The 71,592-nt window shown below is 44.5% G+C and overlaps 1 protein-coding gene across 1 annotated transcript; it reads left to right on the top strand.

The window, feature by feature from the left end:
- The first annotated feature begins 28,587 nt into the window (after positions 1-28,587).
- FRMD1 (FERM domain containing 1) lies at positions 28,588-69,348 on the top strand. Its single transcript, XM_036379309.1, has 14 exons — positions 28,588-28,668; positions 38,755-38,919; positions 43,639-43,729; positions 52,446-52,525; positions 54,613-54,689; positions 56,299-56,485; positions 58,667-58,822; positions 61,106-61,171; positions 61,380-61,448; positions 61,638-61,812; positions 62,675-63,010; positions 63,151-63,279; positions 64,009-64,088; positions 66,087-69,348. Exons 2-14 carry the CDS (start codon positions 38,824-38,826, stop codon positions 66,372-66,374), a joined length of 1,830 nt encoding a protein of 609 aa, XP_036235202.1. The 5' UTR covers positions 28,588-28,668; positions 38,755-38,823; the 3' UTR covers positions 66,375-69,348.
- Positions 69,349-71,592: the final 2,244 nt, after the last annotated feature.

The following is a 71,592-nucleotide window of genomic DNA, read 5'->3' as shown; positions in this document are numbered from 1 at the left end:
TTAACAAATAAGTACACCTCCAGCATATTTGGCTGCCAACTCACGATAATAATGAAGTTTGCTTCTGAACTTACTCATCTTGCCTAAGGAAGGGCAAAAACCAGATCAAACATACTTGAATCAAGCTGCCCCTGCACATTTTCCAATGTGCCCTTATTTCAAACTTTGAGTTCCAGCCATCTTTGGGAGGAAATGCCTCACACCATTCTGTGTGTAAAGATGCAATCTTTGAACAAATATGCTGGTTTCAATTCCAGGTGAGATACTTTTAACACCAAGTAGCTGGAACCCAGGATTAGAGCCCTCTGGGCAGTAGCCACATAGCTCTGGAAGGCACACCACAGAGATTTTGCCATAGCAACAAAGTGAAGAGCTTTAGCTTTTGAATTCCGGAGGTCAATAACAACTCTCTTTGTCTCCCACAAAATTCCTCTTTCAATATACCTACTTTTAGTCACTCAGCTTCAGCCATGGAGGTGGGAGATAATGTTTTAATGTTCCTGGTCAACCTTACTCCATAATGAATCAAAGATGTTCTTCTTAAGACATAAAAAACCTTGGCAAAACATATAACTACACTCAGATATAGAAAAGAGATGCTTTATTTTTTTACCAAGCCAAGACATGTCATTTGCAGAATGTGCTCACACAGGAGTTGCACACATATGTTGACAGGTTGTACAAAAATTATCAGATGAGTGAATCAGGGACTTGAGTGCAAGTATTGCTTCAGCAGGTGTTCTGTGCCTCAAAACATGTGTTGCTGCAGTTCATTAAATTCTAGACACATTACATTTGATAGGGAGAATTTCCACACAGATCATCAAATCACAGAATTGCCTCGGTTGGAAGGGACCTTGAAGATCATCTAGTTCCCAACCTTGTCCAGTTGTCCTGGGCAAGAAAAACTTTAATTAGACCAGGTTGCTCAGAGCTCCATCCAACTTAGCCTTGAACACTTCCAGGGATGGGGAATCCACAACTTTTCTGGGCAACCTGTTCCAGTCCCTCACCAACCTCAGCAAATAGTTTTTTTTTATATGAATAATCTAAACCTGCTCTCCTTCAATACAAACCATTCCCCCTCGTCTGTCATGATATGCCCTTGTTGAAGATAGAACCATTCTTCAGATTACTGGGAATGCCTACACATTGAAATTGGGAATGCATACACTACTGGGAATGCCTGGTGTGAGGAGAGGAGATCTGGAAAAGTTGCCCACAAGTTGCCCACATTGTGGGAATGCCTCCTCCAGAGCCCCAAATATTTTTTTAGTATATTTTGAGAAGGAAAATATTTTGAAACATTCAGAAGTCACACCTCTTGAGTTTTACTCTTATTTCAGGTAACGCCTACAGTAGAAAACGCATTACCTGTAGTGGGAATTACAGCTCAGATTTGCAGTCATTGTCAGATAAAATTTCTATAGATCAAGAATGTAACCACTTGTAGTTGTCTCCCTGCCCCACTGCTGTGATCAAATGTAAAGCTTGACCTCTGCTTCAGGAAGCTGTGATTGGATATGATGATACAAACTCCTGGAGCTTGTCCCAGTCTCTTGGCAATCAGTGTTCCCACAGAAGGAGAGCTGGCAGAACAGGTAGCCTGCCCTTGCTGAAGTGCCCCATTCAGCACTCAAAGTTCAGTCAATCACTATTGACAGAGCCTGAGCAAGGCTGGCTGAGGAGCAAGCACAGCATCTGTCCTGCCACTGCCCTGGAGGGAGGGATGCTCTGCAGGGAAGGTGAGAGCAGGCAGCTGAAGCCAGGGCCAGCTTCAACAGGGGACATTGAGCTCTCCCTTGTGCTCACGGGAGTGATGAGTTTGGGCTCCCAAGGTCAGACCCAGTCCAGATATCACAGAGGGGACTGCTGGCTCTGTGATTGCAGCAGATTGTTTCTCCTGGCACAGCAGTGTGCTGGCTCTCCTGTCTAATCTTTTCCATTGTTTTTCTTAAAGTTTGCTACTGGAATAGGAAAGGTCACAATGTACTATCAGACACAGACAGGACATTATGAGTGTTTATATGTAAGCTGGAGAATGTATTCTGTGTTCATCTTGGGGAAATCTGAGACTGTATCTATTAAATGTCTCCTTTTTGTACTTTTTTTTTTTGTCTTGAAGTATGTACACGTGTTTTGCTCTCAAAGGCTGACAAACGTTGGTCTCAGTCTGCTTATAACTCTATTCTTTGCCAGCATGCCAACACCACCACAGAATCCTTCATCCTAACCTCCTGCTGCTTATAGTATTGTTGGAAATATATGGCTACAAACTCACCCTAGAGACATATATTATTGCCTAGCCAGTTTCAGTTTGTGTTTTAATACAGATAGGACTTTAGTTCTGCTTTTAAGAGCTGATTTCAAATTAAGACTTTAGTTCCCTAACTATTTCAGTTTAAGTCTCTCCAAGGGATCCATTATTGTGAGAAAGCTGCTTAAAGTATTTAAAGATAAGATTTACTGTACCCAAGGCAGCTATGCTTTCCTTGTTCTCTTTCTGTACTGTGCCTGTCTGGCATTTTATTACACTTCTTTATTCCTTTTTATCTTCTTCCTTTACTCCATCTCCAGTAACTGAAATGGATATCAGATACAGCACAAACACCACAGGCAACACAGAGTAGTTGGGATTTCTGGGATTTCTATCTCCTCTTGCCTGTCCACCAGCTATTTCAACATGGAGCAGTGTTCAGAGTGCCACTGAGAGGCATGTTTGCTCCAGTGCTCATCCTCATGGGCCCTAGCTGTGCAATGCTCATTGCCTAGGCTGGAGCACAGCTTCAGGTCACTCTCCCAGCTCCAGCACTGCAGCACAGCCCATCTGCCCAGGGCTCATTCAAAGCTGGGAAGTTTGTTGTGAACAGGACTGCTGGAGCCAGAGTTGGGCTGTCAGTCCCATAGATGAATGGGTTAAGTGGCTCCAAATCCTCCTTATTTTCAAGTTTGCCTCTTCTCTTTTTTCCTGAGATATTGCAGGTAGTACAGATACATTTGAGAGGTGATGTGATAAAAATACTAATAAGATAAACCCACTGAACCATATCGTCCTGAGTGGAAAACAACTGGCCATTGTTTCAGCCTCCTCCTCTGCTTTCTTATCTTGTGTGAAAAGTACCTGTGGTTCTCAGAGCACAAACATGAAGGATAGAGTGAGGCCAGGTCTACAGCACAGGCTTCTGTTCAGCAATGATACATCTGCCAAAGGTGTGAAGGGCAGTGTTCCCTGACAGACAACCTGTGCTGGTCAAGAGCTCCTCCACAGGTATGGCTACATCAACAAATCTGCACTTTCTTTGATTTTAACCACAGAGTTTCTGACCAAATTTGGTGTGTATTAGTGCTTTAAAGTACTGGTATTAGGACTGGATTTACCAGGGCTGCATGGGAGGCTGTCACCCCAGTGTAGTGCCACCAGAGCATGAGGCTGTTGACTCCCACACCAGGCCTGGGAACAGACTTGGGGGGAAGGTGGGGGTCTTCATCTCCCCTACTTCTCTCTTTGAGGCTTTGGAGAGAAAGCATTTATGTCTGTCCTGTGTAAACATCTGCAGGACTGAAGACAGATGTGTGAGAAACTGGGATGGCAGCAAAACCAGGGTGTGATTCTGAGTCTGTACATCCTCCTCCCTGACAGTGTGCACAGGCACATGTGTGGGGTCACATACTCACATTGGGGTGACTGTCTGGCTCACAGGTTTACAAAGCCTAGTCCTTGCTCTCACAGATCTCACCAGCTGCCAGCAATGCCCCTTCATTCCACAGAAGCTACTTTTTTTTCTCTCCTTCTCTTCCACTGCAGCCCAAGAGAGTGTTGTTCAGCATGAAATGCATCAGCCCTGTGCCAGGCACAAATCCCAGACATCTGTGGAGAGGAGCAGAACAGAAAAGCCTTCAGTGAAGACTGGAAAAATATTTGTATCTTTAGCTGTACTGTAAAAAAAAAGGAAAAAAAAAAAAAGGAAGATTACAGTTTTGACAAAATTCAGGTCTGAGCTTCTTGCTCAGACTTCTTGCACATCTTTCTGAACTCCCAGGACTATCGCTGAAGTCTGTGAGTGGACACATCTTACACATGTAAGACTCCCAGACAGATTTGGTAGCATAGTTACCTCAGCAGCCAAAAATTAAAGAGCCCTATCTCTTGCTTGTAAATTGTGTCATTTTCATAACATCTTTAAACATAATATTGTTAAATTACTTTTATGTCAGTTATGTCCTGAAGCCGCATTTGGGAAGAGGCTGTGTGTAACCAAGGAGGGAATGTATAGGGAATAGAAATATATGGAGAATTCAATTACACCTGTACACAGCATGTACCCTGTGCATTCACAATGTACACAGATGGGAGAACTGGGTATGCTGAGGGGCTGCTATAAGGTGTAACCTGGAGCCCCTGCCATGACCATTGCAGTGGCTTTTCAGTGTTTTCTTCACCATCTGTCAGGAGGGACTGAGGGGTGCTGCTTTCAGGGATGCAGAGCTGTAGCACTGCCAGTTGTACCTGTCCCAGTCAGATCCCATTTCAGCCTCCCCAGTGCTTCCCACTCTGCCCCTGGCACAGGACCCCATGTCAGTCAGTCCTGACAGTCCCTGCAGCAGGACTGGTCTCCAATTCCCTTCAGTCCTGCCTGCCTGGCCAGGGACCTCAGACATCCCTAGATATAACAGCACAGTTAAAACTCAAAGCCAAGTTTCACACCTCATTTCACTCCTGTTGACAAGCACACTCAGATTCTGCTCTCATCCTCCTCTTATTCCTGACTGAGCATCTGCACCACATCGAATGCTGGATTCACAGAATGTGGTGCACCAGCCCTGGAACTTAACTGGCTCAGAAACTTCTGACTGCAGCCTTATTATCTTTATACTCTTTGGTGTCTGAAAATTTATCACAATGTGGCTAACAGGAGCTTTCACACCTCTCAGATGACAAGGAGCTGAGATAACCCCAATCCAAATAATTGTCATTTTAACAAATATGTAAATTCAGTGAGGCTCAAATGATTTAGATTTAAATAGCCAGAGGATTGAAAATTGTGTGCTTCAATACACTGTGTAGGTCTTGGAAGGCTCCTCAGAAGTATCACAGATAGTAAGAGTTCGATTCTAGGCAAAGGGAACCAAAGTTTCAGTATCACAAATTAGTCATCTTGTCTATTATTTGATCATCTCCAAGGAAAATTGGAAAGTTCTTGGGATCTTTTCATTACACATCGTTTTGTCTGCCTTGTTATGAAATTTCAGCTTCAGTCGTGCTCTCTGGTGCAGAGCTTCAGCTCAGCTGCCTGCACGGTGAGCCTATGAGCACTCTCCCAGGCAAATTCTGAACCCAGCACGTATGGATTTGAGCAGCTGGGTATCTCCAGACTGCCAGTCAGTTCCAGGGCAGAAAACAGCCCTGAGCATCCCTCATTTGCAAGAAAAACTATAGCCCCCGACTCTTCATTGGCCTGTCTGCCATCAGCAAGATTTTCCACAGGTTGAGCAAGGCAGGATTTCACCCAGGGGCTATCCCACAGTTGTGCCAAAGGCTCTCACACTCGCTTGGGATGCATCTGTTCTCTGCTGGCAGGATATCAGTGCCGAGAGCGCTGCTCCCGACCACACGTATCCCTGACCTCACCAAACAGGTACAGGGCTGTGCACAGCAGGTAGCCCACACTGGAGGCTTTTGCCTTGGGCTTTGAAGAACAAACAAAAGAAGGGGAACAGAAAACTGTGAAACTTCTCCATTACATAGGATCCATAGCTTAAGACTTTTGTTGCGAGGCAAGGAGGGGTTGACTTCTGTGTTGAATGCAAAGAGGGTTTGGGACAGGAGTGTTGTTTACAGATATTTGCCATGTTCCCAGTGGTCAAACCACGGGTATTTCTTTAACTCTATAGAGCTTGCTTACAAGCTATAGTATATTCACATACTACTTAAGTATGTGAATATATAAATAGCACACTGTAGCCTGGGCTCAGCAAAACAGATATTCTCTCCAGCACAGCTAAAACCAGTTGTGACTCTCTTCAGCTCCACTGATAAAGTATGAATCACAATGAAGCAGCACAAAATACCTACCTTGCTGGTTTTGAGGTCTGTGACTATAAAAAGAAATGTTTTATTCCACCTCTGCAGAACCTAAACTTTATACAAAAATCTTTAAAAAGCAACTGAGTGACACTGGCTTTTAAAACGTCATAAAAATTTGGAAACATAACTTGATAAAGTTTTCAAAAATACTACACACAAGGGGTAAAAGAAATATTTCATACAAGGTGAAATCCTTGGTTTAAAGGATTTCATGTCCCCAGGCATCCTTCAGTTCCAGGCCAGTAACAGTTGCCCCACATATCTTATCCTCCACGCCTTTCCTTCCTGTACTACAGCAGAGCAGCATCCCTGGACTGATTGTGTGGAGCAGGGCCCGCTGCAAGCTGATTGTCATCCTCTTGCACCTCACTTTTCATATTCATTCAGCCCTCCAGTCTGGCATATGATGGAATACTCATTTTGTAGAACCATCTCTGTGTCATGAGAGACCCAGCCACTGACTGAGCTTGAAAATGCCCAACGCTGGACTGTGGTACTGGTCAGGCTCCTGGAAAGCCTTCCACCTTCTCTGTAACTTTCCTTCCATCCTCACAAAAGCCCAGGAAAGTATCATGTACAAAACATCTGAAGGACAGTCCTGTTCCTCAATCAGTAAAAAAGAAAGCAGCTTTATCCATCCTCTAGGCATCAACACTTCTTTAGCCATCTAAAAAGGTGTTAATCTAGTTACCTGAGTTTCACCTACAGTCAGTGGAGACAACATTAAAAGCACCTCAAAAGGACAATTCTTCCCATATTTACTAGACATCTGTTTTAACAGGATCAGTTGCCCTCTGGAGAAGGTTTTTGTCTTCATTGATTAAAAAGACAGACAAGTAGCACGGACCAAGTGCTTAACTTTTAGAGGACAAAAGTTAAGCAGATCTTATCCCTGATCACATATTTTCCTACCTGAAGGGAGGCACAGAGAAGACTCCCTATAAAGAGGGATAGATTAAAACTCTGAGGTATAAAAAAAGTAAAATCAAAGATAAATCTGTTTGATGCCAGTGGTGGACCAATCAAATCACTAGCAGGCATAACTAGGTTGTACCAGGTGGGGACTGAGCAAGTCCAGGCCCTGTGATTGTATCACAAACCCTGGAAGGGAAGTCTGAGAGGTAGGTGATTACATCAGGATGGCTGGGATGATTTACAGCCAAGGTAACAAGAGCTTTTTCTCATTATGTCATTTTCTTATGGCAATCATAGACAACTTCTTATCTTAATCATTAATAGAAATTGGAAAAGCAATTCTGTGATGTAAGAAAGGCTTTTAAGCTGGCACAGAAAATTCATCACAAACTGGTATGACAGCAGTGAAATGGGAGAAGCAGGACAGAGGTCACTGCAAGTCTTATTGCAAGAGCCACTACCACATCAGCTGGGATTGCTGCAGCCACTACATTGTCAATATTCTGGCTTTGGTGATGATGGCCTCTCATGCATGGATGAGGATGTGTAAGAACAAATTTTGCTTTCTAGAGCTATGTTGAGGACAGATCTGGTCAGATCTGGTCAGATGTTCCTCCTCCAGGAGGGCAATCATCCTGTGCCAACAAACCCTACAGGTCTTGCACTCCTAGAGAGAAATTCTAGACTGCAGAATAAGGACTTTGGCAATAGTCACAAAATCTACCATTCATGTAGGACATTTGCTAAGAGGACAGGTCAAGCTTGTTCACTCAGGTGAGGAACTAATAGTCTGAAACAAGCCTGTCATGGATCCCCACTCTCCTTCTCCTCAGGGCCATGAGAACCCCTGGCAATCTCTTCACAAAAGCTGGTTACTGAAGAAGGGATGCCTGGAATTCCTGCAGCAGGGCCAAGGTGTTCTTTGCCTTTTCATTCCTTGCAGGAGATAAACATAAATGGGATATGATAGTAGAATAATTATGACAGTAGAATCATTTGCAGTCCTTGGTGTTTGAACCAGTATAGCAAAGTCACTGAAAATAAAAATTGGCAAGAGAAAGAGGGTCCATCACTGGCAGGAAGAGATCTCTTTCTGCTCTTTACTGTTTCCAAATACCACATAAACTCTTTACTCTACAGTAGAAATTCTGTAGTAACCTTTTCAAAGTGTTCTTGGCCATTTTCCTGAGTATTCTTGTATCATACAAGGAGGAGTAAATGCTTGTCTGTACAAGGAGAGATGAATTTCAGCTATACCTTGCTCTTCCCATGCCTTCCTTGCATGCTGCATTCCTTTTCCACTATCTGGCCATTCCCTGGAAAAAATTAGTTTCTTTATCTCTCAGTCTCACTTAAGATGTGTTTCCCCATGCATAGCTGGATTTCAGCAGGGGGGACCTGTGTGGTGGGGACCCGTGTGCCAGTCACAGCTGGGCCAGCCATTTCTGACACCAGTCTGTGCGACCACCACTCACCAGAGCTGATCCAGGCCGGCAGGGGGATCCCACAGCATCCCACCTCAGACATATCTTGGGAAGATTAGCAGCCATTGCAAGCAGGAGATACACAGATAACACTTTTAGGGAGACAAATGAAGACAGAGATAATTGTGGGGACATGGAGCTGGGGACACACTCCTGGAAGGAAGAGCTCGACGTTAAAGGGAAGCAGCCTGTGGCTTATAGGCAACCCAGAGTGGGCAGGGACAAGCCTGTGGGACTGTGGCAATGGGTGATGAACACTAGGAAAGGACAGTTCTGGGGGACTGTGGCCAACATGCAAAACTGTAAGAGGCAAGAAGGACAGAGAAAAAACAATAAGAATGACAGATGGCCAAAGGAATACCACTAAGGAGTGTGGAAAGGCAGCAGACTAAACCTACTGTGTATATGGCCCCAGCCTCTGGGATTATTCAGTGTAACCCACATCAAAAATGGGGGGGGTGAGACTAGGGAGGAGAAAAGGTGTTTTGCTGAATAGTGCCTGGGGAAGAAGAGTCAAGAAAGATGCTTACCCAAGTGTTTGCTTAATTGTTCATGGTTTCTTTTTCTCAATACCCAAATCAGTGATTAGAAGCTTCTGTTCATTGGCAATAAACTGAAGCAAGTAAAAATTCTCTGAGTTGAGCCTGTTTTGCCAGTAACATCACACACGGCATTTTCTTTCTTTGCCTCTTTCACCTTTAGCAAATAATCTTGCACACACTGCCCTGGTGACACCAGAGGACCAGTTTTTCCACAGATCCACCTTTTTTCTACCCTCTCTTGCATCTGACACTTCATCCATATTTAGTCTTTGTTCCACCTGGTCTGATCAGCTCAGCCTTGTGAGAGCCTGTGCTTCCAGCTAACAAAAGACAAAGTCACAGCAGGAGTCTGGTGAGCAAAGAGCACCTGGACACCTCAACAAAAGAGGGTAGCTTCATCTCTGTACCCTTGTTGTGAGCCCAGCCAGCTCCAACAAAGGACAGTTTGGACTGAGGGCAGCTTGTGGCTTCCTGTGTGATGAGTGACAAGCTGTTGGAGCCCATGATGCTTTCTTCTGAACTGAAGCATTACATTCAAGTAATACAAACAGTATTAAATACAAATAGGAAGGAAATGGTTTGCAATACTCTCTTTGCCTGCGGCATCTCTTCTTAGATTTTTCACAAACAATTTCAGTATCTTAGACTCCTCCTGACCTTTAGAGACTCCTGAACAATTTTGGTCCTTCTGCTCCAGAAATATTTGATAGCTTTACCTGAAGGTGCTTGAACATTCAAACATGCTCTTTATTTCCCATTTGAATTTATCTGCCTGCTTTTTCCATTGCTGCTCACCTACCACTCTGTTCAGAAACTGGGGAAGAAATTTCAGGTGGTGTAAAATGCAGCATTGTCTCCTTACTGTTTAGCCAGAGTAAAGCACTACACTGCACTGCTGTTATTCAGACAAGAAACAGAACAAGCAAGAAGTAGTGGATTGGAATAAAGGGCAAACAATGGATTTCACTAATATGCAGAAGGCCAGCACAAGTCTTATATATTCATTACATGCTGGTTGAGAAAGAGTCTGAAATCTGTTTGGGATCCAGGCAGCATTCAGCTTTGTACTGGCTGCTACTCTAGACTGTGAGTTCACCCTTGCAGCCCCTGCCCTTGAAAAGAGTGGCCCCTTCCTTGTGAAAGGCCACGGGTTCCCCCTGTCTGGTGAGGGTGGTGGGTGCCCAGCCTTGCTGGGATCTGCATGGAAAGGCAGGGAAGGAGGAGCTGCTGAGTCCAGTAGTGAGATCTGTTGAAAGATATGAGCAGCCCGAGGGTAAGGAGACGCTGGGAGAGACATGAAAACTCCTAGGGAGTGGTCGAGCTAAACTAACAAAATTCTTTCCCATGCACATGCTTAATACTTAAAATAATAAAAACACCTTTTGGGGACTTCTGAGCCATGGGAAAACCAAACAAAATCTGTTTTGGATTTACTTTAGTCAGCAGCTCAGGAATATCAGAGACCCTGCTACATGAACTGGATATTTAAATACTACAAAATTCCAGAGAGTGCGATAAAGATGGGCTTTTATTTGGCAAGAGGGGATGTGCTTGTGCAATGTTCTCAGCAACAGTGCATTTACCCTCGCCAATGGAGTAGTGCTTATCCCAGAACTGGTGGGATTGCCTCCTTTACTCAGGCATTCAGCCCAGTGCTGAATCCCTTAGCAATAACTTGGCCATAAAGCAAATGGCTCAGCTATGGCCCAGCCCATTCTCTCTCTCTCCAATCTCTGCCACATTTACACACACAGCAAAGCAGCTTCTAAATTTTGCATTAAATCTTGTTTCTAAATTTTGATGGGTTTTCTCCAGGCTGTCCCTACTCCCTGCAGCACTGCAGTCAAAGCTGGACATCAGAAATGCAACAGCTGCAGCAGCCAGCGGCTCCCACTCTAGGGTGGGCTGCATAGTTGGGTCAGCTCTGTTCTGTTTTTTGCTGCAGTGCTTAGGCAAAAAGGCCATGGTGAGCAGATGGGCCTCGAGCTGAAAACCCTGGTGTGGTCTCCCAGTCACTGGGGAGGATTGCTCATCAGAAGGATACTTTGTGTAGAAAAGGTGTTCTTCAGTATGTTTGCCTCTCATTTGGCCTAGATTAGAATTTGCCTGATGGTACACCTGGGCAGATGTCTTCAGGCATTCCTTTTTCTCAATGCGAATATATTCTGGCTCTTTGAAAGACTCCACATTTTTTCTGATTGTGGCTTAGGTAGTGGCGTGGAGACATCCCTGTGGAGACACGGTGTGGGACTGGCAGATGGACCCTTTGGTCTCTGCCTGCCCTTTGAACAGGATAAATTCTTGAGGGTGAAGGTGACTGGGGGCAGACAATCTGGAGGACTGGCTCCCCTTCCATGCTTTCCCCTTCCATGCTCCTCCTTTTGCTTTGGGGAGTGCTGTGAACACTGCAAAGTACTCTTTGTGTCTGCCTCCACGCATGGGAACAGAATCAGACACAGTGGGGAACACGATATGGGGACATCTGAAACTGTTAACTCAAATTCAGTGCAGTGTAAATATTGCTGGGCTGCTTCCAGGCTGGTTGCAGGACATCTGTGTACAGCTGCACACAGCCAGGCTTGGCCTCTCACTGCTCACCAGTCTTTCTGTCATGGGGAAGGCAGCCTGCAAAGATGTGCAACCACTCAGCTGAGGATCAACTGGATGAAGAGATGTGTCAGAAGGCGAGGAACAATAGCAGTATTCAGTCATGACCAACACGGTTTGAAAGCACTGAACTAGAGATTTAAGGGATTTGCCACAGATGTGTCCCCAGATTCTTTGGGGCCACAGGAAGGATCCAGGCCATAGCTTGATGATGTTGTAAATACACCTTTAATTCTCTGATTAGGTAAAAAATACTGCATCCTCATGCCAAAAAAGTTCTTTAAAAGAAAGGGTGAAGTAGAAGTAAGCCTTGTATCTACTAACCAGCCTACTTATTAAGTGTAACACATTTACAGACATACTGGCACAGCAATTTCTCCCCTCAGATGCTGTGTGAAAGCAAGATATAAAGAATCTCAGAAGAAGACTGAAGGGGGAGGAAATAGCTGAACTGACAGTGCATAACATCATGTTTACAAAGTAAACAAACTGGGAAGACAAAAGCAAGGTTTCTTTCAAATCTTTAGTTGAAAGAGCCTTGTGTATAGCATGCAGCTATTAGCACCAGCACAGCACAGATGAGACAGAGAGATTTGAAACTGATGTTCCTTTAAAGAGCTTGCCATGTGGTGCTGCAGCATTAGCTGCCTCTTAAAGTCCTGATTTAGGAACAGACACTATTTACTGGATTATCACCAAGCAAAAGCCTGTCACCAAATTTATTTGCAGTAGTTGAATCAATGGGCACTGAGTTGCAGGATCTGAGAACCACTGTCAGTGGTAGATTGAACCTGCATCCCCAACAGCCATCAACTGCAAACCAGCTACACAAACCCTGCCCATCACTTCTCCTGAAGGTGCTTTTTGAACCAGCCATGGAGGGGATTTGGAATATTTCAGTGCAAAAGGATGAGAGCTGCCTCGTGCAACTGCAGCTTGCCTTACACAGGGGATGTTGCACGTTTTTCTGTGTGTAGAAGAAAAAATCCACAGGTAAGTGCTGCACATGGATGCCTTGAATAATTAGAGGTCCATGAACAGTGTAAAAACTGGTCTCACTAATGCATCCTGCTAAGAGGATCTCCACATCATTGCTCCTTCTGTTACACCAATGTGCTACAGAGACACAGAGGCTGTGCCTTGAATTACTTACTCAACAAAGTTACTGTTTAGCTTCTTCTTAAACAAAGATGAGTCAGGTTTGCCTTTGCTGAAGCCAGCTCCGCCCGTAAGTGGGGGCTAAGGTGAGAACTCCACGCAGTCCCATACTGATGCACTCTCACTTAGTGAATCCTGAAGTAGGAAATGGCCCTCAGTGCCTTCCTTGGTCTCACTCGTTTTTTTTCTCCACAAAAGCCTTGTGGTGATATCCAGAGCTACTGGTAAATATCCACTGCTTCACTGTGGGGAGGTGGTCTGGGGGCAGCCAAGCCATGTGCTCTTATTGCAGGTGATAATCTGCAGGAAAAATAAAAAGGAGGCTTGAGAAAGGCAGGTGGCTGATCATGGTCAGACAGTGTCCCAGCCATCCCAGATCCAGGTGTTAACCTTCCACAGGAGGGCCTGGCCAAGGATGCCTGGGTGCCCTGGTCTGAGAGACTGTAGGAAATTACTCTGTAGGCATTCAACACTAAGGCCATTCTTCTCCCAAGACGTGGAAAATTCACTCCTGGATCAGAACATATCCTTGGTTCATTTTATTGGCAAAATACCCTGGAAATGAACCTCCTAGCTCTCAGACAAAGGCCCAGAGAGCTTTGGTTTCGGGGGGGGGGGGGGATGAAGGCGGTGGGGCGAGGGGTGGGGGGGATTATGCCTGGCTGTTGTTCTGTTGAAAGTCGGTTTGTTTCTGTCTCATAAAGTATGCAAGAATGTTCCCATGCTCTGCCCGGGCCAGCCCCCAGCAGCATGCTTTGCACATTAGCAGCTGATGCTGGAATGCGGCGTTCCCAGGGCAACTGGGAGCCCCCCATGGGGCACAGCCAGCCCCCAGCATTGTGCAGCCCCGGCTGACGCGGCTTTGTTGGGTGAGGTAATGCCGTGTGTATGCAAACCAAGCCGGGGCACAAATGGCACTTGGAAACTGTTCCATGACTTCAAAGTGCGGGCTGCCTGGCCCCCAGGAAGGCTGCCTCACTCCAGCCTGCACCTCTGCTACTGAATTTCACCTCCTCTCCAGCCTGCTGCTGCTGTCACAGTGACAGAATCCTGGGCTGCAGCATTTGTACAAACCTTTGTGTTGTGGCTTTAGTGGGCACACTGGAATTCGGTCGGAGGCTGGGCTTGATGATCTTGAATGTCTTTTCTACCTTTGACCATTCTATGATCCCATGAAAAGAAGGGAAACCAACAAGTTAAGGGAGTGGTGTCTACTCCACTCTGGTCAGAGCCTACCTGGAGTGCTGCATCCACCTCTGAGGCCCCCAAGCATAAGAAGGACATGGACCTGCTGGAGCGAGCCCAGAGAAGGACTGTTGTGGTTTAACCCCTGTCGGCAACCAAGCTGTACTAGCTACTCTGAAGAAAATTAACTCTACCCCAGCTGAAACCAGCACATTGGGCCACTCTGTTGATCACAGGGCTGGAGCATCTCTCCTATGAAGGCAGGATCAGAGAGCTGGACTTGTTCAGCATGGAGAAGGGAAGGCTCTGGAGACACCTTAGAGCAGCCTTCCAATGCCAAAAGGGTACATGAATTCTGGAAAGGGACTTTTTACAAGGGCATGTAGTGATAGGCCAAGGGGGAATGGCTTCAAACTGAAGGAAGATATATTAGATAAGATCTAAGAAAGACCTTTTCTTTACAAAGCAGGTGGTAAAACACTGGGACAGGTTGCCCAGAGAGGTGGCAGATGCCCCGTCCCTGGAAACGTCCAAAGTCAGACTGGATGCAGTTCTGTGCAACCTGGTGTAGTTGAAGATGTCCTTGCTCATTGCAGGGTTGTTGGACTAGATGTGCTATAAACCTTTCCAACCCAAAATATTCTGTTCTATGACAGGCCTATCAGAAGTGTGGCAGGAGCTCTGCAGTGGACAGGACTCAGGTGCTGCTATCAGTTTGTCAGCCCCAACTTGCTCATCCATGTCTCCCCACATGGACGTCTAGCACACAGCCAGAAGGCTTTGTTCAGAATAGTTTTATTTCTAGATGCTGGAGTCCCCTTCAGTGTGGGACTGAAAAGAGTGTTGCACAGGAAGAAAGAAGAACTGTCCTCTCAGATCCATATTCCAGCCATGGACACAGCTGAATTCCTACCCACTGCCTTCAATAATTCAGCTAATTCTACTACACTGTATCCTCAAGAGATACAGCTTCATATTGATTAGAGGCTTAGGCTCCAGCAAGCAGTGACTTGTTGTATATCTAATGCTGTGTAAATGTTAAGACATTATTCTTGTCCCCACAACTTCGCAGTATTCTACAGGTAATGAATATTGAGAGAGGAATTGGAGGTTTGCCACCAGATACAAAAAAGAGAGGGCAATGTTATTGTTGCACTTAAAACTCTTTTACTAGACAGCTGTCTAAATTACATGCAGAAACAGAACATATCAGGCCATTAAAGGGACAAATCAATTCCTTAACACCACCTTGAGCTTAACAAGGATGTTGGCATCAGACCATGCACCTGCCACATTGATTGAGAAACAACAGAAATCTGCCTGTTCTGTGAGCCCAGTTTCTGTTCTCAACAAGAAAGTGGAGGAGATATTTCAAAGGATATTTAAAAAAACTCCAAGTGGAAAATATGCAGTGATCAAACCAATCTTTATGGTATTCTTTGGTTGTGCAACAGCAAACCAATATGTAACTACAACTAGGACCGAGAAAACTACTGCCTGGGAACCAAAGGCATCCCAGTTCCACACCTATTTGCAGACTGCAGAGTGCTTTAGCACTGACATTGTGTCCTAGTACGTTTTGGCCCAGTTTTTTCAAATATGCATAGGGTGTCAGAACATGCACATATGCATCAGTGAATTAAGTGTCTAAGACCATGTGTCTTTTACTACTTTGACTTTGTCAAATTCTCAGACATTTCTGTCGCACTTCTGAGAGGCAGGCAAGTCAAGTGCACCCAGCACAAAATCAGTAAGCAAAATGGCTAGCACTTTGGTCACTGTCAGTGACAAAACAGAGACAAGACATCCTCTTGATTCCAGGAGGGTGAGGGCCAACATTGCTCCCTCAGCTTTCTAGCTCACCTGGCATGCATTGAGGTGATTTCATGATCACACAGTGCTTCTCAAGGGAGCGAAAACTGAATTACAATGTTCTCTGTAATAAAGGCAAAGCAAAATCAAATCAAACTACATTCTTGAAAGCCAAGAAATTCAAAGATACTCTTAGAGCAAACTTATAATGTGGAAATAAAGATTTCTATAAAGTATTTAACTTTCCAATGTGTTCTTACCAAAACTGCAGCAGGAGGGCTTCCGCATCAGTTATCCAGCTCCCTAAAAATAAAGCTGAGTAGTGAAACTTCCTGACCTGCTCTAGTGGGACTCAGTTCTGCTTCTCTTCAGCTTATACAAAGCTTCCATTACTTTCAGTGGGAACAGCTTAGCAGTTCTAGTAGAGTGAATGGATGCATTATAATGTCAGTAATAACAAATGTCATGCACATTCCATGATTAGCTAGAAAAATGATTCCAGGGTTAAATAGGCATGTCTTATTCAGATGCATGTCACTGAGCTGGGCCCATCACCTAGGTACTGGATGCCATCTCTCTCTATTTCTCCTTCTCCTATTGCTAAACATGCTAATCCTGGGCAGCAACCAAACATCACTATTGCAGGCTTGTCCAAAAACTATGCAGGGACAATTAGCCTCATTGAAAAAAGATATCAAAGACCTCACAGTATCAATTACCTGTTTCTCAGTGCACACGCACACACACAGGCATCCAAGGGATTTTAACCATAGCTAAAGACAGTTCACTGTGAATGGCAGTGACTTCATGCATTAAAACCTCCACATCTCCCCCTGTGATGTAATGCCTGCGCCCTGAGATGAATGGCTTTGCTGCAGCTTTTTGTCCTGAAAGGCTAGGAGAGAGATACTCCCAGTCCCAAGGGACACTGCAGCTGACCGTGCCCTGTTACAATCACACTGGCAGCATCTGTCGATTGCAAAAAGCAGGTGGCAGCATCCTCATCAAAATAAACACAGGGATGAATCAAACACCTCAAAGTGGACAGCATGGAAACTGAGAAAGGAGAACTTAGAGGAATACCACTGTTTTAGCATCTTCTAGGGTGTAAGTAGTCTGCAGCAGTAGGAGTTTGTACTTGCAGACTGCTTTAGTAGTATGAGCATCCACAGTGCTCCTGAAAAGAAGAAATGACATCCTATGTTTATTTCCTTTATGTTATAAAGGTAAGAAGCAGGAGGTGTATTCAGTTAAGATATTCCCAAATGTAACTCTCAGCATCCACAGAATCTGAGGGGTCAGAAAGATGCAGTTAGGCAAGGGGGTGCAATAAGGATCTAGATGTTTGCAGAAAACTTTAGGTGATCTGATGTGGCTATACGGTTGTGCAGCAGTTTCCACATAAAATTATATTATTTAAGGAGTATTTCTTCCTTAAAAAATGTTTTTAATGTATTTTGAAACTGGTTTTTATGACCACAATGAATATATTCTGTGGCATAAATTAGTTATTTTCTTGTTCAGTGTATGTTTATTACAAGCATGTGCTGTAATACAGTTGTGACAAAATGCCTGAGCCACTAGAGTAAAACTGAGTGAATCAGCCAACTGAACAAAATACTAAATCACTTCTCACTTTTTCTTTGCAAGAACTTGTCAACAGAGATTGTGAAAAATCCCACAACTATGGGGAACTATTACAGCTGTAATTTTTGTTGAGGACTTGGCAGAGCAGTCACAGGTCCACCAAAGTCATGGAAGCTGAGCAATCAGGAGCAGCTTACTCTCTGCAAACCTGCTGAAGAGCCTCTGGACCTAAAAGCTCACTCACTTTTTACAACTGTATGAGCTCTTAATGCCACATAATAGCCTTTCTCTGGACCACCGAGGCTGCAATAGTCTCAGTGCTGCAGCTCTTCAAACAGGTGCCTTTCACAGGATGATCCGAAATTGATGGCCATAAATAGGCACAGCCATTCTAAAAACTTAACTCTTAAGTCTGCTTGAAAAGAACAAAACCAAATTTTCCCAATTTCCTTTAATAAAAATATTTACATGCTCTGAAATAATTTACAGTCTACTACCAGCACCATAACAGCCCTGTGGAAAATCACTGTTATTCCAGATAAGTACATTTTTACATCGAGCTGCTTTTTAAGGGCAAATTAAACCACACTGAAGAGGCTGTCCACAGCCTTTAGGAATCTGCTGTTGTTAATAATTAAACTACACACCATTTCCTAAAGGTGGTGCTGCAGCCAAAATGCAATTCATAGGTGGGCAGTAGAAACCAGGCAAAGTAACTGTTCTTCTAATAAAGAACGATTACTGCCTTCAGGCATAATGCTTTTGACAGGCTGCTCTAAACTCTTGTCGGGGTCACAAGGTTAATCTCACAGCAGCCACAGGCCCCCTCACTGCTGAGCGTGAACAATATGGTTAACATTTTTGGAATGGAGTTAAATTTCTTTGTCATTCCTAGCCTACACCTGACAGACACAGCCCTCTTCTCTGCTTTCATAACCTGCCATCTGGAAGATAACAAATTCTTATCTAGCCGGTTGATCTCTCCTTCAATCACTATGAATGTTTCCCACCACTGACCAAAAGGCCAGAAAACAGGGTTTACCCACCTGAAATAAACTCTGAGCTTTCCTGAGGCTAATTCCTTCAGATCCTTCGAAATACCGGAATGTGTGACACAGCAAAGAGCTCTTAATACCAGCAGCATTCCTCCGGCTCATCACCACAACCACCACAGCTCTCATTCCTGGGCTACTGACTAAACACAAATAAATTTTGACATTGTTTTTTGTCCACTATCTCATTGTATTTGGCTTCATTCACCAGTTTATCCCATGAAAGGCTAAGTTAATACAGGATGGATGATGTTACTTAGTTTACGTCCTAACAAAGAAGAGGTTGCACTTTGCTTGAGCTCCTGCAGTGACAGTACAATATTTGCCTTTAGTAAATAGCATGTAAACAACCAGTTACTGACAATTTCAATAATGGAATGTACCTGTCCTCATAAAGACTTGTGTCCCAGTCAGGGGGAATTCTGTGGATCAAGTCCTTGCAAACATCTACAAGTGTTATTTACAGACACAAGTTTTACCCAAATGTATACATGGCTCATCGTATCCTGCACTTGGCCAAACTTCTAATCCTCAGAACTGAAGGTGTCACAGACAATGTTTCATATCCCAACCTCTCTCATTCCACCTACAATTAACCAAGAAATTCCAAATTTTCTTTGCTAACAGCGCAATCAAGTAATTCAGGTCCAGACAACTGTGGCCTTATTTACATGTTCAAATATATTCAGGTGATTGACATCAAGTGCCTATGCAGACCTGGACTATTGAGAGCTATTAATGGTGCCCAATTTTAGGTGAGATTATCTGTACAGTAACAGAAGAGAAAGGGGCCCCCCATGGGCAGTCAGAGATAGGGGTTTTTGTTTCTTTATTAGACTGGCTGATGTGCCCCATCCAGGGAAGAGGGGAAGAGAATGTACACTGGGAAAGGCAGGTACATATGAAGCCCCAAAACTCTTCAGAAGAGGCATGGTATGAAAAGCTGGAGAATTCCCTCTGCTAATATCTTCTCTGTTAGAAACATGGATAGACTAGCTCCCAGTTGCAGCTGCCCCAGCAATCCATTCCTCTTCTTCTGCTTCACATCAGATCTAGAAAGCAGGAAATTTTAAGATTTAGTCCTTTTCTTTCTATGAGTTAGGTGCCACTTGACATTTCAATAAACCCTAGTAAGCAGTGGATTTCTGCTGAAAAGACAGAAAACCATAAACTACAACTTCAACTGCAGTTTTTGCCATCCCTCCCTGCATCTTGTTGGAGTAAGGTTCTTCAATTCAGCACAGAGTTAGAAAAATAGATCAGATTTTCTAGGGTAGGCCAAATGGACCAATTCACCCTGCAGCTGTACAATCACTAGAGTGCACTCCAAAGAAGCAACAGAAGAGGACAGAGAGAGGGAGAGGAGCAGAACATTGTTTTTGGCTGGACCAGTTTAGCTGTAACCTGAAACCATATCATAAATTAGGTGCCATAAAAACAGAGAGCAGGAATTTGCCCCTTCCCACCCAGGAGCTTAGACCACAAGGCAGGGACACAGTCAGCCATGAGTCTGCCCTCTCTGCTTCCTCAGCAGGTCATGACATCCCTGCTTTCAGGCTCTCTGTGGGCACACAGAAGAGCCATCTTTACCATGGGCATCCACCATGCATCAGTGCCAATGATGCTTCCCTCCTTTGAAATGGAGGATAGGCCTGGATGCACAGATATGGACATTTATGGATGAAGTAAACTGATCAAGTTCAAGTACTTTGGGGAACACTATTTTCTGTTTCAGAGAGGTGAGCTTGCAGGGGAGGGAGCAGCTAGAGAGCAAAAATGCTGTAGATATGTGAAATGACCTTACGCCTGTCAGTCCAGGGACACTGGACTGGCTTTCTACACCTGACATGTGACTGAAAGCATGACAAAGGTATCTCTACTTACTTAAATGCATTTACGCTACTTATTTTTACCCCTGCAGAGTCACAGTAAAGTAAAAACAAAAAAAACCTGATGAACATAGATGGCCATGTAACTGGCACGTGCATGGTGATTGGAAATAACTACCTTCTTCTAATTTCCTGATAATTCTTTTCAACCAAAAAAAAAAAAAAAAACCTACAAAAAAAAAAAAAAAAACCACAAAACCCCCCCCCAAAAAACCTGAAAAAATGTATTTGTCACCTGAAAGGAAGAAAAAGACTGAAAGAAATTGAAAGAAATATGAGATGGGCAATATAAAATGCTAGGTACCTTAGTATGAAATTTCTCAGTGGCTTGAAAAGGAAGATACTACAGCATAGGATGCCTGGTTGAAGTGCTTTGGCCTCTTCAGAAAAGGCCTCTTTCAGCAGCTTGCTCATGTCTGCATCACCAAGAGCTATGTTTGGGGCAGTGTCCAGACCCCATTGCACCCCCTGAGGATGAGACCCACCCCCAAGGAACTTCAGTGCCAGCAGGACTTCCCTCTACTAGAGCTCAGCTTTACCACTGGGGATGGCAAGGAGTAACTCTAAAAGCTGCTTTTAATGTTACTAAGATGAGTATTTCTTCTGTCATTTTAATGGAAGGAGGAGAAACAGCTATTTTTAAAAAGTAGGACTCCTCTGTGGGATCATTTCCAAGAGACTGTGGACATCATCCCCATGGAAAAAACAGTCATACAAACCCCCAAAACTCAATCCTCAACCTTGAATTAAAAGATTTCAAGAATCATTAACAGTAACAGTATTTACGGGACATGCAAAGAATTAGAGAACACTTCCTACCTTTTACAGATTTTGAACAATTTTACATTTTGGAAGTAACTTTAAGTGAACCAGGCTGACTTGTGTTTCTCATCTTTACTTGATGTATGATGACAAAAGGAGATAACCTTGGTATAGATAGCATGATTTATTCAGAACTGAAGTCAGTGAGACATGCTTACCGTCATAGCAGATTAGCAACCCCTTGTGTACATTTTTTATTACTTTCACCTTTTCTCCACTTACCAGCCATCATCTCCAGCTTTTACTTTGTCTTTGCCTGTCTCAAAGTAATGTCCTTTCTAAAGGACAGAAACCAATCCCACCAGGGATTATATTTCACAGTCACATTCTTTATTTACAAGAGGGTTTCAGTGCTCCAGACTTTTTATACTTGTAAGATACTTATGTTGTTTTTATAACTTGATGAAATGTTTATAATGTGATGAAATAGCTTTCAATACAGAAATAATTTAATGAGATGAGTTCCAGCAGACATTTTAACACTTCCAGGCAGCCTCTAGACCTACTGAAGTTTGGTGAAACGCGATTATTAATTCTTGATATAAGCTTTCATATCAGCTCTGTTTATTTTCAGGAAGAAAACATTTTTTTCTTCCTGAAGAATGACAGGTTGAAACACTCAATTCTAGGTAAATTGTTTTGTTCTGGCAGTAGAAGAACCACCACCCCCTGCAGAGACAAGAAAAATACTAAAATAGGCAGGAGCTCTTATGGCAACTGAGCAAGCCTCTGACCAGAGTGGTGCTGGTGTGAAGGGAAGGGGCAGAGCCCTCTCTGTCAGAAAAAGGGGGGCTGTGTGGAGGTTGTGGAGCACCTTTAAATTTGAGCCCTATTTTCAGAGGAAAGAGCAAATCCGGACTAAGTCCACCCTTGGGCACCCACCCAACCACTCAGCAGGAATTTCTCAGGAATAAGGGGAGATCTAGATGCCTCTTTTTCTACTATACTTAAAAGCATACTCTCTGGGTGGAATAAATCCCATACTTGAGGCACTTTTCCTAATCTCAGCTCCTGTATGGACAGGTTTCATAGCACTCTTCCTGGTCATCTCTTGGCTTTGCACAGGAGCTGGGAATTCATTCAAACCCCTTACTCAGTGCCTGGTAAGGTGATGAGGAAGAAAGCTGACAGGACCTACACATTAGTAATTTTATCCAGAACATGGTGGAGAGAAGAGTATTTATGGAATGTGTCTGTGCAGGAGATTCACACTGTACAGCAGAAGATAACATTTCGTGAATTTCAACAGCATTTTAAGTCAGGTACAGGCAATGACTTCTCTTTGTGTTTGCATCTGTTTTGCCCCAAGTAATGCAATAATTGGACTTTTTGGCATTTTAGCTAAACTTTTCACATTTGACTTCCATTTGCATTGGCATTGCTGTAAATTCAAATTATTTCATTCTAAGATCTTAATTTGCTAGAACATAACTGACTTCTAGTGACCATTTTTACAAACCTTTGTTTACCGATTTCACTGGTTCTTTCCTGTCATATATTCTGCTTCTGCTGCCTAATTTCAAAGCTCTTGCTGCTTTGACACAGCATACCAGTGTTAATACATAACTGATGCATTTACTAAATGGGCAGGAGGGAAAAACAGATGAGCAAGAGCACGGTAAGCACTTGACTGTAATTATCTGTGAATAGGCTTAGGTTAGCAGTGATAATGGCAGAAATAGATTTTACACGTCAGGCTAAATTCATCCTGTGGGTAATTCAAATCATCTTAGTGTCATTACTTCATGGAAATTTTCAGCCTAAATGTGCCCCTTCTCTTTTCTCCTTTCATCCCCCATTTCTCGTTAAAGAAGCAGGATGACACAGCACACAAGGGTATCCCTTTGCTTCCCTTTAAATTGCAGGATTGTACGCTTATTTTTGGCTTTCTCTCCATTTTTTCCCCCAGTATTTTCTTTTCTAAGCACAAGATTTCCCAAGGTAGGGAAATCTGCAGCACTGCCTGGTAGCAGAAGGTAGAGAAAGGGCCCGCCGGGGCATTTGCAAGCGGTGGCCCCTGTTCAGCCAATTGTTTCCTGCACGTAGGATTTCGGAGCTGGTGGAGCTGCTCCCAGGCACGTTTCCCTTCCCATGCGCTCCAGCCCCCTCCCCATTCCGCCTCCAGAAACACCAGCTCTCCTTTGTGTGGCCGTGCAAGGTGCTCCCCAGGCAGGGGGCGGCAGGCAGGACCCCAGCGGCCAAGATTACATTTCTTCCACATCCCAGTTTGCTGGGGGGTGGGGATCAGAGGGAACATGCAGAATTTTCAAAAAAAGGAAAGGCCGATGCTTTGGGCATGAAAAAAATCTGTGGTTTTGTAGAAAACTCTTTCCCGGCCCTACTGCCTTTGTAGCTGGATCCTTCCTGACTCTACTGCTTTTTTATTAATACTCTTAACACTTTGTAATTGCAGACATTTCTATTATTAGATCTAGGGAAGAACAGATAAAAACAGATTTTAAAAAAAAAAAAGAAAACCTCCATTTAGTATTAGAAAAAAGCTTAACTGTGGAATATTCTTCCAAATATTTCCAAAGTTGATTAATTTATGGAAAAAAATCCATCCTTCTCTATCATCTACTGGTGTTATTCTTCCTTTTGTACCGAGAATATATAAGTCAGCTAGAGAGAAAAAGTTAAAAATAGGAAAACAATATTACAGACAGTAATTCCAATCAAAACAATAGCTGAAAGGAAGTAAAATGAAGTGAAAAGCCTTTGTGAAACCCACATTCAGAGACGGCAGAGGCCATTTACTCCTTTGCAAGGTATGCTTTGGCAGGATTGCTGTCTTTAGGGGTTGAGAGATGAAAACTTGAAGGGAACAGACAGCCAGAAAGAGTTCTTTATTAAGCAGTGAATAACAATGTGTGTATATGTTTGCCATGCTGAGGACATGAAATTATTTTAGTGTTGTGAAGGAGGCCTATCAGAGACATGATAAGCCCTGTGAAATCCTGGGCAGAGATTTAACAGCTCTGGCGTGGTTTCAAAGTCGTCAGAAAGTAACCAAAACTTCACAGTTTGAGTTTCTGTGTATGGTGAAATCAGCAGACAACTCCTGTCCCCAAAAAGGAATTTGTACCAGCAGTTTATGCACTTTGTGTATATTTAGCTGCAGATACCAACTTGCCAGAGCACCTGTATAGGCAAAGATACACCAAATGGGTTCTGTCAGAGAGAACGTGACAAACTCACTTGGTGGCTGTGCCACCACCAGCTGGGATCTCAGGAGGCTGTGTAATGAACACAGGTTTGGGCTTGATTAGAGCTTGGGTTAGGAAATCTTGAAACCAAGGGCCCTGGGAATTTGGTCAGAGTTAGAATAAAACCATAAGCCTATAATGATGTTAAACGATCTTGTGTTACTGAAAGATTCTGTTTCTCTTTAGAATGAAATGCTGCTTGTGACCATTTTAGTAAATACAGTCCCACAGAGACTCTGCCAAGGGTAAGAGTTACAACCTCTGTGCTCTAGGGCCAAATTTGATTTATGAACCCATTCTCCCTACCCAGATTACCCACCTGGTTTTCAAAGGTTGCTGACGGAGCAACATTATGCAGCTGTTCCTTTGCTACCTGAAGGCGTCTCTGTTGAAATGTCAAATGAAAAACTTACTGAAGAAGAACATCAGGATCCTCTGGGATGAAAGATGCAATACACAGTGACATATATGGCACCAGAGACAGCAGGGTATAAAGGAAAACCTCCCATGTCTTACCCAGTCACATGGCACATCCCTGGCACAGGAGCCAACCTTCAAGTGCCCACAAGCAGTTTATGGCTCCAGATCTGTACCTTGGCCTCACTTGCAGAGTAATGTGGTCAATGATCAGCACAACAGCATTTGACTTTTATTTAATATAAACTGGTGTCTTATACCTCCCCAGTTACACCTATACTTTGTATACGGTGTTTGGTATAATGACTAATTGCTATCAATAATGTAACCAATACTGTACCAGCAGATAAGCCACACTGCAACTTTATTTTTACTGTTTACATACTATTTTAGATAAATTTCATATTTCATTTGTAAAAAAAAAAAAATCTTGACCCTGGAGTTCAGAATTAAACCTGATTTTGCAACATGTTAATCATGAAAGCCACAGCATGATGAATAGTGCCACTGAAGCTATTGATTATTTTCTAGAAATAAGGCTAGAGCCAGCAAAATCAAGCTGTAACATGCACTGAGAACATTACCAAATACGATTTTGCTTCAGCATGTATGCTAACAGAAAGCAGATTGTTATAATTTCATGTATAACACCTATGATGACTGTATATGCTATGAAAAATACACAATTATTATTCCTGCAAGAGCTGCATTATGGCTGGAAAGTGTCTGTATGCAGCTGATTAGATCTGACTCTGAGAATGTAGTTCTGCAAATAACCTTTCATGCAAGACATTCAAGTAATTTTTTTAGGACTCCGTGACTGCCAGCTCGCTGCAGACACAGTTAGTTCAAACTTTTCTTTAGGATTCGTTTCATGCCCTCCTTTCTGCTAATATCCCTGAGATCAGTCCTTTCTCTAATGAATAGCTGACCTATTCTTCTTTGATTTGCCATTGATTTTGTCCCCTTACCTCCCAATGCTTTGCCTGTTGATTAAAGGCTAGACATAGGAATGCCTCAAATTTCTGACTTCTGAGTCATCCTCTCATGACTTGAACAGCTTGAAGCCAGCTTCAGCTCCCCGACATCATTAGTGAAAACTCCTTTTGTTTTTAAACTCTACAAGCAACCCATTTCTCTCCAAGCTGAGGTGCTGCTTGTGAACTAGACAATAAATAGTGGCAACAAAATTATCTCCTACATGCACCGCGATAATTATCATAAGAAAAGGAAAGGGATAGTTTTTCCGAGACAGAGAAGGCAAGCCACAGCTTTCCCTTTTGCACTAGATCTCTTTGCCTACATGCAATGCAGACAAGACCATGAGTAAAAACACCTGCTTATGCAAACTTTTATTTTTGCATGGGGTCTGTCTGACTCCAGAATGACTCTGCATGAGGCATCAGCTTATAAAAGCCATTCTTTTTTCTGAAGACATCAGCTTTTAAGAACCAAACCACAAATCCCTCTCTCCAGCTTCCACTTTACAGAGCAAGCTAGATGAAACTGCTTATCAGCAGTGCAAGAAGGAGACCTGGAGCTGATGCTTTGAAAACTTGCAGTGGTATTTCCTTGGAACACAGATATCTTCAGACTCCGACTCCGACACTTTGATGTCTCCTTCAAAAACAAACAGGCTGACACTATCTCAGTTTTCCTGCAGTCCTGATGTTTCTCAAAATGCAGCTTGTTTTCTCTAGGGTGCCACACAATCCTAGAAGACCAGCTCTGTGCGATAATTGCTATACTTCCAATTAAGGTAATGGTACCTGACATTCTGTACTAAATTCCATTTCAATCACAGCCACATTGGGAACACCACCTGCACATGACCCACACTTTTCTCACTCTCCTACTTAGATTCTGTGGGAAGGAAATAGCCTTAAGGATTCTAGTGCAAATGATGAGGAGAGCAGGTTAAGGTGGTGTGCCACGGAGCACACCCCTGTCTCAACAGCCTAGGCACAGTGCTGGCCTCCTGTGATAGCTAAAGCACCTTTTCACAGAAACTGAAGCATGAGCTTGTAAGCTACTGTAACATTTTATTTTTCAAATTATCAAAACCCAGAAGAATACAGCAGAGCTGTTTGCTAACATTTCAAGTTCTCCACTAGCTGTCAGAGTATGACAGAAAGTCCTACTGTGACTGTGCTGGCTCTGCTGCAGGCTCCATGCATGGTACAGGGCAGGTTAAACAAGAACAGGTTCAACAACAGAGCCTACACTTGGGCACTAGATCCTGTGCCCTTGCATTTTTCATGCTGGAAAATAAGTAAGGAACAGTAGGTGATATTACAAGATGCTGACTCCAGCACTGGCTGGACCACTCCGTGAGACAATCAAATCCACCAATACAGCAGACTGCTCTTCCAGCAAAAAAACCAAAAAACAACAAAAAGCTGGAATTTTCTGTCCATTTAGTGAGATTGACCAGTTAGCAATCTGAAGTGCTCCAGTGCTGGCTTAAGGAAGGTGCTACAACCATGAGCAAAGGGAGTGAAGGAGAGAGAAGATGGTACAGAATAAAAATGGACAGTGTGACATGTTTCTATGGACAGAAGGAAGATATCATGCCAAGTCAGTTGCCCGTGAAAATATGCATTAGGCACCTCAGAATAGCATTAGAAACAGCTGGCATGCTGAGAGGGCAGCTACATAGATCAGCCTTGGCTTAACAAAAGGACAAGCCCCAATGGCCAAGGTGAAAGATTTCATCTTTCATTGAGAGTTGCCTCTATTCAGTTAGGACCCACAGCCCTGGAACCACTCCTGAAATGAGGTGCCTGTCCATTTGCACAGATGAGTATGACACCAAGATTTTCTCTCAGAAGATTGTTGTGGGATGAGATGTTCCCTTACTCACAGAGCAGTCTCACTGTTACAGTCCAGCTGGAAAGAGGCAAAAGTAAGCTGTCCTCTTTATTATCTGTGCCAGCAAGGCTGAGATTTTAGCCAGTTTCGTGTCCAACCTCAAATGCAAGATTAAAACCTGGGGGTCAGTACAGGTGACCTGGTGCCCTGCTCAGATCACCCTGTCAGGTGGCCATACCTGACCAGCAAGTCAGGCTCACTCTTGAAGTTCCTCCTGGACAAATCTCTCTCTTTTTTTTTTTTTTTTTTTTTTTTTTTTTTTTTTTTTTTGCTACAGAGTTGAGCAACACTGTGCAAAAGCCTTTCCACCTGTTTCCCTTACAGACTGCTGCCGGCCCAGCTCCCATGCCGGCTGCAGCCTCACATGGAACTGGATACGTGGGGAAATCGAGCAACAACCTGCTCGTGAGGGTGCATCTCAACAGAACTTGAGACGATGTCCGCCTTCTTTCAGAAAATTGCTACATTAAAAAGCAAATTATAACACAGAAGAGGGAGGGAAACAAGAGGGTTTATGCCATGCGTGCAGCACAGCACCTCCCTCTCGACCACTGTGGCTCCCAGCGCCTGAAACTCCAGGCGCGGAGTTCCCAGATGCGATCCCGACTCTTACACTGCACCTCTTCACGCTTTGAGCCATCTCCCCCCGCCAGCATCGCCCACTCAACCTGGCTGCGGCACAGCCACCCGGACCGAGTTCCAGTGACTTGCTGTGGTCTTAACTGCAATTTCCCCTACGCAAACTTCATTGCTGCCCGCACGGCGGACGGAGTACCCACCAAACCAAAGCCGCCTGGCAGCCCCGCCAGCAGCCCCCCATCGCCGCAAGCAGGGCGCTTCCCCGGCACACACCGCCCGTCCCGTCCCGTCCCGCCCCCGCGGCTTCCCCTCCCCGTGTGCGGCCCCGCCTGGCCCCGCCCCACCGCCGGTCCTGCCCGGGGCTCCGGCGTGCGCCCGCCGCCCGCCCCGCTGCCTGGCTGGGCGCTGGATGCCGCGCCGAGAGGCCGGAGGAGCTCCGCGGCGGGGGCACCCCGCGGTGAGTCCGCGGGCTCCGCTGTGGGGACAGCGGCGAGGGGGTGTCCCAGGGCTCCCGCGGCTGTGCGGGGGAGGCGGCGCGGTCCCGGTGCCGGTGAGCTGCCGGGGGACAAAGGCGAGCGGGACGGGTCCCGGGTGGGAGCGGTGCCGGTGCGGCTGCGAGCGGCGCTGCGAGCGGAGAGACCCGCGGGGCTCCGGCTGCGCCCGCCGCCCGGGGCAGGGAATGGTGGGGCCAGGGCGCCGGGACGGCGGAGCGCTGCCCGCCGAGCCGGGAAGGCTCCGTGCTGCGGCCGCCGGTCCCGCCGCGCCGCAGCGGCTGCGAAAGTCTATTTACAACTTTGTGGCTGGATGGGCGGTGCGAGCGTCGGCCGGAGCGATCTCCGGCTGTGTCACGTTATCAGGGGGCTTTCCCGTCGGAGCCGCAGCCGTGGGTGTCCCTGCGCGTTCTCGGGCGGCGGGAGCGGGCAGGCACAAGGTGGGAGCAGGAGGGAATATGGCTCTGGAGGAGCCTGGGGTCGTGGTAATTTATCCGTCCCTCGGTGTCGTGGACCGGGCCCCGCCGGTGGGTCTCGCTGGCGCTGGATGATGGGGTGATGCTGGGGCGGGATCAGCCATACACCGGCTGCGCTCGGAGCGACACCCGAGGCGGCTGGCCGTGTCCCAGGGAGCTCCCGTGGGGCCGTACGGTGGCACGAGTGTGGGACGCGTCCCAGCTGGTGCTCGGCTGGCTGCCACCTGCCCCGCAGGTGCCGAGGGACGCTGACAGGGACACGGCCCCGTGGGTCCCACCCTGTGGGGCAGCACCTGGGCCGCCTCCTTCCGTGGGGCAGCCTCGGGGAGAGGGGCTGGAGGCATCTCGTGGGGCTGGTCTGGGTGGTCTGGCTACCCTGAGGAGCTTGGATGCACACGTACGGGACAGGACGGGACGGGACGGGAGGAGAGTGTCCCCGCAGGTGTGTGCTTGCGGGAGAAGGGGTGGGCGTCAGCAAGGCAGAAATCTCCATACCTCGTTGTTTCTCCACCTCTTGGAATTGTTTTTTGGTAACGATTTACAGGGAAAGGCTTTGGGTTTCCTGGGCTGAGAAGTCGTCATCGTCTGCATGGAGAGATGTTTCTCCTGCTGTTCGGCAGTGACAGGCTCTCAGGTTAATTCCCCTGTGGCATTTAAAATGCACATCTGTGTTTTTCCACCACACCAGAAAACTAGCACACTGTCTGAACCTTGTTCCTTCTTCAGAGTACCGCTGCGATGCCCTGGCCCTGACAATAAATACTTACTTCAAAAATGTTTTAAAAAACCCAAACCAACAAACCACAACTGTTTGAACATTGGTGACCCATTAATTTGTATAGCGTTTTTAATTTTTATTTTGTTCCTGGAAAATTTCGAATGACAACAGAATGCCTTGGCCTTGCTGTTGTTTATTCCTCCCATTTAATTGTACAATTAAACACTCTTAATCTAAGTGTTCTGCTTTCAGCACTGGTGGTGGTGGGAGTCTGTGTAGTAGCCTGTGTTTTGGCTTCAGATAAGAAGGGTCAAATCAGAAAAAAATGGAATCTAAGAGGTGAGTGGGGGTTGTGTTTCTTGTAGAGATCACCTTGAGGAAGAAAAGAGGGGAGGAAACAAAAAAGAGTAAGACGAAAATAAGTCTACACAATGCTGTTGAAGAGCATGAGTTGTAGTGATTCTTTGCTGTGCTCTACCAAAAAATCTGTCTGTGCTTTTTGGGCATTTTTTTCCCGCTTGAATTTTTGAATTTTTGTTGTTGTTAACTAAATTTTTTATATGAACTTGATAAAATGGGATAAATACCAGTAACATCAAAACCGTTTGAATTTAGATATGCTTTTCTCATCAAGTCTTTTTCTGATAGAAGGTTTTAGACCCAGGTGAGGGCCGTATCATTTACATTTTTTTTTTTTCAAAGCTGATAGTACTTTAAAGCTACAGCACTTTTCTCTTCCCAACACTGCAGGTAAAAAACATATGGATCCAATGATTAGCTCTCTATCAGTTGGCTTTTGTAGTAAAGTCGTTGCCCTACTGTTCCTCCAAAGTGAGACAATGTAAATGACTTGCATGCTTACTGTGCTCCAGGGTTACACTTCTTGCAGAAAGTCCCCTGTTACTGTGCTGCTGCTTGATTATCTTGGTGGTGTTAAGCAGTGGTACCTTAATTCCTAGTGTGGTTGGTAACTCTGCACAGACAAACGGTGGGCTTGGCCCAAACAAGATCCTCTGGCAAGGAGGAGCTGCTCCCTGGAGAATCACAGAAGATAATTTGCTTCTTGTTTAACCATTTGTTATGTTTGCCTTTTCTTTTTTTCCCTCTATTTCCTCTTTTTGCACAATTCAGCATGGCCTCAAAAATGCAGCACTCTGTAAGGCTGGGGGTTTTTTTTGTTCTGTTTCTTTTTTTGTCTGTGTCTTCCCCATTGCTTTGCTAAAGCTGATGTCTGACAGTGCTGTGTGCAGTCTCTGAAACTGCATCTAATCATAAAGACCCTGCTGTTTGTGTTAATTTTATCAAGGTATTGGCAGATTGGCATTTTCACACTAGTAACAGAGGCAAGCTGTGTTCCAGGTGGAGTTTTATCTATTCTTTTTGTCCACTTCACATAAATCAGTATTCCTTTCTGTTCTGAATATTTGAAGACTAGCTGTACACTTAAGGCGGAAAAAGTTAGAAGCAAACTGATGCAGAAACTGCCTGGTTGGTCTGGATATTTAGATAGTGATTCAAATGCAATGAGATCAGCAGTGGACTTTCCCCTTCCTCAGGGGAAGCAAGCCAATTTATTTTTTTACATCGTTATTACTGGTAGGGAAGCTATTCCTACTCAGAAGAATTTGTTACATCATTTAAAAAAAAAACAACCCCATGTCTCTCCTTATTTGTCCTGCAGCTCAAGGTATTGCTTGTGAAATTATAATTACGCTTTGCTATTTATTTATTTATTTATTTATTTATTTAATGAAGACTTTGTAGTCTGCTGCTTCTATAACTGTTACAAGATCTTGGTGAGAATAGCAATGAAGAAATTTTTGGACAGTTCTGCAACAGACTTCTGGAGTCTTAGGGATATTTTCCAAATCAGTCTAGAGTAGCTCAAGTGAAAAAATATTATCCCTGTAAAATAACTTGTGCAAAGACAGGCTTGTAGAAGAGTATCTCTCATCTGTTGTGCTTGAGGCAAGAGTATAATGGATACCCTTGGGAGAAATCCTGTTTATAGCCTTGGTAGACTAAAAATGGAATATGTTTCCAGTTGGAGAATTAACTGATAGGCTTTTGGGGCAGGACGTGTCATGCATTTGCAGTTTGCACAGTATAGGAAGGTGCTTCTCTTCTGAGTTGCCAGTAGAGAATCCAGGTCTTGCTGCTGCTCTCCTGCTCCTCCTAAGTTTCCTGACAGTTGCTGTGCCTGTGAAGGAAGCCTGGCTTTCCCTTATTGTAAAGAACTTGCTGCCTGTACTTCGCCTCTCCTGTTTCTCATACATAGAAAAGATGAATGGTCTTTACTAAAGAGCTGCAATTTACAAGGCAGAATTGCCAAGCACTGGAGTGCTAAATTGAAGTATCTCTGTTCTTCTTCTTACACAGATCATAGACCAGCATTGTCCTTACTGCACTCCTGGCTGTGCACTTGTATGCCCATAAATGAGATTTCCCTACGGGTCCATCTCAAAAGGGACATGTCAGTGTGTTTGAGGGGTGACAAGGTTGCTGTTACTGAATGGCTGTTCCAGCAATTCACTTCTCTTAACTTTTGTAAGGTCTCATGTCACGTGTGTTGGGTATCCAGCTGAGAAAATGGAGCTTGGCATTTCTGACCAGGCTTCCTTTGCAGCTGCTCTATGTGAGCTGTAATGGATACTGAGGCTGGCTGATGCCCAATGCCATATTTTGCTGGTTCTTTCTCATGCTTCTGCAGTTGTCTAGGCCAATTGATACCTTAAATTGCCACTTACTCTTAAAATTTAATTAATGTGCTTGATTTATGAAATATGAGAAAGACTTATAAGTGGTTGGTATTCAATAAACAAGTCCATTAGTAGATTATGCAGCAGTAATGAAATTCATTGCAATAGAAACTGTCTGTCGATACTCAGATGCTATAGGGTACAAAAAAAGTACTGTGGTACTATAGTACAAAACATACAGTAGTACTACAGTAAAAAAAAGTACTACTTTTATCAATCAGTGAAAAGGAAGGATCAGTTGATCCATTTATCTTCCCACAAGAAGATTTTTTGTCTTCCCAGGTAAAAAAGTGTGCTGGAAAGGAATTGCATGATCTAGATGCAGACTTTACTGTTCGGGCATTCTTTAAAATGTGTACATTGCGAAGTTTTGCATGTAGTACTGATAAAATAATGTATTTTAAAAGGCTGCCTGTTTTTGCGTACAAAAATTCAAAGCCACTTTCCATCACTTAAAAGTGATGGAAAAACATGATCCCTGTGAGATCCTAATTCGTCCCTTTTTGCCTGAAGCCTTTAATATTCATTGTCTATGTTTTTCAAAGAGCTCCTGAACTCAGTTTTGTTTCAGCTAAATATTAAGCTCATAAAGTGATTAATGTTGTGCTGTCCTCAAAGGGAGCAAACTGCTGAGGAGCTTTCTTCTTCCCATGGGAGAGGTGGATGGAAGCGTGGCAGCTACCCTGCGTGGTCCTGCCATTGCTGCCCTGCCCTCACACTTCCATGCGCTGCAGGAGCAGCTCCTTTGGTGCTCTGTCCTTTGTTAGCATTTTTTCCTTTCCTTCAGGACTAGTTAGTGCACCCAAAACCATGAGTCACTTTTATTTGGCTGCAAGAGAATGCCAGCATCCCTGGGTTAGGAGAGTTTGTTCCTATCTTTGAGTTTAAGAACTAGGGCAGCCTACAGTGTCATAGCAGCATGGTCCCAGGATAGGAAGGGGTGCCCACAGAATTTTGGGAGATCCCTTCTTCCTAAACACATTGTGTGGGGCTGCAGGACAGAAGAGTTATAAGCACTAGAGCGCGTTTCCTGTTCCAGGATTCACTTGTACTGCTTGATGTGGGACAGGAAGACTGTATAGCACAAAGGTGGGGAGCCTGAGCAGTCATGCCTAAGAGCTGCATCTAATCCTGCAATGAAGACTAGTGAGAAAGCTTTTTCCTTGCTATTGTTACAGCTCAGTGTCACAAGGAGTGCTGCTTGTACAGGAAGAAAGGAAAAAAGGATGTTGGCTGGTAGCTAAAACCAGTGCTCGGCGATTTCTCCATCACATCTGCTTGGGTTCACAGCCCTGGAGTTTTTGAGGGCATCTTGCCGTGCATCTCTTGAAGAATTCTAAAGGAAAGGTGGGGGCCAGGCCCATATCCCTGTCCTGTGAGAGGACTGTGGTCACACCTGACCAGGTGCAGAAAGCCTGCTGAAGTTGATCTCCCACTTCCTTGGGCTGAAGCCAGCTGTCTCTGCTGTCAGTGTTGCATCTATCAGCCAAACTGCACCAGTTCTGGAATCCAGTTCTTCAGAGCACCCAAGTGACTGGGATGTGTCTTGGTGTTCCTTGTTCAATGGCTTTGAATAGGGGTTTCCTACAAAGTAGTGTGCAGTGTTTGAAGACAGGTGTGTATTTTACCCATAAAGCAGTGTGTGGATACCACATTTGGTACCTTACCTCCCTGTGGCATCTTTGCCCTTGGATGTGTTGTGCTAGTCCTGGAATGATGCTGAGGTAGACACATTTGAAAAGTCAATGTGCTCCTGGGAGTTTGCTGCAGGATGTGACCTAGTTGTCCTAGCTGCTGGTCACAGGTGGCACTTTTCACATCATTTTACAGCCATGACATAAAGCTATTTAGCTTCAATCTTGTTTTCTGCCCTGACAAGCAACTTTGTTTCCGCTCCTTCCTGGCTGATGCATCTTCTCAGAGAAATTTTCATCATTGCAGGGGTTAGTCAAAGGAGGTGGGTGGAGTTTTTTAAAATTGCTGAGAAAGGCTTATACATGCCATCATGACATCTTTTACTTGCTCAGGCTCTTTGTTACTCTCTTTTGCAGATAGTACTCGTGCCTTAAAGTGGGCATCTGAGGGGGCAAAATAGGAAGGTGAGGGGGGTTTTCAGTTCTATGACTGTGTTTCATCATGAGTATGAGGCAGCCCAAGTGTAGGTTGCTGCCAAAGGCAGATTTGTGTCCAGGCAGTTGTCTGTCTGTCTTGCTGCAGGACTGCCTTGATTAAAGCTGCTTAAGCTGTTTGTGAAACTGCAGCCTAAGAGTCTAGTGTTCTTAGAAGCCTAAGAGATCTCTGGATGGTGTCTGGAAAATATTAAGAAGAGTCTTAATGTTTCTGGACAATTTTTGATGGGAGGCTGTAGGGCCACTGTGGTAAGGTTTCATCAGGAAGATGCTTGGTGCTCATTCTCTATCAGCTCTAGCAAAAGCAGATGTTTTACTGTAATAAACCTTAAAAAGCATGTTTCCAGGTGTTTGAGAGAAGCACAGAATTACCTGTGCTTTTTTTTCTTGATAGATAAGAACTTTGTTCTGCTTTGCTGCTCTGAGTTGATAAGTTATGGCTCATTCATCTTTTCCCTTTATCCCCCTTGAGATGTGGTTGTAGCTGTACCTAGAGGCTGAAATGAGACTTAGGACCCAATTTGCTGTGGTGTTATGAACTAGTGTGTAAAACAAATGGTTCATTGCAAGTACCCACATGGTGTCTGGATGAGACCTTCTCCCAGACAGGCTGGCAGTGGCATGGTCCCAAATTCAGTGGTGGCAGGACATCCCTGTGCCATTGGGTCTATGGGGGGGTGAGGTGTGAGGTGTTTCAGTGAGCCATCCTGCAGATCCCTGAAGCAAATGGCTCCTTCCTTCTCTTTCAACTCCTCTTCCTCCCATGGGGGGCTCTGCTGCTCTTTTCTGCCTTGCTGGGGCAAACCTCATCCACTCCTGCTTTGATCCAGCAAGTGCTGACGTTCTGGCCCTGTGCTAGGAGGCAACCTGAGGGTCTGTGGAGAGAGGAGGGGAAGATTTAATTGAGTTTTTATGACCATGTTTGAGCTGCTTAGTGAGAGAAGGCTTGAAGTTAATGATAGGCATGTTTTCCAAAGATCCTCTGCATGTGTGTTTAGGTAAAATAAACACTGCTAAATAAGCTGTGCCACCACTCTGGGCACTTATAAGCCTCCTGTCTGGTACCAGAAGAATACAAATAAATAGTGGCTTTGACTGTTTAATTGATAGACTTGCTGGGCCTTTGACCAAGCAATTGCATCTCAAAATGCACTTCTTCAGGAGCTAAAACATAAATGTTAGTTAAAAAAAAGCAACACAACAAAAACAAACAACGTGTAGGGTGTCCCAGAGGCTGATGATTGACTTCAGCTTTTATTAATTCATCTGCAGTGCATTTGCTGGAGCTTTTATGGTTTAATTGAGGTTAAGAGGTTGGAATTTGTGGTAAACAAAGGAATGGCATATGGGTAGTCTGAAATTGTGTACGTTTAAGTAAGAGCATTCCTTCTGGTCACTTGTTTTCATTGGGCAGTTACTCCTGACTCACAACTTTTTTTTAAAAAAAAGTAAAGGTGTAAACATGCATTGCTAGCAAGTTAATGATTCATTATGTTTTATCACATCCTAACATACCTCTAAAGAAGAGAAGGTTGAGCTGGGCTTGTGTTTGACCTCCCCCTTCAGATTAAGAACGTTTTTTCTTTAACCCCTTACCTGTTGTGGGAGGGTCCACAAACTCATTTGTTTTGAATCATAATAAAAAAACCACTTTCTCTTCTGCCTTTCTCATTCCCTGTTCCAAGGGTCCACAGCTGTTCTCTTAAAAATTCAAATGGAAAAAGCAGGTGTGGGGAAAAACTCTCCAGAAACTTTTATTGTAGAGGGTACAGGGAAGTGGGAGTCAGTTTCTTCAGCTGTCCAAAGGAATCTGTGGGCCTGTGTTTGTGTTTTATGGTAACTTTTTTGTCCTACTTTCAGTTCTGTTTTGAGCCCCATGAGTGTCTTCACTGGCTGTGATATCCCTTGTGAGAGGGAACGTGTACTGGCCAGTGCAGCCGTTTGACAATTAAGATAAGTTCATACTGTAGGTCTTTATGCTGTTGATAAAGTTTATGGCATGAATTACATCAGCTGGCAATAATAGTGGTGACCTGTTGCCCTCAAGTCATTCTGTAGACATCTGCAATTTATATACAGCTGTTAATAGTGTGTAATCCGGACCCTAAGAGAGCATGTGAGTATAATTATTTCAATGAGAGAAGATAAATCAGAATTTTCCTCTTAATATTTCAGCTAATAGCAGCTTTCATGTGTCCCATAAAGTCAAATGCCTTTTTCTCACTTGCTTTAGTTTAGAGCAATCTTTAAAAACTCTTAGGTCTTGTTAAACTAAATACTTGTTCTGAAAAAATACTTTAATAACTCCCTTGTCAGCATTTTTTGGTGCACTTCTGTCCTATAAGGAATGCTTTATACAGCTTGAATCGAAAATTGCTTTGTTTAAGAAGCATTGTATATGCTGGCTCTGGGAAGGTGATGCATGGAACAGCTTCTGAATTTGCAAGAGGACACTCCTGGATCTATCTTCTCTCTATCTTGTATTTGCTTTAAAAAATAATTAAAGAAAAAATTGATGCTTGAGCACAGAGTTGAAAGGAGAGGGATAAATCCAAGTTCTATTTGCTGTACTCTACATTATTGTTTGCTTTTCCCGTCTCCCACACAAGAATTTGATTCTGCCATAATTTTCTCCTGAACCAGGACAAACACTATTTTAAACACAAAACAATGCTTTTAAAACTATTTGTAGTGCACAGGCACACAAGTACATGCATATATGTGTATGTGTATACAGGCAGGTATAAGCAGGCATAACATGGCCTGCTTCCCTGCTGCTTGTGATCCCTCATCTTTTATGTGCTGTGGAGGGTGAAGGAAAAGCCCATGGCTCCCTTCACAGCCTGTCCCCTGAAGGTGGGCTGGGCTCTGGGTGGTGGGAGAGGGTGGCACTGCCAGAACCCGTGCATTGGGCTGCCCTTGCGGGCGTCTGCACCTGTCCCCGGGTGTGTGGGGACTTTGGGGACAGGCATCAGCCAGCAGCACCTGTTACTGTGCTGCAGGTGAGTGCTCAGGTGTTGCTGGTGGAAGGGAGTCAACCCCTTTGTTCAGGGCAGTTGGGGGTTGACTTACATCAAAACCTGTACAGGCATGACCCCATGGCTGGTATCTTGCTGGTTTAGGTCTCTGCTGGCATTGATACCTAACCCACCCTTGAGGAGCCTCTCCCCTTCCTGATGGATTCATCAGGTGCCACAGGATACTTCCTGAGAGGAATGCTGAGAGCATTAGGGAGGAGAGGACTATACATAAAATGGTACAAGTTGCTGAGGAAACTGTCTAACCTAGCTGTAAAGTCAAGATGATGTTGGCTTCTCTGCATTTGGCTGCAAAGAAAACTTCCATCTCTTATTTCTGTTAATATCTGAATTTCAGCTGTAAGGTGCTTGTGCAGCCTGTGCTCAGTGCTTGAGAGGAGGGCAGTGCTTACCTCACAAAAGGTGTTATACAGTGGCTGAGTTTGTGTTCCACCTCCTCCTTTGGGCTGAAGTATAGAGGATTTCAGGCAGTGGTTTCCCAGGGAGTAGGGACGGAGTGAGGGGGAGGACAGCACAGATGAACTCCTCTGCACTGACATGTGCCTGTTGACAGCCCATTGAACTCTCTGCTTTGGGAGTGAGTGAGGTGCCTGGCTGAAGGATGGGCACTCCCCCATGTCACGGGTGTTTTCAGGCAACAGCCCAGGGTGCCACCTGCCTTATCGCTTACACGAGTCTGGAAACCTTGAGTCTGGTTTGTTATTCCAGGGAGACCTCATTGCTTTATGGCACTCTCGTGGGACTTTTGAGCTGTTTAAAAGGTTGACACTGCCTGGTTTTATGCTGTGGTGCTGGTGGAAACACTGACTGGCCCTGGAAAATGGATGACTGTTGGGAGTGGTTTTGTTTTTAAACATCTCATCACACGCGTGCTGTGAGCTGCTCCCAGTACCAACAGAAGCACAGCACTGATGCTCTCGCCTTTTCAACAGGTACATGGGATGAAGGGAGCCTGACACGTGTCTGGAGAGGAGACCCCAGCCCCCGTGGAGCTGCCCACCATGAGCAGGACACTGCTGGCAGGCAGGATGCAGCCAGAGATCCGGAGCGTCTGCGTCTTCCTGCCCACCCGCGAGCAGCTCAGCCTGGCCGTCGGGGTGAGTGGCTGGGAGGTCGCTGCATCGTGGCCACGGTTCAGATTTATTAGCTCCCATTGTTCTCCCAAAAGCCTGGTGCTGGTCTGCTGACCAAAAGGCTATTAGCTAGCTTAGGGTAATTGGTGCTCCATTTTCTAATTGGGCAGCTTCAACTCATTCACAGAGTTTGTTAGAAGTCAGGCCTGTGTTTGTAGGGTGGGGGTCTCCTCTGCTCTTTTTCTGTTGTTATTTACATTTTATTATCTCTGAATGGTTTTGCTGCTTGTAATAATCCAACAATTTTTTAAAAATTTAACTTGAAATACCTTGGTTACTTAGCAAGTGTACCCAACATATGACTGTTTGCTCTTGTAAAGAGTCCAGCTATCCCTGGTTTTGACAGCCTGCAGATCCCTTCAAAGAGTCTAAGGCAAACAGCCATTGAGGGTGGGTTTTTTTCCCTCCTCTTGAGCACTCGTACACACAAAAAAATCGAGGCAAGTCACTTCATTTCTTTGATTGCTGCCTCAAATATCTCAAAGTGTGCGTGAGTGACAGCAGGGCCAGCTCAGCTGGCAGCCCAGGGTGGCACGGTGTCTGCACAGCACGGTGCCTCTTTGTGCAATGCCGGCTGCTCCTTGAACTTGTGAGAAACTGAGCTGACAAGAGGCACTTGGCGTTCAGAGGACCAGTGAGTTTCAAAGATAAGTGCTCTCTTGTGAGCGTGTGCGTGCACTCGTGTGGGCTGGGGGGATTTGGCTTTGTTTTGGGTAGGTTTTTTTCCCCTGCTTTGGGATGAGGAGGGGGAGAAGACAGTTGAGGTGAACTGTTATTTTAAGTACTTGATTGAAACTGTGGCTTTTGAAACTATGCGTGCTAATCTTCAAAATCCGTGTCGGAATTTTCCTACCTGCTGTGTGTAAGTGTCGCGTCCTTAACTGAAACAGCCTCAAGGGTTGGATGGAATAAAGCTTTAACAGAAAAATCTGGGACACTCTGCTTCTAGGTTACTGGTTCAAACCCAGCCCATCCACTGCCCCAGAAGGCTTCTGCAATCTGCTGGCTTTTGTGCAAGGCAGAAAACGATGATTTAATTAAGTTTTGGGCAGCAGGTGTATGGGCCTCGGTAATGGTCTGTTGCAGCTGACCCTAAATCTCACCTTCTTATAGCTCTTATCAGGGAGGCTAAAGATGGGAGATAGCAGAGCTGCTGGCTGTGGAGAAGGTGCAGGAGGGCAGTGCACAATCCAGGGCTGACACTGTCACTGCTACTTGCTCTGCCTGTGTCTAAGTGGAGCACACAGCTGTTCCTTCACCGCTGGGTCATGCTCCGGTAAATCAGAAAAACCTGCAGTTTATTGTAAAATAAATTTGGGGTGAGAAAGACTCTTGAGTCCAGCCATAAACATGATGCTGCCAAGCCCAGCACTAAACCAGATTCCTAAATGCTGCATCTGCATGTCTTTTTTAATACCTCTAAAATATTTAATATGCATAAGAAATAGTCTTGTGCATTGAGTACTGACAGGAACAGAGGAAAAGTACTGTGTCCCTTCCTGTTCCCCTGTCCTGTCCCAGCCTGCTGCCACTCCAAAAAGCTGGGGTGCCTTGTGCATCACTATGTTGTCCTGCAGAGGAATCCCCTGCAGCACCCCTCTGTATTCCTTTTAAAGACATTTGCCCTTGTCATTTCTGATACCCCTTTCTTTCGTGTCTGGGAAATCAGGAAAATATGTACTTGGAGATGCCTGTGCGTGAAAGGGAATAGCTGCCTGGGCCAAAACATGAGACCTCAACACATGGTTGTGTCCTAATTGCATAGAGAGTGAAACATGACCTGTTACAGCTGGGCAAGTCACCAGAAACAGCTTTTCATTTGGCTTCGGACTTTACCACAACACTCATTCAAAACAGCAACAGAAATTAAGATTTCACAGCTGGAGAGATCTTTCTTTTTTTAAAGAAACATCAAGGCAATTTTCTAGTGATGTTGGTAGAACCCAAATGTAATTAGCACAACCACAGATGATACTTTGTGCATTTATTAGAATAATAATGCCACTACTAAAGATTTCCAAAGCCTTTTAACCTCTTCAGTGTGGAATGCAAATACTAAACAAGCTTGCAGCTCATTGAGGTAGGTAGAAATAGTTATCTTTCCAGCAGAATAAATTATAGATCCTTCCCATGATAAGCACAGTGTTTATGCAGGTAAGTCCTCCCTCTCCCCTCCCATATAAATTCCACCCTTCCAGATAAGGGTTTACCTGTATGTGTTTTATGTGGTCACATACAGATTGAAGCTTACTCTTTAAAATGTATTTGTCTTACACCATTCAGAGATAGTGCTGTTGAAGAGGGAAGAGCAGGAGCCATTTTACATTCTCTTCCCCCACATTCAAGTATCTCTTAATTAGCTTTGATGTCTGCCTTTCTGAATGTACAGTGAATTTAGGGGGATGGTGAGCAGTAAAACTACCTTCTTGAGACCAGCTGTGGATGTGAGGAGAAGCAGAGCTGTGAGGGGAACTAGGGGGTGCTGCAGCTCATCAGTTGCTCTGAGGAGGGCAAGGCAAAGTGGGAGAAACTTTTGGAGTGGAGGAAGTCTGGTGAGGTCCTGTGGGTTGGTGAATGGCAAACATAGGTCTGAAATCTTTCAGTTGTTCTGTGGACAGGAGAGCCAATGTTTCAAAACATACATATCAAGAAGACTAGATATAGGCAACTAATGCACATGAATATCTGTACACAGAATGACCTTGGAGTAGCAGTTACCATCTGTAAACTTGCACTTGATTTCACTTTGGACTAAATTTCATGTGTAAAGAAGCCCTGAGCCCGACATGGGGCAAAGCTGAGTATCAATGGAAGGAATGAGTCATAACATTTCTGAGATCAATCTTGGCACAGGAACCATATGCATAGGGAGGAAAGTCCAAAGATAAAAAATGCAAAGGGAAGTATTGGTTGCTTTGAGTAGAGGGGAGAGTAGGAGGGAACAGCAGTTGCAAATGTAATTGGTATTGCATAGCCTTTAAGGCTGGGAGTAGAACTTGATACATAAGGGAAGTGCCAAGAGGAGAATGGACAAGGTGCTAGTAACATACCAGTTGTGCAAGAACTCTGCCTAAATCACTGTTTAGAGCTATATGCCACAAAACTGCCACTTGAAGTACTCAGTTCCCTAGAATTAAGTATCTTAAAGCAGGTTTTTCTTCCCTTAGGTATGAAAGCTTGCCACTTAGAAAATTCATCTCATTGTGTAGCATTTACAGAGAGTCCTGTGCTGCCAGTGACTCTTGTATGCCCATAACAATTCTGGCTAGAGGAAGGTCACATCTTTCTTAGCAAATCCTTCCCAGGTAGGAGAACATGCTCAGAGCTTGCTTCTTTGGCAAAGGAGATTGCTCTGTGCCCAACTTTCCCTTCCAAGTGTGTGTTCTGGGTGTCTGACCAAACATTGCATCTAGCTGTGAGACTGAAAGGGTGCAGTCTCACATGGAGACTCAATTATAAGACCCAGATGTGGTTTTGGGTCTTATCAGAACTTTGCACTACCTCCTCCCTGCTCAAAGCTTACATGTGTTTGCATTGGCGTAGTGCAGGGCTTCAAAGCTCCTGATAAAGCAGTAGTGAGTGTCTGGCTACTGATGCCTTGTCAAGGTAGAAGAAAATGAGTACTTAAATGACCTCCTGTTTCCCATTGTCCATGTCTAGTGACATGGTACAGCCTGGGGCAGGGAGGTGAGTGCAAGCCAGTTTCTGGGGTGTGTGACATGCCTACACTAAAAGAGCTTTAAAAATTAGGATGGTGATTGGTTTGTAGCAGAGTTAAACAGTCGACTTCTGCCCTGTCCTCTCTGTTGCTCAGTAGGTAGCTCTGCACTGTACCCCTGCCGGCAGCTGCTCCTGGCACTGCTAATTTGCACGGTCCAGCAGTGGGGTAATGAAATTCCAAGGTCTTGGAATTTTGCAGCTGGCTGCACCATAGCCTGAGCTGAGGTTGTCTGTGTCAGTGCTATTCTGTTCTCCTCATCTGCTCTTTCTCTGGACTCCTTCCCCTGTGCCTCTGTGGGCTGGGGGGTTTCTGTGTTTGTCTGTCAGTACTCCTGAGATGGTGCAGTGGGACAGGGAGAAATGAGGCTATGGACAGGGAGATGTTTAGTGGGGGAATCTTCCTATCATAGCACACATCCAGGTCTGCACATGCAGTTAACCAGAACCATGCTCCTTCTGGGGCAGTCTGTGCATTACAGGAGGCAGGGATATCGGAAGGTCTCAGTGTGCAGGGAAACAGGCAAGGTCTTACAGGCTTTTGGCTGCAGCTGCCAAAGATAGAGATGTTAATGGCTGTGTGACTAGAATGCAGCAGGAGACAGAAGGAGCTCCTCTCTGTGGGGTACAGAAAAAACACATCTCTAACCTATGAGCTACTCAGAGTCTTTGTGTTTGTTTGGGTACTTTTGTTCCTGGTTCTCCTGAATGAAAACTTTTGGGTTTGTTTTTTTTATTTTCTCAAAAAAAAAATTGTAAGGGAACAGTATTTTAATTTCTGTAAATATTAATGATTATTATTCTATGGTAATAGCAATAATACTGAAAACAAAGGATGTTCTCTGGTGTGGTTGTGTTTGGGTATTTTACTTTGGTACCCAAAAATGTACTGGCCTGCAACTCTTCTTTAGAGTTCCATCCAGGTGCGTGAGCCATCTGTAATGTTGGATTGGTTGTGTCTTTCAGGTCAAAGCCACTGGACAGGAGCTCTTTCAGCAAGTTTGTGATTTAGTGAAGATTAAAGAGCCTCACTTCTTTGGCCTCAGCATTGTTAAAAGTAAGCAAACTCAATGTACAAGCAAGTGACTTGGCAAACATCCACAGACCCGCTTGTGTATTTACAGTGTGTGCATATATACACAGTGGCTGTGCCTGCAGGGGGAATTTGATTGTAATAAGGTCACAAAGTATGTAGATTATGCAGAGCCTTCCCAGAGCTCTTTTGATCTTTGGTATGTGGGCAGACAAATTGAGTAAAGGGGGGGGGCTTTTGTTCTCCACCTTTGTTCTTGGATTCCACCTCTTTGTGGGGCTTTCTTTCTCTCCTGTAGTGGGAGTTGCTAGTCAACATATTTGTTACTATATTCAAAACTATAGGTATTGAACAGGAGGTGGATTTTAAAAGGATTTTGGGGCTGAGAGTGTTACTTGTCTTCTGAAGTCACATGTGAAGAATGTGGCACTGGGGAGGAAACTCAAATGATTGTAAGGGACTGAATGAATGTGTGGGACACACTGGGTTTTGAAATATCACATGGGAAATACAAAACTTCTAATCCATGAGTTAAAGTCCAGTTTGCTTGGTCCTATGGCTTAGCATTGGCCAGGAAATGGTGTTAAGTTGATGCCTTAAAGAAGCAAATTGATACGAGAGATCACATTTCTGGTATGGTGTAAGCACTGACATTCCCTCTCACACCCCAAGTCTTAGTAATTAGAAATGGATCTGTTGTCTTGTTTATCTTGCCTCCCCATATTTCCAGAAGCACTGAAAGACTTGTCTCTCCTCCAAAAACTTTTCTCAAGTGTGTTATTTACTACTGCAATTCCAGATATTTCATTGAAATTATAGTGGTCTTATAGAAGTCCGTCTGAATAAGGTTTCTTTTGCCTCTTTATAAATATGTAGGATAAAATAAAGGTGTTTTTTCTAAGTTTGTCTCATTTCCTTCATGCTCTCATTCTGTAAGAATTGCTTTTTTGAGTGCAGCATTCAAACTGAGAGGAGCGTAAGTTTTTTATCTCCATAAGGTTTGTAGAGTCTCCAAAAGATTCCTTAAACCTAATATACCTGTGCTTTAAACCAGCATAGTTTTTTTAATGTGAGGAGACCTGAATTCTCTTAACTTTTTTCACAAATCATCTCTGTTTCTGAGCCTCCCCTTTGCGACATTTTTAACACCAGGTTTTGCCTATTCCACTTGCAGGACGTCTTGGCTGACATTGGAACCCTTGTCCTCTCCTGTAAGACAGGGCAATTTCATTCCTATTTTCTTTGAATTCTTCTGCTTTCCCCATGTTTTTTTTCACCTTTCCCCCCCCTTCACATGTTTTTGTTTCGTATTTTCCATACCCTGCTTTTGCCTTCCTCACACCTTTTCTGTGAAACAGTTTCCTTTACCCTATCAAGCACAGGGCTTCTGGTCCCAAAATACCCGGTAGTGGCAGATACCTTTCAGCCTGTTGGAAATACATTGTAACCACTGCATGCCAAAGAGCATAATAAAGCTGTTCTGACTAGACTTTAGAGTATATTGTCCACAACTTTAAGTGGAAACAGTCCTCTCACTTCATGAAAGTATTCTTCCTTTTCATAGCAGCTAATTCTTCCAGAAAGCTCTTAAAAAGTCAAGGAAAAGAGTTACAAGAGTCCAGTAGTATGAATTAGCATCTCTTTTTTGTTTGTTTTGGGAGCAGTTCTTTGCTTTCCTGAAAGGAAAGACTTTTTGTGTTCCACAACTTGGTTTCTCTCCACCTTGTTTTGGTCAGCAGACTGTTCATCATCTCTCTTGCTGCCCGTGGTAGCTGAGGTCTTGCCTCTGTAGCAAATGTAGCACTGAGTGTGGCATTTGGAAGTAGCCTTTAAGGTTTTGCCTGCTTCACAACAAGCTATCATCTCAGGAAAGGGAAGTGCTCAGGTCAGGTATTGGGGGGGCCTGGGTAAGTGTTGCATTCCCAGGTTGCCTTGTGGGTGCTGAAGTCGACTGCCTTGGCTGAGTACCAAGTCAGTGTACATCCCACAGAGGCTGTGGAGGGGGGAAGCCTGGGCCTGGTCCCTCAGGAAAGGCTAGGTGTCCAAAAAATGGAGAGGAAGCATATACATTTTTCAACGAGGTAATCCTCTCCTTCGTCATGCTTTCACCTCTGTGCTGCAGCTTCAAAAAGATGTTTTTTAAAAAACAGCCACCCTGTTTTAGTAATGATATCTTTCCCAGTTTCTTAATGTGTATTTATTTTTGGCAGTCCGATACTACCACATGCAAAACAAGGTATTCTAATCCACCTGCATCCATTACTTTGCTGCTAATTTGTCAACAAAACCCTGACTGTCAGCAGTAGCAAGAGAATGAAAATTAAAGGATTTCTTCAGAACTGTAGCCAATCACACTGCATGGATTATCTGGATTAGGAGCCCATTTGACCTGCAGACGTTGTACAGATACACTAATGCTCAGTTGGTCTCATACTAAGTATGTGTGTGGGGGGAGAGGTTGGGGTCCTTAATCATAAACAGAAGTTTAACCCCTAAATGTGGCGAAAAGGGAAATGGCACCACAAAGCACCATGCAAGCTGCAAACCATGAATGCTGTAAGATCTAAGCTGTAGGTCTTGGAGTGTGTTTCCCAGCATTTGATACCTAAATATGTTGCCTTCTCTTCTGGCTATTGTAGATGCTGAGGGCAAGCTTCAGGATTAAGGGTAACAATTACATTGGCAGGATAGCATTTTTGATCCCTTCTGCTCTTGAACTGTTTTTTTTATTCTCAAGAGGAAAACTGCTTTGACCCAATATATCTGAGAAGAAAAAAAACTTGTGTCTATAAGAAGTTGATTGCTTTGAAAATCAAGTTCAGGAATGTGCATTAATGGGAGGTCCTACAAACCTTGGGACATGTTGCTCTTCTAGTTTTGTCATGGATCATCAGGCAGGCTATACTTTGTGTGCTCCTGCTGCTGAAGTGCTTGGTTTTTAATTTTTTTTTTTTTAACTTGCAGTTTGGTCAGTGAAAGATCCTGTGACCCTGCCAGGTTCAATCTGGTTCCATAGGCTTCAGCAGCTGGGTCTTATATGGCAAATCCTCCTGTGGGGTCAACCTTATCTTGTGCCCTGCAGGAAGGTTCCCTCTTGTTATTGGAAAGTGTGTGCAGCGACACATTCAGTCTTCTAAAACAAAACTGAATGTCAGCAGACAAAGAACAGTCAGGCTTCCTTTGTTATTATAACCCAGATCCCTTAGATCCTGAGTTTTGGGCCATGCCTTTCTAGGAGCAAACCTTGCTTGACCTAAGCAGATGGAAGCCTTCAATTGGGAAGGAGCAAGACTGTAGCTCCTACACCCTGCCACTGTCTCTATGTCCTCTTAGGAGTTTGTCAGGCTGGCTTTCTTACGTGACCAAATATCTCTGCTTCAGCTCCCCTGCCTCAAGAATAATACTTTATTTTTTTAAAGCTATGGCTGTTCACCTCGCCAGGCCCATGATTCCCAGCACGTGCTTACCAAGGAGCTCAGTGATTAACTCTGCCAAAACCACTCTGCCTCCAATTAACTCTTCTGCATCTGTATATCCTCCAGTAGTGAAGTTCATGGAGAGAATATGCTAACAGGTTATCTTTATATTACATGAGTATGTCTTATAACAAAGGGTCTCTTAGGAGACAAATAACAAAAGTTCTCTCAAATACCTTATGATGATTTCTACACACCTTCCTCACTATCCATGCTTCTTGCCTGTTCTCTCTTAAATCTGCTTGCATAGTTGAATCTTCTTTAGGAACTTCTCCTGTATTCTAACCTAAGGTACAACTCTATTACACTTACTTTGGTACCTCAGACAAGTTAAATGCAATATAAGATAAACACGTGCAGAAATGTACCGCCTAGAGGGAGTTGCAGGGGCTCAGATGTCCAGAGAGTATAAAGTACTCCTTGAAAGGACCTACATGGTCTCTTCCTATGTAGGCAGTTTTTTGCCTGTATCTGCTGTTAATTGTTTCTCCTTTGGTATCAGTACAACATCCAGCCAAGTGCTCTCCTGCCTGAGAACTGCAAAGGGTTTGTTTGTCCCTGGATGAGCAGTGCTGGAAATGGTTCTGCAGCTTTTCTTGTGCAGAAGAATCCCCCATGGTGCTGCTGAAGTCTGAAGATGTTTGCCTGGGCATGCCTTGTTACTAACTGTAAGATGCCAATGTAAAATTCTGGCAGTACCTATCCATTACCAGGAATGATTGAACCTTTATCTCAGTGTTCAGACCTCGACAGTTCCTAACACCACAAGATCTCAGGCTTCTTGATATTGTCTCCTTTCATACTACCCTCCATAGCCTTGTGTCCATCCCAGGTAAAGTGACCTCAGCCAGGACCTCCCTTGCTTTACTCCCAGCCTGGGTTGTGATTCTTCCCTTCATTGGGATACATGTACTTTCCAGCTAAAGCTAAAAACACAAGGTTTTCCTGAACCAAGTTCTTTTAGACCCTTTACTAAACTGATCAACCACTTATCAGAAAGTGGACAACATTTCTTTCTATTGGCTTGAAAGGTAACACCAGGAGCATTGAGAAGCTATGCAGAGGTGGTGGGAGCAGGTGCCATGTGGGTAGTGATTTCCCAAATCACTAATGCTTGGAAGCTTGGGGAGATCCACATGCAAAAGGGGGTGTGTAGCCAGCTCTTCTTCAATAATCAAACAAAAAAATCCATGCTGGTGTTCAGGTTATGTGAGGGCTACAGCATGTGTTGTGAGGTATATTTTAGTGTGGGTTTTTGTTGTTTTTTGGTTTTTTTAAGCTTCAGCTCTCCCCTAACCCTAGCATCCCTCTGTCCTGCTCCTGCTCTTTCCTGTTACACCTCAGGAGACATAGTGGTGTTGCCACGAAGCTTCTTGAAGCATCTGGGAAAAGTTAAGCGCAATAGCCATGGATCATTTTTTCCCTTCTCTTTTAGGCAGAAAATGCTTGCTATGTGGAAATTTGGCTTCACACTAATTCATATTTTATTTGAATCCTATTCTTCTGGACTGTCTAGTTGCATTGCTAAAATATACATGACTCAGCCAAATTTGTTAATGGGATCTTCCTGGCTGCCTGTGGGGCTAAGCACCGACTCTTGGTAGGACGCCTTTGTGGAATTTGTTGGTGCTCCTAGCCCACAATGGGCACAGGAGGAGAACAGGTTTTTGGCATCACCATTATTTAACTTTTATGCAGAGAATTTACTTTTCATAAAAAATGAGATGAGGAGGAACTAGTTAATGCAAAATAATGGCCTTTAGGTTAACAATGACTCAGAATGATTTGACCCTGTATTACAGCCTTAATTTTCCATTCCCATTTTTCCTGCAGTGTAAATAATGCCTATTGTAAGTCTGCATCACTCACTGGAACTGTGTCATTTTTTTCTAACTGGCGACCTGGCACATTATTTTTTTGCAACAATGCGTGTGCTATATTTTTTTAAATACATAAAATGTGCTGAGCTGATTTTGCAGAGTAGAAGTGTTTTATATTTCTGGTAACAGCTTATTTTGAAATGTGATTTTTACAGCATAAACTTTCAATCTCATTTGAGAATTCTCAAGGTGAAATTGGGAGAAGTGTGTAAATTTCTTTACTGCAAAGCATCTGGCTGTCCAGATGCATTTCTTGGGATTGCAGTGCAGTGCACTGGTGGGTTGTGCCAGGTCTGGTATCTGTACATATGTACATGAGGGAACCTTTCAAGAGAAGATGATGCATTTGTAAGATCACCTGCAGTGCTGAGATGAGATTCATGAACTCAGTGTCAGTAGCTGCAGGTGGATGAGAGTGTATTTTTATGTGTGCATGCTTCTCAGTCAGGTTCTTATTACCTTTCACTTGTCCTTCAAGTGAGGCCAGTGTAAAAATGACAGTTTGTACCTGCTGAGTATCCAGCCCTGTTTGGATCCATAGATCAAATTTATTCTTCCCTGGAAAGGGGGCCATCTGTGCATTTCTATATTGTCCTTTACAGCACTGCTCAGAGATGCTGCAGTTTGGTGCCCTCATATCTGTTAGAGATGCTTATTTTCAAATAGCATCTGGCAAAAGATCTCTTAGGGTTTCATCACTAATCCAGTGTGAGGAAAAAAAAAACCAAAGCCATCCACAAAGCAGTAGGGCTGTGGAGGGAAATAGCTCTTTGTTTTTGTAGATGGAGGCTTACATTGCAGGTTGACATTCCAGCCATATTGACTTCATTAAGGCAGGAATGCAGTGCTGCATTCTTGCACGGGAGGGAGGATGCTGAGCTGGGCTGGGGAGGACCCCAAGAAGAGATGTACATTGGGGTGTCCTCCTGTAGCCTGGCTTATTCTTGTGGTTTATGTGTATCTCCCAGTAGGCCTGATAATAACCTGGAATCCTCAGGTGTGACATCTGTGCCCTCACGAAATCATCTCTAACCTAATTAACATGACAGATAAAGAGGGGCTCTGAGGTGTGGGTAACAAATTGCTTTACTGTGGTGTAACTGTTGTGTCACACCTTTCCCTTTCTGACGTACTATTCAGGGGTGATGGGATGGTTTGGGGTATGTCACTGTGCTTGCTATTGCAATTTTTCCCTCCTGATTAAGGAATAATAAATGTGTTTCTCTAAATACCTCTGGGCATGGGATCATTACTGAAGTAGAAAGGAAAACAGACCCTTCAACTTGTTATAGCCTCTTAACAAGGTGTCAGCTGAAGACCACAGTGCTGGCAGAGCTGACACAGGCTTTACCCATCACTGCTGTGCCATCAGGATCAACCCTGTGCTCTGTGGGGAGCCCATAGTGGAGGGTTTGCCCTGCTGCAGGACTGCCAAAACCCAGGGAGGGACTGAGTGGTGTGCTCATGTTATCCCACTCCAGTCACTTGCTGTGCATTGATTCCCTAAATGAGCTTTTACTTACTTTTTAATAAAAGCTTTATGGAGTGATGCTTACCAGCTTGGCAGCTGATTAGGGACAGAGACAAGCCTAACATGAACAAGCCCTTCTCTCACTCACTGACTGGGACTTCTATCAGCCTCTTCCAGGCAGTGTTATCTGATCTTAATGGACCTAGAGAAGGAAGGGCTGGAGCCAGTGTAGCCCCTAGCCACCCTATCTTAGACAGAAGTGAAGAGGCAGGTACAAGATGCAATCTCTGTGATGATAAAAACTCTTCCTCTCCTTGTCAAAACAGCAAAAATAGCTTCCATATCATCCTGTGTGCTACAGCACTTAAATTGGCCACCACAGACACTTTCAGAAATTCTATACAGCCACTTCGATGGTGCAGTTAAATACTGGTTTCTGTATGTGATATGTCAAGTAATGTGATAAACAGAAGTGTAGGTATATTAAAAGTACAGCTGCAAGTACTACAATGCAGGAAAGAGCATGGAGACAGAAACAGGCCTTTTTGGGGCATTGTACTTTTTGTATCCAGTGTTACTGCTATTTTACAGGAGGTTTCCTAGTAGGGTGATGTGTGAGCCATTTGTGGATAGCACCAGATGTGGTTTCTTGAGGTGGGAGCTGAAGGAGGTAGTGATAGGAGGTTGTTTTGCTTGCTTGTTTTTTGAAAGCTAGCAAAGAAAGTATCTGCCCCTGTAAGGATCTGCAATGCTTTGGAAGGGGTGTGAGGTAGCTTAGAGCCCCCTTCAATGCCTACTATAACACTGCCCATGCCAGGCCTGCATCTGCCATAATACAGACATGAGTGCAGGCTCTCATTTGGAAGTCTGGGCTGGTCTTAAGGAGCAGGAGTTTGTTTTGTGAAGGGTTCTTTTTTCTTTTTTTTTACCCTCTCCTTTTTACTCCTGCTCCTTTCATGTTTAAGGAGCAAGCTCTTCATCTTGGCACTTGTGTCACCTGTCAAAACACTGTCCTAAGCAAGATCAAAGTGTAGAGAGACTGGTCAGGTGAATGTGCTCAGCTGGCATTGCTACTGCAGCCTGAAACACCTGTCAGGTCTTGTCTTTTATTTTTTTCTTAAGAGACTTGAAGACTCAGGAAAAAAATCTTTCACTGGCTGAGTTGTTTGTATTTGATAATTGGTAAGCAGTGTTATGAAACATCAGCTTTGAAAGCAGCACAAACCTCTTTCAAGATGATGTGACATTCAGGCTGTGTCTTGTTCACTCTCACTAGGGTGGAGAGCAAGTCGTGGTCCTTTAGTGTTTTGAGGCAGGCCAGGTTTCCCTTCCTTTCATTCATCTTTTCTCTAAATGAAAGAAGTTGGGTGTGAGCAGGACGCAGCAGACCTTCTGAGAAAGGCGTTTGTGTTTGGTCCTCTTGTTTCTCACCCTTTCAGAGGATCCCCTTCACATGCAGAAGATGAAACCTGTCAAGTACCCAGCTCTCTTTACTTACTTTTGCCGTGTTGGACCATGGTGCTACATGATGGCAGAATACAAGCTTGGGTAGGGCTTGCTCGTTTAATAATAATAAAAAACTGAATCTGGTAAGCTGCCAGTACAATTAGCTGGGTAAGATGATGTTTCTCTCTTTTGGAAATGGCTTCTTGATTATAAAGCAGGAATTCTGCATTTCTGGCTAAGATGTTTGGGAACCTTTAGCTCAGGATCTCTTGAAGGAGTGAATGACCTTCCTTCCATGCTGTCTGGAGTCACACATGTACTTAAGAGTACTTTTTTCCCCCCCCCCTGCCCTGTCTATTTCCTGGTCAGCAAATGTATTGCTTGGAAATAACTTGTAGAGTAACCTAAATATTTAATGACTAAACATTTCCAATTATTTTATGTTGAATTCCTTTTTTATCTTTCAGATAATGAATATGTTTTTATAGACCTGGAGCAGAAGCTTAGCAAATACTTTTCAAAGGAATGGAAGAAAGAGACCACCAAAGTAAGAGAGGTGTTTAACTTTGGAAGCTGCTGCTTTTTTATTGGACTGCACAGTGAAATGAAAACTCTTAAACTAAGGTCCATAAAGCATCTTTTGAAGATGGTCTGCAGAATACTTTTCATTAGCAGGATGCAGTGACTTTTGCATAGTTGCACAATTAGTTAAACCAGCCCCTTATGCAACTTTAGCTGAGCCATAGTAACCACAGGGCTGTTGCTTGGCTGCTGCAGAAGTGGAGAAGGTCAGTTGGTCAGTTTTCCATTTGAATTTAGTCTGGAGACCTCATTTTTATCCTTAAGCAAAATAGCCTAAAATAACCTTTTGTGACTTGAATCTGGTACATGGGAAATGATTGGAGCTGTGACTCTTCCCAGAGTATGTGCAAAAGGACACTGGAGGGAGAGGAAGGATATTTTGTTTGAGACAAGTCCTAGTTCTTTAAGGCTAGCTAGCCCTGATAAGGGAGGGGAAAAACTACATGAAATAAAGACAAGCTTATGTAATTGTTTAATACTATTCATTCAGACCTGATAATGCCTGTTTGTGTGTGTCATTAATAGAGGAGCCATAGTCTAGAGCAAAGTATAGCATTGCTTTCAGATATCTTAATTGGGTCATTGTAAAAGTTGTCAATTACTTTTTTCTACCTTGCCTAAGCATTTTCTTTTGCAGAATAGGCACACTTGCCATTTCTGCTGCTTACAGAAGTTTGTAGATAATTAGTGAGGTTTGGACATCTCTCTTATCCCCAAGCATGTACTCTGCTTTTCCCAAACAAGTGAGAGTTACTTCAGAAACAGCCAGAATCATGTGGAGGGGCTGTCTGTCCAGCCAGTGAGAGCTTCCCAAAGCAGGTGTTTGTGGTCACCTCAGGACCCCAGGATGGGGTATGCTTTGAGGTCTCTCTGTGATTGGATTCTTGCTACACTTTTCTGGTCAGGATAAGTGTTGAACCTCTGGTGTGATGTGAATCACAAAAGACTCAATGAGTTGCTATTGGCAGTACTACAGTCTGAGATGAGTTAGCCTATTGGACTGGGTTAGTTGACAAGGATTTACTCTCTATGAAGAGGTTTCAGGCGGAAAGCCCAGTCCAGCTGATAAAATAGGGTGGCTATGAACAACTTCCAGAAATGAAATGGAGATTTTTGCATGGTCAAGAAGCTGTCTGCCTCAGATATGGAGGGCATGGACCTTGTCCCAGTGAGATGGATCTGACCAGCAAAGCCTTGGAATTGCCTGTGGGAGCAAAGTTACCTGTGTGAACATGAAAGTGGCAAAGTAGGAAAGATGAGAGAGTGAGCTAGTAAGATGTTCCTTTATTCTTTTTCCCTTTTTTCTTTTTTGTTCTGTTCAAACAAGCCTGTAAGTCGGAAAGATAGGCTGTAGCTAAAACAACAGGACTTCTGCTGGCTTTCTTCTAGCAGCACTCCTCAGTATGAAGCAGACAGCACCACTGCCTTTTGCTCTATGGCTGCAGGAACATGTGAATAACTAACCAGGAGCCCTGCCAAACAAAAGGCATAGAGCTGATACCAGGCCGGTGCTCCTGAGCCCCAGGCAGTGAGCACTGAACGTGGCAGTGTGTCTGTCCGTGCTGGGTGATGTGGTGTGGTGCAGGGCTGGCTGGTTGCTCCTAGGAGTGCCCTGGAAATGCCATGGCCATGCCAAGGTGGCACACTGCACTGCTGCCTTGCCTGGCACTGTGAGAGAGGCTGGGTTAAACTTGCTGCGTTCAGCACAAATATGTTTGTGGTGCTGCCAGGTGCTGAGCTAGGTAATTCTGGGCCAGCCTGGGTGTCCCCAGGCTACTCTGGGACTCTTACACCAGCTCATCCTTCCTATCCAAAAATCTTCTGCTCTTCCTAGGAGATTTTGTCGTTCAACCTGTCTGATTGTTTTGTGATGCCTCATTGTCATGAGCCTCCAAGACAGTCAGACTCCCTCCTAAAACTTGCCAAGAGCTAAGAGTAGAAAATGAAAAGCAGTATGGGGAGTAAATTTCAGAGGAGAGAACATTACCAGATAGGGTAACAGGAATTTTGGATGCTGATCATAATTTAACTCGTCTTCTGTCTTTGCTCTAGGGGACAGAGAAATTCAGCCCTCCATTTGTTGCATTCTTTAGAGTACAATACTATGTAGAAAATGGAAGAGTAATAGGGTAAGTTCTCTTCTGTGGTAATTACTGTGTTTTGAATTATTCAGTGTGTTCTTAAAATGAAAGAAAAAGAATGTTTCTTTGTTAAGCTCATTTCTGTGAACTCATTGAAATAAGCTTTAAAAATCAGCTTGAATTTTTTTAAGACCTTCACAGATGTCCTCACTCAGCTATGAATGTTTTCTGCCTGAATCATACTCCATATCCCTAGGAAAATTATGACTGCTTTTCCATCTGTGTTGAAAGTGCAGGTTGAATGATGACATTATCAAAACACTCTTTTGCTTGTGTCTTTTGGTTGTATGAAAGGCACTGAAAAATAGTTATTTATACTCCAAAGCACATGCTTTGGATCTATTTTTTGTATTTGAGCAGTGCTCTGTGCAGTCTAATCCTGGAAATGGACTTTCATACATGGACAAAACAAATTACTTCATAAGTTAGACTTTTTCATTTGTAGTCCATTCACATGGAATATGGGCTGCACTCAAAACAGCACCACCCTCACCCATGGTACAGAACAAAGGATGAGGTAGTTAAAAATGAACAACTGACAGAGTTAATTTACATCAATGCTTCTGGTGTGGCTCTGTCCCTGGGGGAAGCCAAGAGCTGGGGTCATTTAGGTGGATTAAATCTTTACCAAATTTTTGGCATTCGTTCTTGTCTTGAGCAAAGCTTGTGGTTTTCTATGTTTTCTCTCTCCACAGTCTTTCACTTTTGGTTACAGGGGACTCCTTCTTATGGAGTCTGTCTGGATGATAAGTGTTTTTTGTTTCATTTTGCCTTTTTGTACAGAGAGAGATTACATACCATTCTGCCACTCCCAAGTTATGTATCCTACCCCATCACAGGCATATTTCTCTTGCACTAGCAGTTTCATTGGAGACGTTTGTAGAGCCATGCAGAGATAGTTATCTGGCCCCTTCAAACTATACTTGCACACTTTTACAAGCAGACTGTAGTGTCCAGCACCTCATCTACATGCACATGTCAGCAGCCTGCTTCCCATGATCTCTGAGGGCAGGGGGTGTGTGGGTTATCAAGGCTATGCCATAGTAATTCCTTATCAGACAATCCCTGTTTAGCAGCTTGAGGAAGAAGACAAAAACAAGCCCAGGGCTCCCATGTCTTTTGATCTACCTTGCAGGGAATTAGCTGTTAAGAACCATCATGAGCCTAAGGCAAGGTGAAACAAAAGCAGTGCCAAGTTTAGAGGGAAAAGGAGGACAGGTGTGCAAGAAACAGGACTGGGAGTCCAAGGGAGTTGACTATCCTGGCTGCTACAGGCTTTCCAGGGAAACAGAAGTGCTTGATTGTAGTCAGTCTCCAAAACAGGTGTGATGTGATTTTTCTTTCATCTACCTTCTGCCCTAACTTCTTAGATCTCATGCTTCTCAAGGTAGAAGCTACCATTTCTTGTGTTTGTACAACACTTAGTGGGAGAAGACCTTGATCTTGGTTTGGTGCTCCTTATACACACAACTGTATCAGGGTGGCATTGGCACACATCAGACATGTCAAAGTTTAATCCCTCTTCTCAGCAGGATGATGTTTTTGAGGGTCCTTATCTGAACTTTGTTCTTGAAGTAAATTTGCCTTTGTCTTGCAGCGATAAGGTGGCACGGCAGCTCTACTACTGCCATCTCAAAGAGCAAGTGCTTATGTCTCATTGCAACCACAAAGAAGAAATCTACTTCTTGCTGGCTGCCTACAGCTTACAGGCAGACTTGGGCAACTACAGAGAGAAGGTCCACGCTGGCAAATATTTTGAACCTCAGGCTTATTTCCCACAATGGGTAAGTTTGGGGGGAACCTTTCTGTCAACAGATCATGTATGCAGCAGGAGCTATGCCAAGGTGGTACCTAACTGCTGCCATGCAACTTCCCCCTCTCCTGCTGTAATGATCAGGCAGATGGATAGAGTATCACCCTGAAGGTCCCTCAGGAGATATCTCGTCTTTCCACTGGATGTAGGTGCACGTTCCTGGGCTCACTCATCAGTGAGGTGGGTGATACATCCTTCCTTGGTGATGGCATGTGTAGGTGTCACATGAGTAACTCTGACAGTGCAGATGTCTTTGTTTAATTCTTCTATGGTTTAAAGGGTTGTGTGTTTCTAGTGGTACATTCAGCAAGATCTGCACATCCCAAGCTCTCCAGAAGACCTCAGGACTGCAAAGCCAAGTCTATTTCCCTCTGTTCTCCTCTCTGTAATGCTTGCCTCAGTGAGGGATGGATAGATCCAAACCCTACGGGGTAATAGTGCAGTGCCTCTGGTGCTTGCTTTGTCATTAATCTCTGCCTCAAGTGCAGTAAGAGGAAAGAGAAAGCGTTTGCATGTTTGTTTATGAGCATGTGCATGTGACTTGTGCCCTTCAGGACTTACAACCAAGAATTGATTTAATTATGAAATGAAGGCAAATTAGCTAAGACTTTGTTAGCTGGCTGCTTGTCCCAGGCAAGTTGCATCTCCCCAGGCAAGTTGCATCTCCCCTGTAAGATGGAACTGTCCTCTGCTTTGGGGAGAAGGTTCAGATCAGTGACAGGATTTGTCCTGAAGACCGATAGTACCTTTTATGCACAAATCCTAGTCTGGCTGCCTTGCTGTGCAGCAGTGTGCCTTTCTCCCAGACAACAGGCCCTCATCCCGTACCATTCCTTGTTACTGGGTGCCTGTCAGGAGGTAGCTAACAAAGGGCTGGAAATGGTGGGTCTTGTGTGCTATTTCTGAGGCAGCTAAAGGGCTTATCACAGACTGTTGCTCACCTGCATTGAGCCACAACCCCAAGCAAGTATGTGGGTGATTTATTACATCATTACAAACAGCAAAATCTGGCAGGCATGGGGACGCTTCTCTCCCTGCCCCTGGGGAGATAGTGAGTAATCTCCTCCTCCAACGCAATAACTTCCTTCAACACGTGCTTCATATCATATGGCCAAGGGCTGCCCCAAGTCTCGTGCCAGTGAGGAGAGGCACTGCTGCCCTGGGCTGACCCACCCAGCTTTGAACTGTGGAGCTGGCACATCTCTTTCTGCTGACACTGCACAGCTGATGGCATCAATATTGTCTTCCACCAAGGCCAGCCTTCCTCGTGGGAGGGCAACCAATCTGGCAGGGCATGCAGAGGTGTTAGCAAACAGTAAGAAAGGGCTTTAATATTAAATGTAAGTGGGAACTGGGTGGTGATGGGGTCTCGTTGGTTTGAGCCAGGACAGGTTGTTTCTGGCAGGATGTTCTCAGGTACCTGGTGCAATCTTAGTTTTAAATGCCCCTGGTGGTGGGGGATGTTGGGAAGTGAATTCAGCCAATCATCCCTCTTACCTTTCACTGCCACTAATGGCCTGAAACGAACCAGTTGAGTATGGGAGAGGGCTGAGCTGCCCACTAGCCTTGTATGGAGAGGGCATGGGGTAAACGTGGGAACTGGGCACTTGCAGGGCAGGAGCAAAAGGCCCAGGGCAGGTTTTTCCTACTGCTTAGTGAAGCCACGTGCCTGCCAGCCACTCCTAATAGATAAAAAAAAATACCTTGAGATAGTGTTATCCACCCTTTGAGAATGGAAATGCTAAATAAGCCTAATGTGTAGTTTCTGGTCTTAAAAGGAAAACCTAGTATTTCTGCCTCTTCAGAGATGTTACTGCTGATTGTGCTGGCATGCAGAGGAGTATTTGTTATCTGCCCATAAACATTTATGGATGCCAAGAGTTAGGAAAACTAATTCCAATACTTAAAAATGAAAAGAGCTGACACGACCTCTGTAGTCTTGGTCTGTTACAGTTTTGCCACTAGGATCTGTTTGGAGACATCAGTGTCATCTGGGCTGCTTTAAATGCTTATCCTCCAGGGAGGCAGAGGCAAACACAGACCATCATCTTGAGGGAATATATGAGCCTCCTCCACCTCCAGCCACTGTTGTTGATCACAGCTGCCTCTCATGGGGATTGCTGAAGACCTGTTTGTTTTCTTTGTGGTTTAGATAATTGCAAAGAGGGGGAGCGACTACATCTTGAGACATGCCCCAGAGATGCACCGAGAGCAGCAAGGGCTGAGCGCTAAGGAAGCGGTGCTGAAGTTCATTAAGGAGTCCTGCCTGCTGGAAGATGTGCCCGTCCACTTCTACAGGCTGCAGAAGGTTAAACAAAGAGCTTCTTATTTTGAACTTCTCTCCCATCATTAATTGAGTGCACCATGGCATTTTTCTCCTTCTGTTTGTTTGAGGGACAGTTGCCTCTGATTCAGAGAGGCCAAACAAATCTAAAATGCTCAGTCAAATGAGGGCTGTCCCCACAAACAAATCCATCACCAATGTACAGATGTAGCTGGAATTTAGTTTTGTTCCTCAGCCAAGAAACTGGCCACAGGAATGGCAAAACTTCATATTTGTTCCTGCCTGTCAGTAGAATTGCACCAGGGAAATCAATGAAGGCTCTTTTTTTCCTGTTGTAGTTCATTGAAATTATGACAAGAGGTCAGCCAGCTTTCACACAAATGTCATGTAACAACTGAAGGGTGACACTGAGTCCATTCCAACTTTCATATCCCATTCCTTCTCCAACCCTGCCAGAGTGTTTGGTGTTTTTTTCAGCTATATGCTTTTCTTGGCAGTTTTGGATTCCTACATTGTTGCTTGTTAGACTCTTTACCCAAACCTGCTTAAACAGAAGATGCTTCATTTTGACATGCTGAGTGCTTAGATCTAGAAATGAGAAGTTTTCTGTTCCACTTAGGTGAATGAAACCTGCCTATGCAATTAGGAATGGCTTGGGTTTTTTTTCCAAATGGAGATGAACTCCTCTGTCAGACTCATAATTAAACTTTTTGGGTTTTTGTGCTCAGTGGCAATTATGTCTGAGAAGTATACATGTCCTCTGAACATATCTAACAGCTCTAGTTACTGAAGAAACGTGCATTTTCTAGAGAAAATAAGTTTTGATCAGTAGTCCAGGCTTAGTTGCTTGCAAACCAAAGATGCTGGCCTACCTTTCTTCTGTTCTCTGTTTTGATTCTTAATGCTGTTAGTGATGTAGTCATGAGAGAGTTAGTTACACTTGAATGCCATAAGAAGTCCAGCTGGCAGGACATGATACATTTTATATCCAAAAGCATCAAGGCTGTGAAATTGGTTGCTCTTAATATTTAAATTCCTGGTCGACTTGGAATTTAGGCACCATGTACTCTTCCATGTGTTGTTTGATTCTTAATAGAGTCTTATTCCTGCTGTGTGACACAGTTATCTCATTTTGTGGTGAGAGATGCTCCTCCTAGGTGATGCTTGGGTCACCGATTGCCTGAGCCAAGTGCAGAGGACTTGGTGAAGGTGTTGGTGGGCTGGTTGCCCTGAGATTTCAAAAGCAGTCACTTTTGTCTTAAGACCCTCCTCATGGCTTCTACTGAGGTTGGGAGCTAAGGAAAACACAACACACCCCCTATCTCTCATTCAGACCAATACTGATTTACAAAGCTCTTTGTCCTTAGGAGGCAGAAAATATTTCTTATTATTTCTTACTTTGAGCTGAAGACAGGGATGGTACCAGGGATAAAGGGTGGGGTAATGTGATGGCATAAGGCTTGTATCTTGTAAGCCAGATGAGGAGAGACATTAATAAAGATGAGCTGTGACATAAAGTTTGAGCTTTGTGAGCCCATACATTTTTACCTCCAAATTTTCTTTCTCCTTTTCTTCCTAACAAAAAAAAATGTATGCATTCCACTCCCTAACTCTGTCGTGTTAGGAGAGGCTGAAAGAATTAGCTTATGATATTTTTGGTCTTCAAGCAAAAGAATATGAAAAGAGACCAAGTATGTCATACCAAGATGCAGCAGGAGTTAAAAGACAGTATTTCAACCCAGGTAATAAAACTCATGTAAAACCACCTACTCCCAACACCAAGATAGAATGTTAGAATGAAAGCCCCAATAACTGGGCATTGATTAGCTCTCCTCCAGCCAAAAGCAGTTTACCTAAGATCTAGCAAATCCCTGGATGGGAACAGCAGTGCTGTGGCAAGGAGAGGGGAATGGGTTCCCATTCTGTTTTGGGCTCTCTGTCACCTGGAGAGCAAGAGTGGTGCATGTTCATGGGACAGCAGAGACAGTATGTGGTTACAAGAGAGGTTACAAGGTACCCCTGAGAACAGTAATTGTCCATATTCTCAAATCCCTAAAGCTACAGGATTCTCTGTCCAGGACAGCTAGGACATATGCTGGTGAAATGCCTGAGCCTCCCAGCATGAGGGGATTTTAGGTGTAGGTATTTCAGGGGTCAACAAGGCAAGGTGCACTTTACAAACATAATAAAAACCAAATGAGCTGATGGCATCTGTGTGATGAGGAGTCCTGCTACCTCTCCTACAGTAGGTGCCAGAACAAGAGCATGGTCTTTGTAGATTAACCTTTGACTCTTCTGTTCTTTTAGGATAAGAAGGAGGATCGACCGACAGTTATCCTGGGCCTGACCCTGAGAGGAATGCACATCTATCAGGTAACAGACTGCTGTGAAAGCCTTCTGGTGTAGCATTAACTCTGCCCAGTTCCCTGTCCTCCCCCCTCACTGTGGCTCCTCTGCCTCCCCTGCAAACCCCAGGCTCCACATATCTCAAATTCTTGGTTGTTTGCAAATTCTTTGCACATCGCTGATTCCACCCTGTACCTGCCAGTCCCTGTGTCACTCTGGGTTTGATGTGTTGCAGGAGGTGAATCACGTTCGCCAACTCCTCTACGACTTTCCCTGGTCACACATTGGGAAGCTGGCCTTCCTGGTGAGTATGATGGAATGGAGGCCATCTGCCAGTGGCTGCCAGCCTGGGATGTGGCAAAGCTGTCGGCCTGCCTGTGCTGCTGCGTCATGTCCTGTCACTTGCACGCACAAGACCACAGCTATCTCTGGTAACTGTGTGGCTGAATACGTGCTCCTGCTCATTTCTTTGGCATCTCTCCTCTTTGTGCAGGGGAAAAAATTTGAAATCCAGCCAGATGGTTTGCCCTCTGCACGGAAACTGGTTTACTACACGGGTTGCCCCTTCAGGTCACGCCATTTGCTGCAGCTACTCAGCAACAGCCACCGGCTCTTTCTGAATATTCAGCCAGTTTTGAAGCAGATCCAAAAACTGGAGGAGGCTGAAGGTATGTTAGGGAACACCCAAGTGAGTTTAGTAAGAGGAAGAGTACAGTGTGTTAGTCTCTTCTGTTGTTTCATGGTGCCTACTCTCATCTAATTAATGGTGTTTCTGCCTTATTGGGGAGTCAGTGGTAGAAGCAGAGGTGTTAGGCACCTTTCAAGTCCACTCCTAAGAAGTAGTTGTGGCTCCCACATTGTTGACTGTGATCAGAAAGTTGTTTTCTGATATCACCTCTCAAGTGGTTTCTGTCTTTCCCTTTAGTGGGGTTACAGCAGTGGCCTTGAGCAGTGTGGGTGCAACCAGTGGCATGTGCCAGTCACCTGTAGAAAGGCTCACTGATCAAGTGCCTGTAGGCAAAAAGCCCTCTGTTGTTTTGTGTCTGTTAGTGTCACATAGATTTCTCAACCACCCTCAGCACATACATGCCATGGGAGAAATAATAAATCAGTACTAAATACCAGCCACAGAAATCTTGTTCTTAGCTGACTTGGCATAGTGGCGGGTATTTCAAGAACCAATCAGCGCATCTGATTTTAAAGATTGAGCACCAAATTTTACTAGGTAATTCCCTTTTTTTGTTTGCTTTTGTTTTGCTTTATTATTATTGACCGTCACTCTGAAACCTACTGTTTTCTGTATTATAACTGCCTGTTCTAATTTAGGAGATGCTGGGTTTACTTCAAGTATGAGTAATTCTTTTACAATTACCTGAGTATATATCTGTTGAGCAAAAAAAAATACAAAGCTGTCACTGTATTTGTTCAGTAGCTGCAGCGGTTGTTTCTTAGTTGTTGGCTGATGCCAACAGAACTTCCTGAATATATTTTGTTACCCTTCCTTAAAGTTCTCGCTGGTTTCTCTCTCAGAGAAGAAGCGCTACCGGGAGTCCTATATCAGTGACACTCTGGACATGGACCTGGACCCATGTGACAAGAACTCCCGTGGCAGCGGAAGCAGCGGGGGCAGCCGCAGGGATAACCGCCTCTCGCGCCAGTCCACCGGGAGTCACGGCAGCTCCCACACCTCGGGCATCGAGGCTGACTCCAGGCACCGCGTGTCCGTGGAAATGTCGGTGGACGAGCCCTTTGGCATTGACCGTGTGCATAGGAAAGAGCAATCCTGCAGCTCAACCATCAGCTATGGGAGCTCTGGCATTGACAGTGGCAGCAAAGGGCGGGCTGAAGATGACACTCAGGATGATGGTAAAGAATTTGGATGTGTGGAGCAACTTCTAAGCCAACTTTTGTCTTCTCCTGCAGGAGAGCAGGGAGTAAGAGACTGTACAGCAGCTTGGAGCACAAGTGTAATGCTAACCATTCTCCTGCTGCTCTCTTCCTCCTAGAGCTTGAGCTGGCAGTAGATGAGCCAGAGGAGATGCCTGTAGATGAGCCTTTAGAGGGAGACCAGTTAGAGGAGGCCACTGTGGGAGAATCTGTTGAATCCCTGCCTCTAGATGCTGCTAGCTGCCAAGGTGAGATGGCTTTCTGCTGCTGCTCAATGCTGTTCTTTAAGGCTCTAGCAACAGGCATGATCTGAGGGATCTACAAAAACTCTTATCTCCTTCTAAACAGCTGCCAGTGCTATTTACTGCCCTACTGAAACAGGATTTGCAGGCAGCTCATCTAGAGTTTACAGGCCAGCATTCTGTACCGTATGTACAGTGCTGCTCTCCTCTGTGCTCCTCAAAGTCTCCCTTCTCTAAATGTGCCAAGCTTATATTCAGTTAATGACAAAAAGATAATTGAGGTAAACCTTTTGTAGGGAAGGAATATGCTTTAATATCTTGTATGCCACAAAACAGCCAAGGGGCTCAACCACAGAATAATGGGATGGTCACAGGAATTCTTAGGTAAAGTTTTGTGGCTTGTGATACAGGGAATGCTAGGCCACAGGGTTATGCAAGAGCTGTCTGGCCTTAATATATACAGCCTTTATAGGAAAGCAAGAAGGGTAAAAAAATGGGACAAGTTGGCAAGAAACTGTTTCCTTGAAAGTTTTCAAATGTTGATCTTTAGAGCCAAAAATGAGTACTTAGGAGCAAAACTCCTCGAGCGTTGAGGGTGCTTAATGATGTATATTTGTCTTAAGAGGACACTGTTTGTCACTGTTTGAATGTGACCTGTGAGAACAACTTCCCTTTTCTATTGCCCACAAAACCTCAAACTTGAAATGCTTTTCACTTCCTGCTTCTCCTTTGCAGCTATAAATCAGGAATCTCTGTCGGTGGTGCAAGTCACACTAATCAAAATGAGAGGACAAAGTGTGGAATCCCTTCACCAGGTAAGGGAGAGGTTGCTCAGCAGGATGGTCTGTGTGTGGGCATTGAACCAAGGTCCAGTGTAATGGAGACAGCTGTAAATCAGGACACATGGATTAGTTTGGATTTGACCGATTTTTACATGGTGTAATCAAAACCAGCTGCTGGTCAGCTACTTCTCTCAGGAATAGGATAAGAGCAGCATTTGAGGTCAGAATAGTATAGAAAGGTTTGGAGCAATCAGCAGGGAGATCATGCAAACCGGTTATTATCTACCTTAGTCTTCTGGATGAGACATGGAAGATCAACCACATCAAAATTTTCGGTGCAATACAGAGCAAAAACCATCTATGCAGTTTGGATGTGAGTTGCAAACTTGATCATCTTGAAGCATGAAGTAGCTTACATCAGAGCAAAACCAGATGCTCAAGCTCTAGTTGTTATATCATTTGTGTGATTATAGTCTGTGTGTACGGAAGTCTTTGTTGTCAAGATTTTCTTTTCACCAAACACTTGAGAAAGGGAAACTATATATGGTAAAGTACGTCAGAGAAGAAGATATATTTGGAAGAAGCTCATTAAAATGTCTTTTTAAGACTTCTTTTCTAAGTATTGCTGTACTCACTGGGGTAAAGATGTGGTTTTTGAAAAAAAACCAACCAAACAAAAAAAAAGCCCCAAAAAAGCACCTCTACCCTTTCTTCCCTCTTAATCCAAAATTACCTTATCTGCTGAGAGAATTCTAAAACTCTTAACAAGGTTTTCAGTCACTTCTTAGGACTTTGTTTTTAATTTTCCATGTTTCTTTCTGGACCCAGTCAAAAATGATAAGAAATTTTCATTTATCAGCAAAATAGTCCATAAAGTGCTGTAGGAGACTTGAGCAGAAGCTAAAGACCATACAGTACAAATCATAATGAATTTATTCCTCTATTGGAGTGGAAGACTTAAGAGCTCATGTCTGGAAGTGGGCATCTTGCTTAAAGCTGTAATATTTTTAAAGTTACTGCTGTATCATGCTTACGCTGTTAAATGATCATGAGACATCTGTTTTATACAGGAGTGTTAGGACTGTCTATATGATTGCAAAGACCTGGCTGCCACTTTAGTGCATCACATACTTGGTGGCTCCTTAGAAAACTATCAAAATATTCCTTACAAGGCCATGTAACTAAATGCTGCAGGGTTTCATTAGCATTGACCAGACAGTGCAACATCTTCCTGTTTCTGAGAGTACAGCTGAGCCAGAACAGGATTTCCTCAGGGTAGTTTTTTAATTCCCCTCCCATGGCAGTGAGAGAAATTATACTGGGAGTAAGTTTTCTGTGGTGCCAACAGAAGTGTCTTGGTTTCAAAATTATATTTTTGAAATTAGCCTTAATGTTAGTATTTAACAGGTGATTATTAGAAGAGGCAGAGCAAGAAAAAAATATAAGCGTTGAAGCTGGAAATACTCTCAAATGGTCAATAATTCCTTCACAGAGGCTTGTGTAGCAAGATGGTGCCTCTGGGAATTACTGCTGATTTGTTGCTACTCTTTATGGAACAGTGTTATGTAGATGAAACTGTTTGTGGCAGTTACTGGACACTGTAACCCATTAGTTTGCATGGTTGCCTTCTGAACCTTCCTTTCAGCTCATTAGACTTTGTGTTTGAGCACTTGGGGTAGTTTTTTGTTAAGTGCACTTCATCCATTTGAGGACAACTGCTTGGGTCTGCCAAGAAGTGTGAGGTCATTCAGGTGTCAGTATCTGTCAAGTGTTTCATACATTGTACTGGACACTTGAGGACACAGGGCAGACAGATCAGGATCCAGCTCAACATGGCATGGCAGCTTAATGCACTTGTAATTTCTGAATTGTACAGCTCCTTGTTTAAGCCAACATCCTTCAGAAGGCTGGTGGGGCTCTTTTGAAAGTGGGGAAGAACAACTTTGAGAACTTTTGGCATGCATAGGCAGAATCCTTAGGCTGTGTCTGAGCTCATTGTTTTTATTCACGTGTGTCTTGCTGAACTGGCAGGTCAGATCGCCCAAAAGCCGCAGCTGCATGGAGCAGCACAGCCAGAGTTTGGATGACATCCGCTTGTACAAGCGCCGGCACCCATCGCTAAGTGCCACACTGTCTTCAGACACGTCCCACAGCTACACCTTCGGCTGCAGCCTCGAGGACAAGCTGTCTGTCTACGGCTGCGTCTATTCCACAGCGGACTGCAAAACCAAGTCTGCCCTTTACGGGAAGCGATCCATGAACTGCCTCTCCTTAGATCTTCTGGGAGAGGACCAGCTCCCAGAGGAGTTTGTGGTGTAATGAGATTGGAGCTCTTCCATACCAGGAAACAGTTCATCATGGCAATATATACCTCATTAACATGTGTGATGTCACTCTGGTTCTTGCAGGAGATGGTGAGCGGCTTTGTTATTCAGCTCCGTATCAGTAATTGGCATCACTTCTGTAGAGCTGGCTACAGGGCAGATCAAATGGAGTGTAGCACTTAACACTGGCATTGGTAGTGTCTGTCTGAGCAGAAAGTGGAAGTGGCCTGCACCCTTGGAAGGGACACAACCAACGTAAAAACCAAAAAACAGTGGACCAAAACTGACACTGAGCTAGTAAAGCAAACTTTGTCTAAATGGACTAATCAGAAATTTAAACTTTGTCATGTTCCTGCCTTTCTCTTGTGGTCCATGTTTCTTAATTTTAGTGTACAAATAGTTTGTCTTCAGTTTGTGCTGCTGCAACATTGCCAACAGCTGTCAGGCCAGGATATACTCTAAGCACATTTGGAGTGCTGTGTATGGAAGTGTCTGGCCTGTTTCAGTTGTAATGAACACAAGTTGCTTATTCACTGCACTGGGAGCAAGACCTGCTCTGCCAGGAGTTTCTTCTTTTGTTGTTGTTATTTTGTTGTAAGCATCCAGCCAAATAAAATGTGTGGTCTTTTTTTTTTTTAATTGCAACAAATGGAGCTGACTGTCAGCTGTCTACCACTGCTGTGATGCAGATTGGCATTATATCCTTGGGGAGATAGGGAGGAGATAAAGCAAATGACTTGGCTGCTTCTGAGAGTACAGAGGGCAAGAGCATTAATTGACAAGCTTTTGAAAAGAGGAGTGTGACTGGAGAATTTGTCTAGGCATGATCACCCCTTACATTGATTCATACTTTAATGCTGTTCTTTTATTTGTTTTTAATAAATCTGTTCCTTAGATTTTTTTCTGCTTAGGAGGCAAGTAAGGATTGGAGAAAGTCGCCTTGCAAGGACAGACAGAGTGACTGTGTCCTACTTAGTCATGGATAGGTCATGCAAATATGTGTGTGTGGTGCTGCAGGGCTGATGATGGTGCAGGTGTAGGGTGTTTGTGTGCCAGACCAAGGGTACTTGTTTTGGTGATCTTGAGAGTGGTGGATCTGGCTGTGCTGGCTCTCACTAGGGAAATAATCATAATTATGCTGTTTCTTGCAAGCTTTTGGTGTGGAAAACATCATGCTACCTTGTTACACGCAAATGAATATGTGTTTGGTTTCCTCCCCTCATCAATTGCCAGCATTGGGAAGCTTGTACTTGAAGGCCCAGCTTTGTGCCCAGCTTAGCTTTTCACAGCCATCTAGGTGTGTTCTGGCAAACTAGAAGGAAAGGAATACTGTTCTGCTGGCTGGGGAAGTGTGTGTTGTGCAGTGTTGGTCATCAAAAGCTGAAGATAGCCTTATTCAGGAAAGAAAGGAAGCCAGACTATGACAAGAAAGGTTTGAGCTGCTGCATTGATGGTGGGCAAGCTCAGTAGTTGTCAGGTAAATTGCATTCCCGTAAGTCATTAAATAGCAAATCCTTGAAGTCCATCATCTTGCTACTTGTGTGTGAATGCCATGTAGAGACAGGCCATGCAAGTGCATCTGCATTCACTGAAGTGGGACCAGCTGCTCTACATCCTCTGAGATGAATCCAGCACCAAACCCAAGCTGTGTGCACTGTAGCCATGACTTAATTGACTGTGCCCTCTTTGATCACACTGTTCTTTCTTGTTGTAATGAACAATTAGGAGCTGTGTGTTCACCGTAGCCTCTTTTCCTTTGTTCCAAACAAAGCCAAAATGCCTTTGCAAAGTACTTGAGGTATGTTTACTGCATCCAAAATAAATTCTTCTAAATGGATCTAAATGGGTAAAGGAAATCTGGCTGGCTGCTCTTGAACAGTCCAGCCAAGCCTCCCTCTGTCAGTCACTCCCTGTTACCTGGGTCCTGTTTGGCCATAAGCCACAGGAGATGGGCATGGCCAGGATCCAGGAGGCCAGTGGCTGTACAGCAGGCAGCAGCCTTGCAGCAATGCAGGAGCCTTGCTCTTGCAGCCACCACAGAGCTGGAGGGATGGCTCTTACTGCAGCAGTGCCTGTCCATGAAAAACATGAGAGGGAGGTCTGGAGTGAGGGCCCCACTAATCTGTTGCTCTCCCACCCATGTAGATGTACAGTTATTTGTGGTTATGAGAATGGTTGTTAACAGGAAAAAAGGTCAAAATTCAGTGGGTATAGTTGTTTGGAAAAGGGTCATAAAATGTGTGTGCACCATGTGCACCCTTCTCTCAAAGACAATCACATCCTTATCTGCTTCAGCCTAACCACATCACAGAAGTGTTTATTGCCACCAGGCAGCTCACTGTTCTGGTTTTGCAGTTAGCAGGCATCCAAAGGATTTGGTGAAGCACTGTAATCCTGTAATCCTGCTGCTGCTGGTTACAAAATGCACCAATGCCTGAAAACAGCGTAACTGACTCTTGCATGAGCATCCACTGCCTTGTACATTCCTGAGTTCTTGTATTTATTCATGGCTGGTAGGGAAGGCAAACTCTACAGGTCTGACTGTCTTCTCTCTGTGGTCTGTGCAGCTCCCTCCAGTACTGTAAGTGATGTATGCATATGAAGGGGAGACCAGACACTTTGTGTATAGACTGAGAATAAATCAGTATCTTATGAGCACTGTGAATATCTATTATGCAACTTTTGTATTCATATTAAAAAAAAATCCACTTGTTTCTGCTAGTAATACATTTATTTTTTGTTTGGATTTAGAAGATCTCTTATTTTTGGGTTTGATAGTTTGGTAGACGTTAGTGTGTAAGCATTTATCAGCTGATGTTAGAAACTAGCTGCCAATATTTGTACATATTTGTAAAATACTCGTGTTATATTCACTCTATTTTAATGGTAAAAGTTTCTCCTTTCCATGAAAGGATTTTCTTGTTTAAAATAAAACATAAATAATTATATATACACCTGCAATAAAGAATGGATAGAAAAAAGGTAAATGTGTGGCTATTTTTGTGTCCAAGGAAGACTGTGTCTTCCATTTGAGATGGGTTGTGGAAATTAATTTGCTGCCAGACTAATCCATACGAGCTCAGCTTGTGATGACAAACTCAGAGGCACTGCAGTCACTGGAACAACTCCTGTTCCTCCTTGCTATTCTCAGTCGCACAATGCCAAAGGGTACCTTTGTCAGGTATTAAGACACAGCTGAGCAGGTTGGAGTCAGCAGGACACTCAAGGGGGCTGAATCTGACTGAAGAGACAAGTTAAGCTGCTCCTGGTGGTTAGTCTAGAAAACCAAGCGTGAACTCCCAAGGAGGTAGAGAGGTCCTGCCAGCATCCTCCAGGGGCTGCATCCAAGGACAACTGCCAGCCCACAGGATGCAAAGGGCTGCTGAAGAGCACTCCACCAGAGTCACCTAACCTGCTGGCCTGGAGTCTGGCATGGATAAAAGAAAGGTTTCTTTGGGTCATAAATCTATGAAGGAGCGCTGCAGAGCTATCTGGATCTCTTCTTGAAGAAGCTTGCTCACTGAGAGCCTCTTATGAATGTGGTTTTTTTTTTTTTTTCATTTTCTCTGGAAAAAAATTACTTTTTATGTACTTTGGTAGGGTAGTATTGCCTCTATTCTTAATATTTCCTTTCTTTTACTTCATATTTTTGTCCAGTACCTGCTATGTTTCCAATACACAAATTTTCAAGGACTTTGGAAACTCATCCAACTTTGGCTTGGGGATGCTGGGAGAGGGCGATTTGATTGCACATGGAGCTTTGTATGGAGATAAAACTAAGTAATAGATCGACATCAGGTCAATCAAATTTGAAGGACATGGTCACTTCTCTTTGTTTTGTTGTTTGGCAAGTAATAGCACTCTTGCCCTCTAGGGTGGAGTCCTGCTGACCAAGGAGTCTGTCTCAGAAGGTGGGGCTTCTCGTGGTACCAGCAAATGCTGTATGGGTTCAGTCAAGTGCTGCAGTGTGGGATGGGGACAATGCGGTTACTTCTCTGCATCTGTTTTGAGGCATGCCACCTGTGGGAGCTGTACGGAGGTAAGGCCTGAAGGTGTGTGCTAAAGCTGATGGGTAAAACAACCCAGGTGTTTTGGGTGAGCTGAGAGCAGTTCTTCAATGGATTTCTTGGCAGCAAATTCTGAGTCACTGGAGGCTGATACCGTATTTTAAAAGTCTGCACATTTTTGAGCAAGTCCTAAAGCCTCTCACTGTAAAGCTGTAGCTCCTTGTTCCCCAGCAAGGTGCTTCCTCTGTCTGGGTCGGGTGATTCCTAGTTACTTTGCCCAGGCTTCTCGTGGCAGCTCTCTTCCCTCATCCCCGCCCTCGTCTGCTCTGCCTCCACCTCGGAGCTCCTGCTATGATGCCTCCCCTTTCTTGGAGCGTATTCCCGAGCTCGTGGTGCCCAAGGCCTGGCTCCTGCCTTCATGTCTCTCCTGGACGCCCACCAGTTGTGGCGTGAGGAGGAGGGAGGGACTCATCGTGTCCCCTGGCGGTTCTGCCCGGCCCGTGGCGGCAGCGGCACGCCATCCATGGGGCAGCGCGGCGGCCGGGCCGAGCCGGGCCGGGCCGGGTGTGCGGCCGGGGTGTGAGGCAGGGCCGGGCCGGGGTGTGCGGCAGGGCCGGGCCGGGGTGTGCGGCAGGGCCGGGCCGGGGTGTGAGGCAGGGCCGGGCCGGGGTGTGCGGCAGGGCCGGGCCGGGCCGCGCGGGGGCGCCCAAGGAGCGCGGCGGCCTCAGGGCCGGGCCGGGGCCGGGGCCTCCAGCCAAGTGGTACCGATTCCCCTCGGGCAGCTTCTGTCAGCATTCTGCGGGGTCCAGCTGACAGTTTCCCTTGGGACAGTACAGCCCAGGGTGATCGGAACTTGAGTGAGCAGAGCCCAAAGCCAGCGGTGGCCATTCCTCACTGAATGCCGCACAAAAAGCCTGTGGAGTGGTTACAGGTTTCGGGGGTCCAGCTCCTGCAAGGAGGGATGTGTACCCAAACTGCGCTGGGGAGAAAGCTGATGCCCTTTCGCCTCTGGTAACCCTTGGCCGGGCATAATATAGCCGTGAAACGCTGATACAAGTTCAGAACCTTCCCTCCCTCTGACAAGTTGGTTTATGAAAGGCAGACGGGTTTAATGGGATGAGAAGTCCCAGAGGCCCAGGAGCTGCACCCTGAGATGCTGTAGCTGGGACAGCATGGAGGTGTGTGTGTGCTGAGCCTTCTGTGTCA

The sequence above is a fragment of the Molothrus ater genome, chromosome 3 (genome assembly GCF_012460135.2).
Source record: "Molothrus ater isolate BHLD 08-10-18 breed brown headed cowbird chromosome 3, BPBGC_Mater_1.1, whole genome shotgun sequence".
Taxonomy (NCBI): Eukaryota; Metazoa; Chordata; class Aves; order Passeriformes; family Icteridae; genus Molothrus; species Molothrus ater.
Note: the sequence above shows the minus strand (reverse complement) of the source record. Positions and strands in the feature narration are given on the sequence as shown.

Coding starts and splice junctions, on each gene's coding strand:
- FRMD1 (XM_036379309.1), top strand. CDS start 38,824: ATGAGCAGGACACTGCTGGCAGGCAGGATGCAGCCAGAGATCCGGAGC. Junction 43,730..52,445: donor TGGCCTCAGCATTGTTAAAA/GTAAGCAAACTC, acceptor TTTATCTTTCAG/ATAATGAATATGTTTTTATA. Junction 63,011..63,150: donor AGATGACACTCAGGATGATG/GTAAAGAATTTG, acceptor TCTTCCTCCTAG/AGCTTGAGCTGGCAGTAGAT.